Genomic DNA, 72,089 nt, shown 5'->3' with positions numbered 1-72,089 from the left:
CAATTTCAGTGGTAGAGGCAAGGTGTTTTTTTTTTAAACCAATGATAATTAATAAAGCTGACTCCTCGTAAAATAGCATCATATTTGCCAAACCTTTATGAATTGTTACGAATTCAAACTTGGATAGAAAAAGTATTCTAGTAAATTACTTTTAGAAAAGAAATGTCCGGAAACAAAACGGATATACGTGTGTATATAACATGTATAATAAAAAAATTAATTTGCATCTCTGTCCGACATTAGTCATACAATTCATGTAGACAACTCAGCTTGAACATAGTTTTAATTATTCAAAAGGCCCCGACATGACAAAATGCGCAACAATTATAAAGTAAGGGGGATGGTATAAAAATAAGGACATTTGGTATGATTGCATAAGAGACAACTATCAACCATAGTTCAAATGACGACGATAAACGCTTCTTAAGATCACCCTACGGCCTTCAACACAAAAAAAAAGAAAAAGAAAAAGCCACACCGTATAAACAGCTTTAAAAAGCTTAGACATGAAAATGTGAAATAATTCAAACAAGAAAACTAACGACCTACTCTATAGGCATTACATGATTTGATTTTTTATTTGATTTTTGGTGTTTTAACGCCACTTTTAAGCACCGCTTTTGGGCTATTTCGTGGCGGCCAGTTTTTATTGGTGGAGGAAGCCGGAGTGCCTGGAGAAAACCACCGACCTTCGATAGGAAAACTAACAATCCTAGTCAATTAAGATTGGAGTCGAGTGCACCTGCACGAGCGGGGTTCGAACTCACAACCTCAGTGTTGACTGGCTAGTGATTACAGTAGTAACTACTTTGACCACTGGCATTACATGAACACAAACTCATACACACATTAAATCGGGTCAGCTTAGTCCATTACAGTGAAGTATAACATTTCATACAGCAGTCGATATTAGAGCATGAAATTTAATGATTCTGTATCAATAGATTAGTTACCTAAGCTTGTCTTCGGGATATTTTTTTTATTACGGTACATATAATCATTGAATTACTTGCCTGTATTATACCTTCAATCTAGGAGTAAGTGCAACCACATTGTTTGTCCGGTCCAACAAATATTTTGTTTCTTATCTGAGAAACTACTTTACAAAAAGACTTCGTATTTGTTCAGTAACTTAACATCAATGAGTTGCAACTATTCGTCTGTCAAATACCTAATTCCTGTGTGCCGATTTCTCTCTCTCAATATGTACATAGAGGATATGCTTAGCACATCAACGGGTGCGTTTTTGTTTTTGGTCTATAATACGGGGCTTATAACAGTCATTTTAACTGACAATTCTTCTTCATACACTTATATATTCCACGGGTTAAATTCTAAAAATGCCGTTAAATTCTTTAATGTTCCTTTTCAAAGTCAGGAACTGTAAGATGCGTTGTCATTATTTATTACGTTTTATTGTCATTTTGTTGTTTTCTCTGTTAAATTTATCCGTACAATTCTCATTACGATTTAGAGTTAGCCAAATGGTGAAGTTACTATATAAATTACTTATGTTTTTTGTTTGTGTAGTTGGGTTTCTCTCTCATCGACCTCTTATGTTTTCATATCTCTTAATCATTTCCTATATGAAATAACAGACATACAAAATTAAGAATGTGGATTTGATTTTTTTTCCATTCGAAGTTAATATTGTTGACTTCCTTATTAATGAATAAATATAACAATTCTCGTGATTTGGCCGGTTTTCATTGCAGGTACTTTTTTCAAATTCGCGCAATCGGGATTATGACGTCAGTGGATTTCCGCAAATGTGACTACATCTAAAGCGACGTCGCGAAATGTAATCGTTCTTATTAGAAACATCGCGAAATTACAACGTTCTGATTAACAACGTCGCGAAAACAACACGAAAAGTTTTAAAAACGTTATTATCTGCCGCTGCTACTGTATCGTATGCCCTTAATTAAATCATTTATCAAATCGCTAAATTAAGATTTGTTTATATTTTCAAACGAAACTATTAGTGATAGCAAACACATATTTATTTAGTTTATCCTTGCATAATTAAAAAAATAATATAGAAATGCATGACCAGTGGTGTATAAAAGAACAAATACCGGTGAGGCAATACCAAACCGTAATCTTTCTTTCTTTGTATTCAGTACTTTGGAAATATTTTTAAAGATCAAAAGTATAAAAATTACAGCTTTTGATCCCCTTTTAGTAAAAAAAAAAGAACAACAACACTGCCTGTTCATTATAGGATTAGAAATGAAAAATCATATTGGATTGGCCTCACACGGCATTTATACTTTTGTGTAATACAAATGTACTTTGCATTTACCCAACAAGTAAAATAGGAAAGAGGTGCACGTTTTCGAAAGGACGTTCCAATTTGACGTCATTTTTCTGTTACACTTAAAATGGTAGCAATATTGACGTTGCGTCCAATGTTCAGTTAAAAGTAAATAAAAAGATGATTTGATTCGTTCAACTTTGGTTTACCTGTTTGTACGAATTAATGGTTATCATCTGGATTAATAAAATAGAACAAGGAAATACTCTAATTTAAATATTGTCAGGATTACTTATTTGAGAATCACAACTGCTGTTGATTATAATTTCATTGGTTGAATTCTATTACCAAAAAGTTGGACATTTCCTCTTCTGATAGATAATAAGGGGACGAAGTCCCCTGTAACAGTAGAAAAATCAATAAAAAAAAAAAAAAAAAAATCGGGAAAATTTCCCGAAATTTTCATTGTACTAATGAACTCAAAATCGTTAACTTTTTTTTGTAACTTTTTTTAATTCCCGCATTTGCGCAGAAATCTACTTCCTTCTTCCGGTCTCGTTTGTCATGAGACTTTGAGTGAAATATATATTTATCAATCCAGTAAAATATAGGAAGGAACACAATATCAATTTCATTTCTAATTATTCTTTGATATGAAAAAACGTTACCTGATGATAGCGTTTCTTTGTTTACCTTTGTTTGAATATGACGTCATAACTAAAATAACGTCACAACTAAAATCCCTAACAACAGAACCAAAATCGGAAAGTTACGGTATTTCCGTTTCTTTTTTTACAGATTTAGAACTTAAAATATGTTTGAATTAAAAAAAAATAATTTATATAGACTTCGTCCCCTTTCACAGGTAATGCCTGCCTCATATTAATTATATTAAGATATTATGATAATTTCCTATAAAATCCATGGTCCCGTCGTTTTGTTTTAAAACTTTGACATTTGTCAAATTGTGAATATGATTCCTTGTAAATTCTTGACTGCCTGTTTTTGTGTGGTCTTGGTGATCACAATTATGAAAGCTGCTCCTGCAGAGCCAGCCACTTCAATTGTAGATAGTGGTATGTATTTGTTTTCGTTGAAAGCATGATTATCAGGAAAGAAAGCAAATTTGATGATGGAACACGAAATTGCAAAAAAAAACATATTTACACATCATACTGTAAATTCCAAAATGTTTGCGATGGTTTTATTATTGCAAAAATTAAGTAGAGGTAGGTGCCGCAAAAATAGAAACTCGCATTTTAATAGTTATAGCATTATTTGTATGCTGCATTTCCTGAAATTGCAATAATAAAACTTACATTTGTGTCGATTGCAATATTAAATACACGCATTAATTTTAGAATTTACAGTTTCATTTAATTATGTAAAACATGATACATATTGATATAATTGTTATGAAAGTGACTATGAGTCTTTAAATACAATAAAATAACAATGTAAACCGTTTTGATTTTGGTAAAAGGAAAAATGAAAAAATGCAGAATTTCTTTGAGATAACCGAAATCAAAATTTTTAGAGAAATTTTATCTATGTTTAATTCTAAGCTAAATATAAAGTGTTATCTTAGTTAATCTAATCAAAATGTGTCTAACCTGTCTCGTACAAAGTTGGTACTCCTTGTCAGTTCTGATTTTTTTTATGTTTGGTCTCCTTGGTTTTTTTCTCCGAATAGGTTTGCAGTTCTTTGTTTTCAAGACATTGACCACGGTTGTACTAGATGAAGGCTTTTTCATGTAAAACATTTATACACAGCAAAATGTTAATATAAATATGGGATTCTTTAATATCACTCGGGCGATAGCACTGTTTGTGAAATATTAGCCGTGGAAATACCAAATGGCTAGAAGTTACGAATTATAAATTACTTCAAGAGTATCTGTGCTTCTGAATCTTAAATTCAACACATGTAATTTTAAATGATTTTTGTTTCTAATATTCGGTGTTATCTATTGATATATAGCCCATTGTCCCCTAAGAATTACGTATTTCTATGTTAAATAACTTCTTTTTCACCAACTTTGATTTTGTTTGATCTTTCAGCTGGAAATAAACGCTTTCTATTTGATACGCGATCATGTACCAAGCGGTGTTAGGAGGATTATCACAAGTCTGAAGATTGCCGTGGAAGTACTAGTGGTTGTGATGGTACTTGTTATTGCTACGGGGTATGCCGTAATATTATTATTGTAATCTTTCAATGTATATATTAGTACGTGTGTGTTTTATAAATTTTCATAAATAATTTATTGAAAATCCAAATTCACATGTGATACTTTTCCATAATTTTCTCATTTTTATGCTTACACATTTTGTTGATTATTCCAGATAATTGTCAATCAATATAAATAATTAGGTCTCTATAGTAAATATGTTTTTCACAATCTAACCTATACCGAGGGGAGTACAGTCTATAATACAAAATTGTATTTTTATGATATTTGTATGATATACTTTTTGAAAACGTATGTCATCATGTTTTGCTCGATACATTATTTCAAAGGTTTCTCTATTTAAAATAAATTGATATGTTAAGCTGCAAGTATTTTCATTGCTGATGTCATTTTATGTTTGATTGAAAGCATATTAGATATATTTATGTCATTCAATTTTTAGAAACGATGACTATTCTCATGTAGAAAAGGGATGTCCATTGTTATTCCTAGAAATAAGAAAAAAGTATATGTTATGCTTTTACCGTTTCTTTGTAGTTTTGGTATAATACAATCTTATTCAAAAATGTTTTTATATTTTGCAGTCAGGATATGAATACAGATGCCACCACTGTGATATTTGATGTGCTGCTGGAACCAAAATAATGCCATATATTTTTTATTTTATTTAAGTAAAATATCATAACGGTTTTCCGTTAAATTTTTTTTTTGTATTCATTTACGAATACTACCAAAAATAATTGAGTGTTGACGTCATGACATAATCCCATAGTGAACCTATTTTACTCTTTGATCAGAATGATTTCCGGGGTTTTCCCATACAAAAAAACTTGGCCCTTTCTTATTATGGGGATGAACATCCGCCATCCGAAACTCCTCCTTAACCAGTGAACGGATTTCAATCAAACTGTTGTCGATCTTACTCCTCCTTAACCAGTGAACGGATTTCAATCAAACTGTTGTCGATCTTACTCCTCCTTAACCAGTGAACGGATTTCAATCAAACTGTTGTCGATCTTACTTCTCCTTAACCAGTGAACGGATTTCAATCAAACTGTTACAGATCTTCATGACATAATACCATTGTGATCCTCCTGTTTTACTTTTTGATCAGAGCGATCTGTTGATTTTCCCATTCAGAACATGGACTTGGTCGTTTCATATTATGATTATAACATCCAACATCCGCAACTCCTCCTACACCAGTGAATGGACTTCAATCAAACGTTTGTTTAGTATGATTTTAAAGGTTCCTATAATATGTTCTTAACCTTCTTAGTGGTGTGAGTGTGTCACGTTGGTATATCAATTTGCGAGTTCTGCTCTCAGTACTTCCAGTGTTTAAATTATTCCATAGTCTGTGCTATCTTCGAATCTGTAAAAGTAACTTTTGTGTCAATGAAAGATAACGTTTATTAAGTCAGCTGCATAAGATCCTATTTCTAGCCAACCGTACAAGTTCAGAAATGTTCACGCTACACGCTATATACAGAATGCGGTATAAAGAACATCGCCGTCCATAAAACTAAATGTTGTGATGGCAAGGTTGAAAAAGAATATTTTGTATAATAAGAGGTGCGCAGTTATTGCCGATAAGGATTCCGATAATTTGACGACATACAATATTATCAAGAAAGACATGTTAAGCCTTAATCATGTCTATATATGTTTCGGAACAATAATTTATATCTTTTTATAACTAAAGAATCTACGTCATCGGTCATTGATGGATGTATCATTGGGAACCATACCACATCTTCCTTTTATCTCACCTTACCCATAGCCAGCGTGAGCTATTGCTATCACTTGGCGTCCGGTGTCTGCCTTCCGACGTCTGTCTTGCGTTGTCGTCGTTGTTTGTTTACTTTTATAAAAATCTCTACTCTGAAACTACTGAGCCAAATGAAACCAAACTTGGCCATAATCAACCTTGGGTATCTAGTTTTAAAAAAATGTGTCCGGTGATCTACACTTTGTAACCTGTCAACCAGCATGGTCGGCGAGGCTTAAAGTAAAACACGATTATTGTCTATTATCTTGTTAACCTACAGATAGAGAAAATCTGACAAACAGATACTTTCATGCAAAGCTCTGGTTCTTTGCCTGGCTTTGGCTATAATGTTTGTAATTTTTGTCTCGCCTTGACGGAGTCAAAAAGCGAGACATAGTTATGCTGTTTCTGGCGTCATCCGCGGCTGCGGCGTCAACAATGTATTAGTTTGTGATTAGGTCTAGTTTATGGTGAACCATTAGTGGTGGTCAATGATATTTGGTATGCAGTTGTATTAGCATTGGCACGTCTCATTACCATGGAGATTATTTGGCCCCGCCCCCTCAGTTATGGTCTATTGACTTTGAAACTTTGCTTAGTTTACATGTATTAGTTTGTGATTAGGTCAGTTTATGGGGAACCACTGGTGGTAAGTTAATAATATTTGGTATGCAGTTGTATAAGCATTTGCATATCTCATTTCCATGGAGATTATTTGGCCCCGCCCCCTCAGTCATGGTCTATTGACTTTGAAACTTTTGCTTAGTTTTCATGTATTAGTTTGTGATTAGGTCAGTTTATGGGGAACTACTAGTGGTAGGTCAATGATCTTTGGTACGCAGTTGTATAAGTATTGGCATATTTCATTTCCATGGAGATTATTTGGCTCGGCCCCCTCAGTCATGGTCTATTGACTTTGAAACTTTTGCTTAGTTTGCATGCATTAGTTTGTGATTAGGTCAGTTCAAGGGGAACCATTAGTGGTAGGCCAATGTTAATTGGTATGCAGTTGTATAAGCATTAGAACATCTCATTTCCATGGAGAATATTTGGCCCAGCCCCCTCAGTCATGGTCTTTTGAATTTGACACTTTTGCTTAGTTTTCATACATGTATATTAGTTTGTGATTAGATCAGTTTAAGATGAACTGCTAATGTTAAGTCAATGATATTTGGTATGCGAATTTGTTGGCATTTGCAAGTCTCGTTTCCATTGAGATTTTATAGCCCCACCCCCTCATCATGGTTCATTGAATTTGAAACTTTTACATAGTTTACAAGTTAATGTTTATGTTTAGGTTTGTTTAAAGGGAACGACTTATGATAAGTCAATGATATTTGGTATGCAGTTGTATAAGCATTGGCACATTTCATTTCCATGGAGATTGTTTAGCCATGTACCTTTAGTCATGGTTCATTGACTTTGAATATTTGCATAACTTACATGTTAAGTAATGCTATTTTAATTTAAAGATTTGCATTATCAAAATTACAAAAAGGCGAGACATATCTCTGCGTTAACAGTTTATTTGTTTTATCGGCTCTTCAATGTTTGAATACGTTTTGGATTTTCAAATAGCTCGGTCTCGAGCATCACTGAAGACATTTCTTGTCATTACTAAAGAGACAATTATTGTCGAAATGCGCATCTGGAAAAGATTGGTTTTTGGTGAAGTTTCTAATATGCTTGCTCAGATATATTTTTGAATATTTTGGCTGACGTATCTTTTGGCCAATGCAATTTTCCTTACAGCCATTGCATGTTATAACGTATATTATTTCTGGACAAGAACAATTGGTGTTACACATCTTGTTACTTTCGGAGTACTGTTTGAAATGCTAGACTGGTCAAATTTAACTTTCAGTCTATGGAAAGCGCGAATTGAGAAAACTGTTTCTTTTGTAATATTTCATTTTGCTAACGAAATGCGTTGTGGGATAATCGCAGACGAATGTTTACATTTGTGAGAACAAAAGAAGAATTTTTGGTAAAAATTGTTTTTTTTACCTTTCTAAAACAGGGACTATTTAACAGGACAAACGTTTGTATAACTTTCAATGCAATGCGTACATATAATTCCACGTATGTTGTATTTATACCAGAACATAGGCATTTTAATTGAATAAAACCTATTTGCACGATCTATAATGTTGAAGGGTACAAATACTATGACAATTCACTCAATCATCTTCGCAAGGCACTTCATAAAAAAAAAAGCAAAAATCGTAGTGCCATAAGAAATGGCTCGAAAAAGTGCACCGGCTGAGTTATCTATTCGACGAAAATCGTTATCTTATTTTCTGTGAAAAGGTGGTATATTCACCCCAGATTATTAAACCCGTTTATATGTCCTATTGTCAGGCCTTCCTCAATATTGCCATCCAATTTGGAAGGATTACAGAAAGCATTAAAATCGTCTTTCTTAACAATGACATCTGATTATCTATTGTTTTATCTTTAACATCTGATCATCTATAATTGACTCAATTGTTGACAGTTGATCATCGTAAGATTTAAATATGAAGATATGGCCAAGCTGTTAAAGCACTTTGTGAACGCTGAAAATGTTGCTCAGAATTAGCCACTTATTGTTGGACTTATTTTTGTATGATCGCCGAAAAATCAAAAGTACAAGTATTCTCAGCGGACATTTTTGCTATCAAGTTTTTGCACTATATACTAAAATTTCCACAACAAACACACAAACGGGTTAAAATCGACAATCAAGGGTAACAACTCATATGTGGCATCCACTGACGATTTCAGTATTCTCGACTTATTTGTAAATTGTCTTTTAGAATTTGTTTGCTGTTTACAGTTTATATCTACTAGTTTCTGCAAAAGACAAAAAAGAGTGACTATCGTCTTTCAAGGGCAATTTCTCTGTTCCTGTCAGCAAATATTTGCATTTTACCCCTAAGTTCTAGTTTTTAGCATTAGTTTGGTTCCAATTGACCCAGTAGTTTCAATTATTTTGGTAACAGTAAAGAGACAAGACAACGGGTGTCCAGTGTAGTAAAAATGGGGAAATAATTTGCAAACAATTCCATAATTGTAGCACTGTGGCATAACTGTAATCATGTCTGCACAATCTCTGTAAAGATCTGTGTTGAAAACTGTATTAATTAATTACACATTATTGGTTCTATCTTTTGAAAATGTTGCTTACAATATGTCAATGTTCTCAAGTCTATATTGATGAGAGAAAAAAATCCTCAAACAATCCCATAATAGCAAGTGCACAAATTCATCAAGTGTGCAATCATGCTTTGAAGGCCTACGAAATAGGTTGCATAATCCCTGTAAGGATCTAGTTGAAAACTGTAGGAGTTGATCACACACAATTGGTACTGATGTCTTGTGCATTTTGCGGGAAAAAGACTACGTTACCAAGTACAGTGAGATGAAAATCCGCAAACATTTTCACGATACCAGGTGCACACATTCAATTTGTGTGCAATCTCTCTCTTAGTTTCAGGAATCTGTGTTGAAAATTGAAGGATCTGATTACAAAATAAATAAGTACCCACTTTTCCCCTCCAAACTGCCCCATGTCGCCTTACTATAAGCCGTTTTGAACTTTGTACAACCTGACCAAAAATGTACCAGTGATTTGTACATTATTGGTTGACTGTTATGGAATATCTGTTTCACAGCTGACGACGGATAATTATGTTCCAATTGTCGCAACATTAATCCCGTCTCATTTTCCCCAAATGTGAGCTACCGAATTAGACTTATTACCGGGTTTGTACTTACATGAGCAACACGACGGGTGCCACATGTGGAGCAGGATCTGCCTACCCTTCTGGAGCACTTGAAATCACCCCCAGTTTTTAGTGGGGTTCGTGTTGTTCATTCTTTAGTTTTCTATGTTGTGTTTTGTGTACTGTTGTTTGTCTGATGGTCTTTTTCTTTCTTGGACATGAGGTTGTCAGTTTTTTTTTCCACTTATGAGTTTGAATGTTCCTTTGGTATATTTTGCCTCAATTTTATTTATATCATTTCATTGAATTGGGGAATGTATAAAATAATATTGCAACAAATAAGCACTTATGGTGTTTTAGTATAAACAAATTTAGATTATTAATCCTTTCAGTATATTCAGAGCATTTTTTATTTTTCCAGATTTTAAGAAAATGTCTCTTTTTGCACACTTACATAAAAATGTATATGCAATATATACTTTTGGATAACACTGTTCACACGTTCTGATCAGAGAATATACAAAAGTAAGATGTGTAGCATTACAAATACTAGTAATCCACTTTATTTGAACTTTGGTGGATAGTTGTCTCGTTCGCAATCATACCACATCTCCTTATTTTTATATTCTATATTAACTCGCGTGCTCATATGAGTATAAAGAAATCAGAGAACTATATTTTAATTAGATTGGCATCTTTTGAGTATAGGCGAGAGAAAAATCAGAGAGTTCTCAACTACAACTCGTCTCATTCAACTCTAAAAACATAAAAACGTGTGGACAAATAATACATAAAATTTTACAAAATAATGATATAACTCTCATTTAGGAGCATTGGTTGTTCCAAACACAGCTACATCTACTCGGTGAACTTAATGAACATATAAACTATATAGGCAAGGGGGTTGATATAAATGATCCGCTATTACCAATATGTATGCCTCGAGGATACGGAGGAGTAGTCATCCTATGGAAGAAAAACAATTATCACATGATAAAACCAATAGACCTAGAATAAGAAAGAATGCAGTGTATAGAAATCAAGGAAACTCCAACATATTATACTCTTAACATCAGTATACCTACCAGCAAAAGGGAGTAAAAACCATCTATTAGAATACCAAGACATAATTGATCAATTATATGAGCTCTACCAAAAATACAATGAAACCCATAAAAATTATTATAGGAGGAGATACAAACGAGGATCTGAATATATAAACAGGCACAAAACGCAATCTATACCTGCGAGACTTCATAAATGAATGCGGCTTAAAATATGACAACAAGGCAAACACTTTTGTTAATTCAATAGGACAAGAATCCTCAGAAATTGATTACTTTTTGCATAACCTTGCGGATCAAGACTTTCAAGCAAAACAAGTCATGAACGAACTGACAGAAAATACATCTGATCACCATCCTATCCGTATGAGCATCAAATTCAAGTACAAAAATGCAGAAGTTGTTCATAAGCAAAACAACAGCAGTATAAAAAAGAAGGTCAACTGGGATAAGGTTGACAAATAATGGTACACTGTCCACATTGATACACATATTGACAGTCTCCAAATAAACGAAAATATGGAGGAAACAGCAGTAGAGGTAGCCATACTAAAATTGTGTGACCTACTTAGGGAAACAGCCGACCTCACCTCATCATCAAAGGCAATATTCAATGCCAAACCAAAAAATGAAAGTGTGGACACCAAAAATCCAAGTAGCACTAAAAACAGCGAGGAAAACATATAAAGTATGGAAAAATCATGGGAAACCCAACAACAAAAATAATAAAATGCTTATGGAGAAGAAGCAATCTTAAAAGGACTTCAGACGTGCAGTACGAATTGAACTAGCTAAACAAAAAAACAAGGAGAAGGACACTATCCTCGAAATAAGGACAAAAGAAGCGAAAAATTTTCATAAATTGGTAAGTAACAACAGGAAAAAAGGAAATGATGCGATTATGGAACTAGAAGTCAATGGGGGAAAAATATGTTGAGAACGATAATATTATCAATGGATTTCAAGAACATTTTCGCAGTCTGGCAATATTCAATGAGAAAACACGTATAGACAGCCTTTATCATAATTTAGTTGAAGACGATATTCAATCAATAAACAAGCTTGTACAACAAAATAACATCAAAAACGTAACATCTGAAGAAATAACAAAAGCTATTCGTTCTATAAACAAAGGAAAATCGGCACACTACCATGGTATAACAATAGAGCATATCATCTACGCAGGATCTGATATAGAGAAACTTCTCGTTCCGCTGGTACAATGCATATTCAAACATGGGAGCATATCAGAAATACTCCAAATGGGCCTTTTAACACCAGTTTTTAAATACGAGGGAACAAGGCAGCAAGCTATCAACTACAGAGGGATTATTGTGTTGCCAGTCATAGCAAAAGATTATAGAAACTATCATCAAAGACAGTATAAATGACAATATCCTGGAAACACAAAACAAAAAGCAAAGAGGTTTTACAGCAGGTTCATCGCCACTGAATTTAGCCTTACCAATAGAAGAAAGCTACAGAGAATCAAAAGACAACAATATAACTCTACCTTGTACTCCTGGATGCAAAAGCAGCATTTGACACAGTAATACATAGCCACATGCTTCGAAGGGTATTCTTGGCAGGGATTGATGATGGACATTGGGGACTAACTAAATACCTGCACGAAAACGCCAAAAGTGTAGTCAAATGGGAAGGAAATATATCTCAACCATTTCAAGTTAACCAAGAAGTCAGACAAGGAGGTATACTTAGCACTAGCCTGTATAAACTCTACATCAATCAACTTCTTAATATGTACGAAACAACTGGAGCTGGCTATAAAATAGGAAATATTAGTGTTAATAGTACAGCATGTGCAGACGATATCGCACTAATCAGTCAAGACCCTGATCAAGCACAAATACTCATTAGTATGGCTTATGACTATGCATATATGAAAGGCTACGAACTACAACCAACAAAAAGTGTAGTCCTGAACATCTCCCATAAACAGCGAAAACAGGAATCTAACAACCGGACCTTTAAAATGGGACCAAACGATATGCCATCAATTGAGAAAGCCCCACATCTAGGAATCATTAGAACTACATCACTCAAGGGCAACTGAACATGATAGCAAATGTGGAAGAAAATATTTAAAAAAGCAAAACGAAGTGCTTATATCCTGCTTGGAGAAGGATTCCATGACCACAACGGTCTTGACGTAGAGACAATGGTGTACCTGTACAAAATTTACATCTCTCCAGTACTACTATAAGGATTACAGCTAATACTACCAACAACAAGCTCACTAACACTTCTTGAAAACTTTCAGAAGAAACTTCTAAAGCAAATACTTTCTCTATCAACCTGTGTAGCAGACATAACTGTTAACATCCTAACAGGAATACTACCTATTGAGGCACAAGTACACATTCGAGCATTAGGCCTATTTAACAACATCTGCAACAGCCTGACGACAGTGTAGAAAAATCACTTGCAAAACGCCAACTTCTTATAAAAAACGAAGGAAGTTCTAGCTGGTTCATTGCTATTAAGCATATGCTACGAAAGTATGACCTGCAGGAGGCAAGCTGGTATTTGAACAACCCAGTTAAGAAGACTGTATGGACCTTAACTATCAAGAAGACAATATACAATCACTGGAATAGGTCAATAGTTCGGTTACAGCCATTATATAAAGGGATCAATTTCTTAACAACTGAAAATTTGAGCACCGGAAATATACACTCTATACTCAAAATCAACTGCCACTCTACTATTGACACAGCAAGATTGCCATTAAAATTAAAACTGCTTACAGGCTCGTATTTCCTTCAGAGCAAAAGGATCAGAATGCACAAAGATGAGACTGGTCCGAAATGTCTGTTATGTGCAAAGGAAGAAGAAAATATAGAACACTTTATTTTGAAATGTGAAAGCTTCACCCTTGAGAAAAGTGAGGAACGCCATTCTTCATAAATAACTACATCGCTGAACGCAATGGGAATTCAATTTGATGTACTATCAACGAACGAAAAACTACAACATATTCTGGACTTAACACCGGTATAGCGTGATTTTTATACACTGTATTCTTTCTGGTACTAGTCAGTGTACGTAGTACAAATAGAACGCCTTACTCGAAGCCTGCTATATCAACTTCATATAGCCCGTTACAAGATGGTATGTGGACAGTAATAAATCTATTTAGAAATGAAAATAAAATAAGCGATTCCGTTATCTCAACATCTATAAGGGCGTGATTGGGGGAACCACACAAATTTCTGGAATCAAGTGAACTTAACTGTAAAATAAAGGATTTTATGCAAAGTGTGTAGGGGTAGGACTTCACTGTAAATATGCGCACATCAGATATCGAATGTTGGAGAGAGTAACAGCACTGTTTATAGAGAGCACCCGAGCTGAGCATGTAAATATGGTTAGATGCCCAATGGTGGAAGGAGAAACAGCACTGTATATAAAGAGAGCACCTGTTCTATACATATGAAAATATAGTTCCTCTACAAAGGGGGTTTAAAGATAAGTTAGATTAGATTAGATTAGATTAGGTGATCTGTTGTTGTCTCTGGTAGAGTTTGTGGTGAGGCAAACATTGATCAACATTGGTATGATTAGAATTACACCAATCATATAAGATATCTTTTATAGCTTATACAATATCACGGGGGGGGGGGGGGGGGGAGGTCTCCAAATGGGATTTTGGGTACACATATGTCAAAATCTGGGGTAATTTGCTAATTTGCATAGCGGCCATTTTGCCTTATCATGACGGCAGCCATTACAATAGGATTATATAAGCCCTTTTAATACAAATGTCAATATGTAAATACCTATGTCGAAAGAACAATTTGTTCGCATATAGGTGAATTGTACATGTTTTTAGGCTTCATATGTATAGAACAGGTGCTCTCTTTATATACAGTGCTGTTTCTCCTTCCACCATTGGGCATCTAACCATATTTACATGCTCAGCTCGGGTGCTCTCTATAAACAGTGCTGTTACTCTCTCCAACATTCGATATCTGATGTGCGCATATTTACAGTGAAGTCCTACCCCTATGTTTTTAGAAGTTCTGTCCGTGTACAAATGGACATTGTCTACTCTGAAATCTTTCGGCCTTTTTAGTTTAAAAATCGGAAGCGTAACCATTGAGTAATTGCTATATAAGATTAAATAAAATGACGTAAAATCGTAAAATAGCAAGATTCAAAACAGAAATACACATGCAAGAAGATATTGTTCATGATTTGTTCGCATATAGGGAAACACCTTGTAGGTTGAATTTTAAAGGTAAATAACTTTTAACTTACCTGCTTTTCTTAAGTTTTCGGCCAAATTCTTTTAAAAACATGATGATTTCAACCTTCCCATTTCGTAAATAGTCAAATTTAAAGCATTTTCCCTAGGAATTACACACATTTTGTAAATATCCGCCAAAGGAAGTTTTTAAAGATACATTAGTTTTAGATACATGACGGAAAAGGACTGGATTATCCGCAAATCTATAATAAATTATATTTTCAATCTTAAGCTAAGGGAAGTAATTTGATCAAAAGGGACACAGTCACGTGGTGCAAATGATTTAAATAAAGTACCTTTGATTTTGCCATATGAGTTGTGCAGCAGGGATTTAAACCCCCCCCCCCTCCCCCCCCAATTCATATATTGAATAATTGTGAAATCCCTACCTATACATATATTTCACAGCGAAATCACAACCCATTCATATATTTATCAGCTCAAATAGTACCTTTATATGCATATACAATCTTATTATATATTAAGTTTCAGCAGATGTGGAAATTTTAATGACAAAGAGTTTGGGAAATTCAGTGAAGATCGTTGCACAACAAACTGAAAAATTATGACCCATTGATATATCACAATTCGTCAATTACTACCTATTGATATATTTCCTCGGTAAAATACTATTGTCAAAAATGGCAATTATCATTGAATATAGAAAAAACTCAAATAATAGTATTTAATAAATCAGGTGAACTATTGAAAGACTAATTTTTATTTTGAGCAAAATCTTATCAAAAGTGTTCCAAGAGTATAAATACCTAGGTATTGTAATGACAATCTCCGGCGCAGAAATCATATCCGTTCCGTTCAATACTTTGTAACACTACACTCAATATTGAGTTCCAATGAGGATAAACAGTTTTGTAGCCCTTCTTTGGTTTGAGACATTAAAATTAAAATTATTTTAAAGTATGCGACGCTGTTCGTTAAAAGAAAGAATTATTACTAAAACTAACATACAATTTGAATATGTCATGTGACCATCTTGTGTAGGTCACGTTTTAACATGAACAAGGAAATAAAATACTTCCCAACTAGGTGTGTGGTTCATCAATGCTCAAATGTAATCGGCATTATTTAAAAGGTAAGTGATACATGACCTTGATTCAAAGTGTATATTGTCATGTACAGTTCGGGTACATATTGGACAAACGATCTTTTCAAACTTATGGTTCATATCGACCCTTTGACTTCGTCTAAAATGGCAGCATTCGGCGTCACAGGAAAAAAATAAAATGGCCTTTCTAACTCGGTACATACACACCGGTGCATATGGAAAGGTTAAAAGCATAACCCAGATAATCATAATTCAAATATCCTAATGTTGTCAGAAATATCTATTGTCCCTCTATTGTTCATGTCAATTAATACAGTTCACTTCGATAATTACCTATTGAGGAAGTTCTCAAACATTTTCCCCAACTTTGTTTATTTTGGCATATTATATTAAAGAACGAAAAAAGTGCATAGCGAAATCTAATCCAGATTTTAATTTTCTGAAACATAAAATTAATTTGAAATCTATATATCTAGATTCTAGGTCATGCGGCATTGCCGTGCCTTTAAAAATTTTCCAGATGGAAAAGCTTTTCTGACGAAAAGTAGTAATTTGTGTGGTTTAAACATGGCAATTTTAGCTAAAGGGTCCACATGAACCTTATCCATGTTATCACGATCAACCATGCGGTACGGGACTTTCCTTGTTATTAATGTGGCGTGTTTACACACAGACAGAGGTAACTTAAATTTCTATACATGGACTTAGTATAAAAAACAAGTCAAGAAACTCAAAAACCGTTATATATGCAATTTGCAACTAGAAATTCAAATGTCTTTATGTGATTGGTTAATATTTTACATAGAAACCTAAAACGAAAATCATAAATGTTTAAAGGGAGAAGATGTTTTTTGATGTCTTCAAAAGGAAAGGGAGAAGAATACTTGTTGCTGCTTCACATTTCTACTCAATTTAAGGCTTAAAATACATGTGTTTCCGCTAACGAAACTGACACTAATTTTAAGTGCTACCCGTATGTTGGGGTGGGGGGCCCACAAGTTGTTTTTCGTCATTTTTTTTTTAACAAGTACTATTAAAATCAAACTGTTTCCCTTTTATAACCAGTGAAAATACGTTTTGAGAAAAAAACTATTCGCCTACTTCAGTACCAATCCTAACTTTTTCCAGGATTTTAGAGGACACATGTATTTTGTTATTGGCCTTCTTAAATCTCGGGTCCCTTAGATATTTTTTTTCACATTTTCACATGCCAATTTCAGAGCCGATTTTAAACTGAAGTTTTGCAAGTCACAAATGCTTATTTTTTTATCACCAAATTTAAAAGCTAAAATATCAAGAATAAAAGTTAATTAGGCCTACAAAGAGGTGTTGTGTCAATTGTATTTCTCAATAAATACATGATTAAAAGAGAACTTGCCGAACGTCATTATACACTTATTCCATCAGATAAGTGAAAGTTTAAAAATGGGCTGTGATTTATTGATTGATCAAAGTCGGGTGACACATTTTTGTCGAGCCTTCGACTTTAGTCGAAAAAGCGAGACATAGCGATCCTACATTCCGTCGGCGTCGTCGTCGGCGGCGTCCACAAATATTCACTCTGTGGTTAAAGTTTTTGAAATTTTAATAACTTTCTTAAACTATCCTGGATTTCTACCAAACTTGGACAGAAGCTTGTTTATGATCATAAGATAATATCCAGAAGTAAATTTTGTAAAAATAAAATTCCATTTTTTCCGTATTTTACTTATAAATGGACTTAGTTTTTCTGCCGGGAAATATTACATTCACTCTGTGGTTAAAGTTTTTAAAATTTTAATAACTTTCTTAAACTAACCTGGGTTTCTACCAAACTTGGACAGAAGCTTGTTTATGATCATAAGAGTATCCAGAAGTAAATTTTGTAAAAAAAAAAAATCCATTTTTTCCTTATTTTACTTTTAAATGGACTTAGATTTTCTGCCAGGAAACAACACATTCACTCTGTGGTTAAAGTTTTTAAAATTTTAATAACTTTCTTATACTATTTTGGATTTGTACCAAACTTGGACAGAAGCTTGTTTATGATCAAAAGCTAGTATCTAGAAGGAAATTTTATAAAAAAATAAATCCATATTTTCCGTATTTTACTTTTAAAAGGACTTAGATTTTCTGCCAGGAAACAACACATTCACTCTGTGGTTAAAGTTTTTAAAATTTTAATAACTTTCTTATACTATTTTGGATTTGTACCAAACTTGGACAGAAGCTTGTTTATGATCAAAAGCTAGTTATCTAGAAGGAAATTTTGTAAAAAAATAATTCCATTTTTTCCGTATTTTACTTTTAAATGGACTTAGATTTTCTGCCAGGAAACAACACATTCACTCTGTGGTTAAAGTTTTTAAAATTTTAATAACTTTCTTATACTATTTTGGATTTGTACCAAACTTGGACAGAAACTTGTTTATGATCAAATGCTAGTATCTAGAAGGAAATTTTGTTTTCTTCCAGTTAACATTACATTCAGTCTGCAGTTAAAGTTTTTAAACATTTATTAGATTCATAAACTATCCTGGATTTTTACCAAACTTGGACAGAAGCTTCTTACAATCAAAAGATAGTATCAAGAGGAATATTTTTATTGATTAACTTCCTCATTTTTGTTGAGCCTGCGATCAACAGAAAAAGTAGGCGAGACACTGGGTTCCGCAGAACCCTTACGAATTTTTCATATCTAAAGTATGTTAATTTTATGTATAGATTCATGACCAGAACAATTAAGGAAACACACTTTGGGTTGCTTAGAAAAATAAGCAGACAAGGACAAGAGTGACGGAAATTTTGTAGACAGCTAAAATGAAAAATAAAAGGTCAAAAATTTGTCTTGCAACAATTAACCTACGAAAAGTAGGCGTGGTGTATACGTCAAGCAGACGCCAAACCAACCAAAAGTTATCTAGAGGCATCATCAGAAATGTGTGCTTACAATATGTTAAGCTCTAGATCCTTCATGGCCTATAAATATGTGAAAATTTAACAGAAATCTCCCATTAACATCAATTACGTATACGTATCGTCAAAGAGTTGTTCCAAGATGTCTTTGTCGTGTCAAAAGCGTAATTATCTACGCACTTGGCATAAAATTAAAACAGCACAATCAACAATTCTAAAAATAAGCAAAATCAATAGAACTACAATATAGATTGTAAGATAACCATAGCTTTAAATTAACAGTTTTTTAAAAACTTTGTTGACATTTTATTGTGTGTTTTTATCTCATTAGATCAACGAGCTATGGATTGGCTTTTGTTGCTTTCTATTGAAGTCAGAGTACCTTCTCTGATGTCCCATGTATTCTTTAAGCTTAAAACACTGGACACTTTTAATTTGCAAAACACTCATTTGCAAATCCGCCGCCGCCTCTCCTTAGAGCTACAGTGTCGTGTATATAACCATAATGTGCGGAATTACATGGGATTCAATAAATTCATTGCTTTTCTGCTGTCATTATTATATATATTTTTTTATTTGATTTAGAAAAACATGGGATTTTCAATATCCCATGGGATAAGGCAAATCCCATGGGATTGACCATTATCCCATGGGATTTTGGTTAAATCCCATAGGATTTTTTTGGGTCCCATGGGATAATTGTAGTCCCATGGGATATTTGTTGTCCCATGGGACAAAAAAAATCCCATGGGACTATAATTATCCCATGGGATTTTTAATATCCCATGGGACACATGGGATAAAATAAAATCCAATTAATCCTATGGGATTCAAATTATAAATATACAGTAGTGTGTATGTTACAATAAATTCTGTTTGGTAGTAAATTGTTTTAAGATGAATCTTTTTAGTCGAATATCTTTTTTTCCTTGGAAATGTTAATGCAATCATATTGTTCTATAATTGTTCAAAACTAAACTTTTAAACAACAAAGCAGATAATGTAAGTATCAATATATGTTTATTTATGAATTCTAGAATACTTTTTTGAAACACAATTTTTTCCCATTTGGAATCAATGAAAACTCTATTATTAGGCTTAACATACTAGTAGCTTTTTACATAAATCTAATTTTTTTTTCAGGATATCCCTCCATCCAAAAAATTAATAGTTTCTTATCATCCAGCATTGTGTGATCTTAATGTATAGTCCACTTTTTGGCCATTCAGCACAGAACATTGACATTATTGTGGTTTTAATATCTTTAGATATTTAATAGAACTTCGATTCATTGACTGAGTGATGAAAATAATAACTGGTCTGACATTTGTCTTTGAATTTATTCTGGTCTTGTTTCTGTGTTTTCTCCTTTTATTCTAAGTGATGAATTTCAATCCTTCTGAAAAAGAACCAATAAAATCCGAAGTTATGGATAATAAAAAATTGTTTGCATACATGTAGCAAGAACATATGATTTTCAATAAAAATAGCTATGCGGTATGGATTTTACTGATTGTTGAAGGTTGTCCAGTGTCATCAGTTGCTAACCTCCTACATCCTTTGGTCTCTGATGGAGAGTTGTCAAATTAGCAATATACAGCATCTTCCTATTCTAATATTATATAACAATCAATTTATGTATTCTTCTTTATAACATTTGGGTATTTTCCCCAGTTATATATATATATATATAGATCAATGTTAAAACTTTAGGCAATTACAATAACATTCCATTTTTCACAAGAATTTGCAATATATTATACAAAACGCCAACAATAGAAACAGCACTTCTTTAAGCTTCTGAAGTTCTGAAAGAGTTCCACTTGTGTTTTATTTCAATGAGAAAATACCTTGAACTCTTTTGACATGTTGGAAATTATAACATTGATACAAAAAATTATATTGTTTTTTTTTTCTTATTTTTGTGTTGTTCGGTTGCTGTCTCATTTTTATATATGGTTATACATATATCCTAAATCTTCTTTTTGTTAACACTTAATTATTAATAGTAAAAATGGGATATTTTTTATTTTGATAATCTCAATACATTATTATTCTATCAAATAACTTATTTCCAAGTTCACAAAACACCAATGTGTCAGATATTAATTTTAAGACGTGTATAAACATGATCAACAAGCAGTTGACAGGATGTCATGCAAAAATCTCACTAATATTAAACTTTCACAAAAACTCCATACTCAGCGAGTACTATTAAAGTTCTTAGTACAGGACAAATTCCTAGTACAGGACACCATGCCTGGCAAACACTAGCATGTGTCAATGTCTAGTCAATCATGTAATCAGGCTCAAAATCTTAGTTTGGCACTGAATTTAAAAGTTCACCACATAATGAACATGTGTATGAAATTCAACTTCATGGTAAGCTATGTACCTTAACCTAAAACTTTAACCTAAGAATGTACTATAATTTCACATTATGACATTTCTATGTTCAGTGATCCATAAAATCAGGGTAAAAACAGTAAATGTGGTGTATAATGTATAAACAAGAGTGCACACGCTGAAATGTTGCGCCTTCTTTACTAATCATTGATATCATGTTGATAGTCCTAAATATAAAGCTTTACTACAACTATCACATAAACTCAACATGATCCAAGAAAATGAATTCAAGGTCATATAAACCCGACAAGAAATACATGTACACCTTACAATCATTCAATATACTAAATACAGTTGACCTATTGCTTATAGTTTCTAAGAAGCAGACTTAAACAAGGAAACTAAACATTGACCAATGAACCATGGAAATGAGGTGAAAATCTGATGAACCATGCCAGGTAGACATGTACAGCTTAGGGGATGACCATTTGATATTCTGGGGGGGGGGCCAGGAGGATTTTGAAAATTAATAACTCAGCCTTGATAATCACAAAAATAAATGGTTTGTTCTGTGGTAGTTTGAAAATAAATTACCTGACTTGCAATGTATTGAAAATAAATAACTCAGCAGGTCTAATCGAAAGTATGAGATGGCACCAGATTCTTCATAAAATCTTCCTTTTTCCAAAAAAAAAAATCTGGAAACACTTCCCATATCTTTTAATAATAAAAGTATAAATATTATTTAAATATACTTGAAATGTCAGAAAATTGGTTTCATTTAACTTGAGGTTAATTGTCTCAGGAACACTTACCTCACTTTTATTAAATCAGGGCCGTAACTACATTGAGACAAATGCCTCATGTAGGAAATTTCAAAACCAAACGCTTGTCTCCATATCAAATTGTGTTCACCGTGAGTGCCTTGCAAGAAGCAAGTTCTGTTCTCCCTCAGACGTAGCCCCTGATTTTTCGGGTTCAATGTTTCTTATTTATTTGTCTTTTGTTCATTGATTGCCCTTCTGTATTCTGTAAGTGTTGCAGTCATTTTGTAATTTAGTAATTTTATTATTAACTTGATCATGAGTTAAAAAAAACACAGCAGCCACAGACTTAACTATGTGAATTACATTTTTGCTTTTAATATCATGCATATTTGTCTTTTGATGTTGTTCCTAGAAACTTAAGTCTTACACTGAATCTATAACGTGATTTTGATTTGAGACCAAAATATTGTCATAAAATTATTAAAACAGAACTTGCATTTTCAGTTTAAGAAAGGGTCTGGGGAACACCCAGAAGGCATGATTTTGCATCATTTGTTCTATAGCTTCTTGGGCCTTCAGCGGTTCAAAAACCCTTAAAAAAATAAATTTTGCCTCGCTCCGCTCGGCAAAACATGTTTGCCAATACTTTTAAAAGAGCCTTAGTTACAACCAAACTTTAATACTGTGTATGTATGCAATACATGTATATGCATTGGGGGATATACCGGTAGAAGATTCATTTCTGCAGAGGATAATAATTAATTCTGATTAAATGGTACATAATCACTTGACTTTACATGAATTATTTATAATAAACAAATAATTTAAAAATTGTATGTTTTCGAATATTATAAATATAGTTGTGAAATAAATGATCAGTCCTTTGCTTTAATGAAAATGAAAAATCTTGCTTCAATAGTGCAGAAAATAGATAATCTGTCCTCTTAGTTTACAAAAATTAATAACCGATCCAAAACAAATCCTCCTGGCCCCCCCCAGAATATCAAATGGTCGTCCCCTTACAATCCTTCCATACAACACATATAGTTGACCTATTGCTTATAGATTAAGAAAAACAGACCAAAACACAAAACCTTAACACTGAGCAATGAACCGTGAAAATGTCAAATAAAACCTGCGAGACTGACATGTACATCATAAAATGTTTCCATACACCAAATATAGTTGACCTATTGCATTTAGTAATAGAAAAAAAGACCAAAACTCAAATAATTAACTTTGACTACTGAACCATTAAAATGAGGTCAAGGTCAGATGACACTTGCCAGCTAGACATGTACACCTTACAATCATTCCATACACCAAATATAGTAGACCTATTGCATACAGTATAAGAAAAACAGACCAAAACACAAAAACTTAACTATAACCACTGAACCATGAAAATGAGGTCAAGGTCAGATGACACCTGCCAGTTGGTCATGTACATCTTACAGTCCTTCCATACACCGAATATACTAGACCTATTGCTTATAGTATCTGAGATATGGACTTGACCACCAAAACTTAACCTTAAATATAAAAAAGAAGATGTGGTATGATTGCCAATGAGACAACTCTCCACAAGAGACCAAATGACACAGAAATTAACAACTATAGGTCACTGTATGGCCTTCAACAATGAGCAAAGCCCATACCCCACAGTCAGCTAAAAAAGGCCCAGAAATGACAATGTAAAACAATTCAAACGAGAAAACTAACGGCCTAATTTATGTACAAAAAATGAACGAAAAACAAATATGTAACACATAAACAAACGACAACCACTGAATTACAGGCTCCTGACTTGGGACAGGCACATACATACAGAATGTGGCGGGGTTAAACATGTTAGCGGGATCCCAACCCTCCTCCTAACCTGGGACAGTGGTGTAACAGTACAACATAAGAACGAACTATAATAAAATGCTTTGCTGAGCGCATCCTGATACGACCGCAGAGGTCGATCCCTGAACAGTTGGGGCAATTTGGACACAATATTCAAGCTTGATACTGTCTGAATTTGGATTGTGATCAAATTTTTGACATAATATAGGTTTCTGACACAAAATAAATGTGGTCCAAGATCTTAAAAATCTATTGCGCAATACTTTCAATTGAAGATTTCTTCTTGAAACTTTTCAAAAAATTTGAAATTTCAAAAATATTGAAGAAAAAAAAAAATCCCCCCCCCCCTTGGAGTAATTACCCCCAAACTCAATCCAAGCCTTTCCTTTGAGGTATTGAACCTTGTTGTACAATTTTAGAGAGATCCATACACTTAAACACAAGTTATTGTCTAGAAACTAGAAAAATGCTTGTTTTTGGCCCCTTTTTGCCCCTAATTCCTGCATGTTTGGGGCAATTACCCCCAAACTCAATCCCAGCCTTCCCTTTGTGATATGGAACCTTATGGTACAATTTCAGTGAGATCCATACACTTACACACAAGTTATTGTCCGGAAACTACAAAAATGCTTCTTTTTGGCCCCTAATTCCTAAACTGTTGGTACCATAACCCCCAAAACTAATCACAACTTTCCTTTTGTGGTATTGAATCTTCTTGTAAAATTTCATAGAGATCCATTCACTTAAACTAAAGTTATTGTCTGGAAACCAAATGTGTCTTCAGACGACGACGACGCAGACGATGAGGACAACATCATAGCATTATACGAACCCAAAAAAAAATTTTGCGGTCGTATAAAAATCAGTTGAAAGAGGCTTAACTCATCAGATAGATAAAAATACTACAAATACAAGTGGACGTGGCCGGGTACTTGTACATCCAAACAACAAAAAGACACTAAGTACAGATCTGAGAGTACTCGCAGTTACTGACAGCTAGTTCAAAACCAATAACAACTAATAAAAAAAATCATGCATCTAAGACTGTTCTTGTTTACTGATCCATGAAATGAGGTCTAGGTCAAGTGAAAACTCTCTGACGAGCATGAGGACCTTGCAAGGTACGCACATACCAAGTATAGTTATCCTATTACTCATAATAAGAGAAAAAATTAACATTACAAAAAATCTGAACTTTTTTTTCAAGTAGTCACTGAACCATGAAAATGAGGTCAAGGACAATGGACATGTGACAGACAGAATTCGTATCATGAGGCATCTATATACAAAGTATGAAGCATCCAGGTCTTCCACCTTCTAAAATATAAACCTTTTAGGAAGTTAGCTAATGCCACCGCCGGATCACTATCCCTATGTCGAGCTTTCTGCGACAAAAGTCGCAGGCTCGACAAAAATACATGAACATTTTAAAGTACTAAATTTTGAGTATATACATGTAAAACCACAAGTTACTAACTGAAGTTCATGGTGAACTGTAACCAAAAACTTTAAGTGAATACAATTTAGAGAAAGACAGATGAATGCACAAACACTATCAAAACAGAGCATAACACTTACCGAACAAGATGTTTTACATTTATTCTTCAGAAGCAGGAAAATTGAAGTGTTTCTTTTCTTTCTCTGCCCTCCATGATATAAACTTCAAATTCATTCATGCAAAATATGAAAATCTGCAAAAGTAGGACCTTGTATCTCAGCTTATCCACATTTTGACTTTTGAACTGCATTGTTCTTTTCATCTTGCTGGCAACCTAAACATAAAAAAAATGATAAACACATAATTCTGGATAAACTTCGTGTATTTATTTTTGTTGGTACAAACAATTTTTTCCAACTTCAAACGAAAACATCATCATTAGAAAGGACGTCATACTAACCTCCGAAATATTTAAACAAACCAAAATTAATACTTGATTAAGATCTTGTCATAAATGTATAGCATGGATACCTCTTATTTTTGAAGACCATATGTCTATTGCATACTAATATTCCTTTGTACAAGAGTATGCATATTAATATTAAAGATTGATTCTGAGGACTTTAAAATCAAAGACGTAGTGCCATTATCCCCTGAATTCATTACACTATACAATGCCATTAGGCTACTCCAAGTTGTATGCCAATCTTTAACATGTTTAATTAGCATGATTAATTTAAGTTTCATAACTCCATGTGTACACTTTGAGAATCTTACAATACTTTTTATTCTGATTTTCAGAACTTATTGTGAGGTTTTTATTAATGCGACTGAGAGCTGTATTGCATTCTTATATCTAATACATATTTATGAGCTGAAGACTACCTCCGGGTGCACGACTTTCTCGCCGCGTTGAAGACCCGTAAGTGGCCTTCCGCTGTTGTCTGCTCTTTGGTTGGGTTGTTGTCTCTTTGACATATTCCCTATTTCCATTTTCAATTTTATGTATGCAGATTTTTCTTAAATCACAATAATCAATCTCACATTTTTGTCCATTATTCAAAATTAGCAAAAATTAATGCACACAAAAATTAACATTGTTAAAGCTTTTTTTTAAAATTCAAAACAGTTGCCCAAAACCATTAAATTCCTTGTTTGATTTATTTTATATTATTCAAAGCCTTTTATAGCTAGCTAGATGGTATAGCTTTTGCTCATTGTTGCATTTATATTGTTACCTATACCTAACTTGTGCATCATTTGGTCTCTGGTGGGGATAGGCCTACTGAAGAAGGTTCAACTTGGAATTTGCCGGATAATGAGTATTTATCCAAAAATGTAGAAGAAAGATATTAATAACCAAAACCAAAATTATGCTGAAATTAAAGATGTAAATTGTCTGTAACATGTTGTTTCATTTTTATTAGTGAGGTACTGGTGACCTGACGAAATTTATAAACATGAACTTTTGAACTATAGGAGTTACCCTTCTGGAGTTTGGATCTAGGTCCATTCGCCCTGATTCACATTCAACCTTAATTACTTGTTAGCCTGAATAAGTTAATATCTGTTTGCCCTGGGTCCATCCGCCCTGATTTTAAATTTTATTTTGTTATCTTGATGTATAATGTTTATTTTTGAATAGAGTATGGTAAAGTTTGTAGAAATTTTGCTCAATATTTATATTGTATTGCTACTACCAGATAATTTACATTATTTTCCTTTGATTTGTACTATAGAATACAGGTATAAAAATTTTAATATAATACAACTGAAGACGATTTTACAGTGGCGGATCCAGAAATTTTCATAAGTGATTGCCTAAGAGGGGGCCGGCTCCTGTCATGCTTCAGTGATTCCCAATATAATCAACCAAATTTTTTCAAGAAAAGGGGGCCCCGAACTCCTGTCCCCCCCCCCCCCCACTTAATCCGCCTCTCCTTTAAAAAACAACTGAAAACCATTATAAACTGCATGTATTTATCTTAATTGAAATCAATTTCTTGAGTTTCTCATTTAGCGGATCCAGAACTTTTCATAAGGGAGGGCCGGCTCCAGTCATGCTTTAGTGATTCCCTAAATAATCCAAATTTTTCCAAAGAAAGGGGGGCCCGGGCCCCCAACCTCCCCCCTGGATCAGCCTATGATATATGTGTTTATATATCTCTCTGATATCCCATTTCAAATCAAATGTGTATTAATAAAACTTTACACTAGAAAAGTAAGGGATAGTTACTCATTTGGGAAACTTTCAAATTCACAGCAGGCCGGTGCCCGTGTTTTCATCACCCTCGTTGTATTGCGGAATAACGATTTAGGCAAATTGAGAAAAACATCATGTCTGTGGTTGATAGTAGTGTGTGTGCATTAATTTTCTATACCTTCTTATTTAATATTTTTCCAATTTTGAGTACTGACGGCAAGTGTTGTAACGTATAGTGTACCAATGTCTTGAGACCAATGTGCTATTTACAAGTGCGATCGAGGAATGCAGGGGAAAGAAACTTATCAATTATGTTTATTCTTAAGACAAAATGAGCCGCCGTAAAATGAACCGTGTCGAGGAGGTTACTGACACGTAATAGGGCAGAGACATATATACACATATGTGTATATATGTCTCTGTAATAGGGTCATCTCTCGAGAACATTAACTAGTACATTGATAATTTACTATGCAGTCAGTATCCCGAAAAAAAAACGTATGGATGCAAAACGCTTCAGTAGTGGTTTCGGCTGACTACTAATACGTGCACTTTGTCTCAAAATATCCCGGCAGCGTTAAAGTTGAAGTCAGGATCTTGGGAGGGGGGGGGGGGTCTTCTTTTTCTGTGTTCTTTATTTTTTTTAGCTATATTTCTACAAACTTACACTTTTTGATCATTACTCTCTTTCCTCATATTTTAGCATTTCATTATTCTTTAATCTTTATTGTTTGCCCGTTATTCTCTATTCTGTTAACCCCCATCCATACCCTCTTATGTGGACTTAAGCTTTCGGTAGTTTATTTTATCCTATTTCTGTCTATGTGAATGTAAATACTTTATTTATCACAAAACAAAAACTTACTAAATATTTTTTTATGAAGTCCTCACCAGTTGCGGATCCAAAAAATGTCATAAGGAGGCACTAACTGTCATGCATAAAGAGGGGCCCGCTTCAGTGATTCTCTAAATAATCAACCATTTTTTTCCAAAAAAGGGACGGGCCCCCATGTCCTCACCTTAATCCACCTCTACCCCTTCCCACTTCGTATCATTGAATTCAGATTCAAGATCTCTCTGATTAAAGTAAGTAAGTAAGTCACATTTGCTTATATCAGGTTTTTGAATTGAACTGGCGGATAGTTGTTTCATTACCAATCATACCACATCTCCTTATTTTTTATATATACGAAAGCTTTATTCATATTTTTAGGTGTATTGATGAATGTGTAAAGATGCAGCAATTGTGTAGATACATTTTAACATACAGCACAAGAGATGCAAATTATATAAAACTTATAAGTCGAAGACATACTGACAACGCCATGGCAAAAACTTGAAAACGACCAAATGACGTACAAAAGTCTATAAAACTTAACTATAGCATACAAAACGCAAACATTTAAAACGCATAAGAAGCACCCAGACAGTCAAATAGAAATTTAAAGAATAAATAATTTGTAAAGATTTTCAACTAGGCCTACAGCTATATTTTCTTATCATCTAACAGTAAACATAGGTTCTGGTACTATGTGATAAGTCATTTTTTCATGCAGACCCAGTTTCATTGATACCTTGAACTTAAAGTGGTTTTATGCATATCAGCCCAGATTGTGTGTGTAATTTTATTAAACAATTCAACAATACACGTTCCAAACAGGTTAAATTCAATTTACAAATTTACAAATTCAGATCTACTGGCATTCAACACCTAATTACTTACTTGCTGTATATTGTCAATCCCTCAACATCGTGAATACGCCATGCGAGGTGTTGGCTATGTTTGATACAGGGTGGCGGCTTCGAAGCGTAGAAAAAAAATCCAGGTAAATGAAAGTGTAAAATTTTGTTGTTGAAAATTTTAAGTACTAAATTCCTAAATTTGTACTTAACTCCGTTCTACGGGTAACATGGTTGTTTGATATGAAAATAGGATAAAAAGCATCCGGAAAAATTATCACATTATAAGTATTCGTAAATGGATATGAAAAAACTTAACAAGGAATAAGTATCGGTAAACGGACAGAAAGTCGCAGTACAAAAGTTTAAATTAATTATTTTACAATTGTTTAAATATATGAGAGAAAGTTCTTGACGAATTGACTTTATTTATAGATGGTATTTAGTTGAGGAAATGATTAATTCGCTTTCAAATAGTTTTTTTTTTATCATTAACTTATAAAATGGAGACATTTTTGACAGCATGAAGCCAGTTAATTACCAAACCACTTTGGCAGATTGTTTTCTTAACAATCATTGTTCAATATTAATATTCAAAAATAAATTTTGTTTACAAGTCCGTTTCCTTTTAAAAATGTTTCAGAAAAATACTGAAACGTTTTAAAAATTAAGTTTATTCAAAGAAAAAAATATCCCAAAACTAAATCGTGACTCAAAATTTCCTAATGAAATTGTTAGATTCCAAATATTTAGGAGAAGATTGTATTTGTACTTTATGTAATGGTGGTGATATTGGAGACGCGATTCATTATATTATAGCATTATAGAATGTTCGGCAATAGACGAAAGTAGACAAACCCTATTTAAACGGGGTTTTGATCTCCAAGGACCCCACATTTTACATCGAATAAGATCTATATTTTTTAACGTTTTCAAATGAAATAACTTGAATTGAAAATTTCCCGACTATGTGAAGATTTCTTATATTTCTAAATGGCTTCAATTATTACATACAAAACGAAAAAAATAACTTTTTTTTGTAAAAACAATATTCATGTATTATTATAATTTTTCCAAGGAAACGCTTTCTTTTTTTGTTTGTTTGCAAAGTTTACTTGTATGTGTTTAAAACCATCACCAATCAGTCCTAATTATTAAAGATCAAACGACCTAATCAAAATGATGATTGGTATTGAATATGATCATCGGTTATGCATGACGTATCCCAAATAACTTCTTTAATGTTGGTTTGATTTTATCAAAACCAAAATTATAAGACCAATAAACAGCATGCGCCATAAGTCGTCGTCTTGTGTGTGAATTTTATGCAATAAGCATAAATAGTTTCTGACATACGGCGTGACAGGGTACGTCTAAACACCGCTCAGGACCTCCTGAGTGCACTCAGGACATACAATGTGCACTCAGGACCCTTTATAGTCATCGTATTTGCACACAGGATGGATGAATTTATTCGTTACACGCTGATTATTTAAGAGTTAAATTTTGGTAGAATTTGAAATCGAACTTGGATAGATTTGTTAATTCTTATGAAATAATGAGGGCACGTGTCACTGCATGATTACACAACTACTGAGCCGTGAATTATCCAATCAACAAAATTGATTCGATTATCTTTATTGTTGTTTATGAATTGTGTTGTTAGTACTGTGTTACGTTTAAAATGAATAACACGATGTTATTAAGTTTTGTGAAAGTTGCAGTGTAGAGACCGAAAAACATTTTCTTATGGAATGAACACTTTATGACGATATTCGATATTCGATATAACCTTTTTCATGAATGTCAAGTTCAAAATTTATTCAAGATTTTCACAGCCTTGATATAGATAACAAATTTATTGAAATTATATTTATATATTAAGTATATTTTCAATGACAATATTTTGAATTTAAACTTATTAAGACAGATCAGTATTTATTTATATGATTTGCTAAGTCTAATATCTTAACTGCGTACGTGCTGTCCTTGGTCTTTTCCTTTGGTTTGGCTTACGAGCAAGTTTCTGGGGTTTTGACACTTCAAACTCTGTGCACGAAGACTTAGTCGTGGTTTGAACGGATTTCGTTTACTTACAAATTATTTAGAAATAATACCCAAATATGATAATTTTCAGAAAACAGAGATAAATTAATTTTTCAGAATTTATTTTCACATTGGAATTCGTTTGGAACAACTTTAATGAGAAAGATAAATCTTACTAAATGCGGATTTGTTAAAACATTCGTATTACTCAAGAATGAAATTACTGGACAAGAACGATAAAAATGAGAAAGAACACAACTAAATGAGATTTGATTATTTGAAAAGCGTATTTTGGTAAGTACGGCTTCTACAGTTAAGAACGGGTTCCATTTACAAAACTAAATCTTAATTCATGAAAAGTATGACAAATTTATTTCCCTTTTCAAACTCGTTCAAGGAATTTATTACTGGACAAGAACGAGTTTCAATAGGGGAATAAATCTAACTAAATGAAATTTTGATTAAATCGTTATGTTATACATACACAGCCTCTCATTGGTCAAAAAGTGTTAATTATTTGAATGAATCTCAAAGACAAGAAAATAGAACAAAACACACACACACACAATTATATAAATAAGAATTAGAACGCAATGATACCAATATTTTTTTTTTAATTCAACGCTATTTTTAGTGAGTGATCAGATTAACTGTTAGCTTGAAAGTAAATTATGAATGGTGTTTCACCGATTCTTTTTTTTTACTATGGAACAATGCAATTAAAGTCTATTGTAATATATCTAGAGATATGAAAATACGAAAGAATTATTCTTCTTCATTTTTGAAGTAAGAATAAAACTAAACTTTTTATTGCACGAAATTTTAATAAAATACGAAAATCTATACAAAGAAAATAATAATGATATTTTTTTTATCTATTAAGTTAATAAAATGAAATGAAACGAATTGAATGAAAATTTCCCAACTATATATGTAGATTTCTCATATTTCTCGACTGGCTTCAATTATTACTAACAAAAAGAAAAATGTTTATTTAACGTTTTTTTTCTAAAACAATATATCTTCATTGTTCTTTATTTTTCAAAAGACATCTTGATTTTGTTTGTTTGCCAAGCTTACTTGTATGAGGTTAGTACCATCACTAATCACTCCTAATTATTAAAGATCAAACGACCTAATCAACATGATAATTGGTATTCAATATAATCCTCGGTCATGCCTGACATATTTCACAAAAACGGCGCGTGCCGATGAAAACTTCAATAACTCCTTAAATGTTAAAATGATTTATCAAAACAAAAATTATTAGATGAAGAAATAAATTATCTATCGAATGCATACCGTCACCACTCACTAAAACATATATTTCATGTCCTGAGTGCACTTTGTATGTCCTGAGTGCACTCAGGAGGTCCTGAGCGGTGTTTAGACGTACCGGGCGTGACATGCGAAAACACCCTTTTTTTTTTTTTACAAAAAACTCAATATCTCTAAAATAAAACAACGCTCACTAAAACCAGAAGTCCCTTACTAGACGTAAAACATATATACATGTCCTGCGTGACTTTTGATGTCCTGTCTGCACTCAGGAGATCCTGAGCGGTTTTTCGACGTACCGTTAATTTATAGGCATATATTTGAAGCTGTTCTTAATTATGTACATTATCTATAGGTATACATGTATCAGACAAAAAACTTTCCAAAGAACTTAGTTCTAGTTATCTTAGGTCCTAGTCACAGGCACTTGTCTCAGAAAAAAAAATTTCTATATACTTTTAATGTCATATTAAGGTATATAGGAAACAAAATTCTGAGACAAGTGCCTATGGTCCTAGTGTGAAATAAATCCACTGGGAATTGGCCTTTTTAAACACAACTATATACACGTTTTCTCAAGGGTTTGTACATGTAAAGTGAAATTATGTTTACTAAATACGTAGTTACATAAGTTTATTTGCTACTTTTTTCTTCTTTATTTTATATAAATGATTTTTTTTTTTTAATTTTAACATTTTTTTCTACGAAAAATTTGTAGTGTTGCAATAGGGAATGGACACAGATACTTAACTACATTTAACGAAAGAAATTTTGTGTAATGTCATCAATCTGTATTACACATAGACAGGATGTTCTCTAGATAACTATGGTATTTCTAATACGTTATACACACCCCAGGGTACACGCACTGTCGTAATGGAAAATTACTGCATGCTTTAATTACCTGTAATCAGCCATGTAACAAATCAGTTGACTGACCATGTCATTACAGTTTAAAAAGTTTTTCCTCAGATCAAAACGGAATATTCATTTTAACTTTAAAATATTAAACTTTAAAAGTATACTTTGACATAATTATGAAGTAAAAGAATTTAACAATTGAATAATCGGATGTTTCCAAAGATTAAGATACAATTATATTTATTATTCTGGGACTGACAGATATATCACAGGCACTTGTCTCAGAATTTTATTTCCTATATACCTTTATTTTTTTTCTGAGACAAGTGCCTGTGAGACATATACATGCATAAGTCCCAGACATATATAATTGTAAATCAAAATGATTTACCTAATTACTGGGAAATAATATAATGTTTCAGTTATGTTGATGTCACAAATACCAGGAACGTATATATAGATATACTGTTCCCAGCAAATACACATGAATTATTTGATGATGCATGCTGGAATTTCTTATCTAAATGCATGACGGTGACCACAGACATATATATATATATATATACATTTACTGATTCTATAATTTCTTGAGAAAAAAAAATCAGGAGGGAAGTCAGAGGGAAGTGAAACAAACATTTTAAGCTTTTATTTAAAATTGTTGGGAAGACAATAAAATACGACACTGAGTTTTGAAAAGTTTATGATTGGTCTTGTTTTTTTTTTAATAAAACGAATTATATTTTGCTGGACAGGTTGCAAAGTGGCAGGTCGGATTTGACTATGTTGACAACGGTCCTAAAAAATATCCGAAAAAAACGTTGAATCAAACGATATGAACCTACGCAGTTTTATATTATAAGACTGACATACACCAGTGTGCTAACTGTGCTGGGTGAGGTGCTGTAACTTGATATACATGTATCATTAAGTTACAGTACTGTTAGGATTTGCCTGCCTATTTGCCTGTTAGTATAGACTGTCCCTGGCTTGAAAGTATGGTTCTCTGCTCAGCAACGGGTGCGTGATTAGCAAATCAAATATCTTGTAGCAGTAAAATACCTCGGGGGGGGGGGGGGGGGGGGGGGGGTGCACTTCAATATTTAATTGATAGGGGGTGTCGCTGGGGTTCTGTTACCCCACCCTTTTCATATAATTTAGATCTTAAAAATGTATACCTTTTCATATATTGCGTGGGTAAAATTGTAACCTTTTCCCATATTGATTGGGTTTCGTGGGGTGTGTTGGAAAAGTGGAATATTTAAGGCTAAGATTCTGTGTGTAATGTTTACTTACGGCGAGATTTTCGGCTGTGAAAAAATGACAGGGCTTTTCATATACAAGTAATTGGAACTTTATCGACCTTTTCATATATTTCTGATAGTTTTCCCTTGCACCTATTCCCATATTTTCAAGCAGGAAAAAGTGACCTATTCCAGCGGCACGTCCTATCATCTTGTATATAGGAAGTGCCCCCCCCCCCCCCCCCCCCCCCCGAGTAAAATACACAAATGTATAATACCTTAATTCAGGAGCACAGTCTCTCTCTACCGTAAATAACTTCGAGATTAATATGTAAGTTTACTTTGCTAATCGATGTTCCTGTAATTCAGATTTATATTTATTTGTGAGACCCCCGTCACTATTTATATTCACTCAAAGAAAGGGGTTCTCCGTTACTGGGAAAATATTATCTGATTCAGGATCAATTTATCGGTTACACTCCCCTATCACCAGTGATTCTTTGTTGTAAGCTGACATTCTGAAAAAAGGTATACTGTTGACTATCAATTTGCACGATTAGTTACAGATGTCGACTCGGACTACTGCAAAAGACAATAATTCAGTTCACTGATGTAGATTGAATAGTGGTTCGGTTAATCCCCTCTTCCCCAAACAAGTAAGAATTAGGTTACATCTTTTGGTAGTCCAAATAATTATAACGTCTTGCAAGGCTATTTTAATTTTTTTTTCTATCTATCTATCTTCATATTTCCGCACTCAGTCACAACTTTGACTATTACGTGCCCAGAAAAAAGTTAAAATAGCCTTGCAAGACGTCATAATTATTTGGACTAATCTTTTGGCAAATATGGTCGTACCACAGGGGTTTGTTACAATTTACCGGGTTTTCTATCCTTACGAATCCCGAAAAACTAACCAGGCCAGGTGATAAAAAAATCTGTCTCCCCTTTTTATCCCACCAGAATATCAAAAGGTTGTCTCCTTACACCTACATGACAAAAATATATACAAATATGGTATCATGACAATGTGACGGCTCTTCACCAGAAACTAAAGACGTAGAAGTTAACAACTATATAGGTCACTGTACAGATTTCAACAATGGGCTAAAAAGGCAAACTGCGTAATAAGCTACAAAAGGCCAAAATAGATAGACAATATCTGACAAGGGTAGAAATGTCCAGAATGTTGAAAAAAAAATCTACTGTCCATTTTAGATCTTGGGTAAACTCCTTATATTATACTGCCTGGTCTGGTGGTAGCGTGTTCACCTCAAGTGCAGAAGGTTGTTTATTTTGAACCCAACCGGGTAAAACCAAAGACTTTAAAGTTGGTATTTGCTGCTTCTCCCTTAAGCACGCTGTATTATTAAGGTGTAAGAGCAAATACTGGTTTGTTCAGAGTCAGAATAATGTGTCAAGGTAAGGTGACATGTCTCTCAGAGAACTAGCGTAAGAGATAAATTAGTCCTGGTAAAAATAATGAAAATTGGTCAGACAAATATAACTAGTATTAAAAGTCCATGGATACAGAATTTACTAGTATATTTAGTCCGATGTCAGTAATTTATGTCCCCAGACTAATTTTCCTAGTCCATGACATCACTATTCCGAGGTAAAAATGTCCAGTTTTTCTAATACTGTATGCATCATGTCAAGTATATTTGGTGTATGAAAATTTTTAAGGATGTATGTCTGTCTGGCATGTTTTGTTCAACCTTGACCTCATTTTTATGGTTCATTGCTCAATGTTATTTGTTTTGTTCGTTTTTTGGTCACTTTTTCTATTTCCTTATTTTCAAATTAGCAATAGGTCAACTATATTTGGTGTATGGAATGGTTGTAAGGTGCATATGTCTGACTGAGAAGTTTCATCTTACCTTGACTTTATTTTCATAGTACATTGGACAATGTTTAGTTTTTGTGGTTTGATCTATTTTTCGGATACTGTTAGCAATAAGGCCCCTATATTTGGTGAATGGAATGATTGTAAGATGCACATGTCTGTCTGGCATGTTTTATATGACCTTGACCTCATTTTCATGGTTCATTGGTCAATGAAAAGTTTGCATTGTTTTGTCAGTTTATCATATGCTTTAAGCATCAGGTAAATTATATTTGGTAGATGTAATGATTGTAAGGTATGCATGTCTGTCTGGCAGATTCATATAACCATGACCGCATTTTATGGTTCTTTGGTCAATGCTAAGTTTTCTTGGTTTTTTCATTTTATCAGATATTATAAGCATATGTCTACTTGTTGGTGTATGGAATGACTGCAAGGTGTCATATAAAAATAACAAGATGTCTGTCTGCCAAGGTTAATATTGCTGTGACCTCATTTTCATAGAATATTGATAATATTAAACAGCAAAAATGATGAGCAAGACAAGATGTACAAATGATCCAAAATTGTCAGTTGCCTACTAGTACTAATTATGTGATAGTAGTTATTGTCATTAAATGATAATGTTTACCCTTTTATGTGTAGGGCAAGGACATTAAAGATAAAGGGAAACTATAAACAAAAGAAATTATCAACAAATAATTTACAGACGTCAACAAAGCCTAAATGGTAAGTCCACTTCTATAAAAGTTATTGCCCTTGAATAATGATTATTATGAAAATAAGATGTGGTATGATAAATAAGAAAACTATCCACCAGAGTTCAATTAAGTGGATGTAAGCAATGCAATTACTTATTAGAGGCCAATGATGACCTGTAAATAATGAGAAAACCCATACCCTATACATGATATAGTCATCTATAAAAGACACCACAAACAAAATTTGGAACAAAACATCAATTAAAACTTCAAATATACCAGACTAATTTGAACCAACATCAACCACTGAACTATGTACAGGCTCCTGATTTTGGACAGGCAAAATATGGCAGGGTTGATATAAAGATAAGAAGCGGTATGATTGCCAATGAGACTTTTCTCCAATAGAGATCAAATGACATTAAATTTAACAAAATTAGTTCACTGTACAGCCTTCGACAATGAGCAAACCCTATACTGCATAGTAATCTATAAAAGGCCATGAAATAACAAATGTAAAACAATTTAAAAAGGGCATGGTGTCTATCCATGCTAAACATGCTTGGGGGAAACACCACAAAGGCGAAAGCTAAGTGCCTGATTTTTGCACAAAACAAAAAATAAAAAACAAATATGATATATAGCAACAATTGACAACCACTGAATAACAGGCCCCTGATTTTGGACAGCCATTTACAAAATGTGGCATGGTTTAACATGTTTGCTGGCGCCAAATCCTCCTCTAATTAAGGACAGTGGTGTAAGTGTCAGTTCATTTAAATATAAAAACTATAAAATCAGTTGAAAAGGGCTATTTTCTGCTCTTTGGTCAGGTTATTTTGATACATTCCCGTTTTCGTTTTCAATTTTATTAACTCATTAGAATGCAATAAAGCAGAAAAACAGCTACCAAAAACACAGACCGGATGTGGCTGGAAATTTATTCTTTCCCTTTAACAAAAAAGACTCAACATACAGATCTATTAGTACTGACAGTTACTGACAGCTAATTCAAAGCAAATATCAACTAATAAAATAAACATTTTGTGAGCACCCAACCCACCCCTAACCTGGGACAGTGGTTTTAATAACAGCACAACATTTGAACAAACTGTAAACATTTGTTGCAATTGGCTTAACTCAAAGGACTGCAACAAGGCACAAAAAACAACTAATATGAAAACCATAGACACAAAGCACTGAAATAAGAGTTCTTACAATTTTAAATATTCAAATGAAAGTTATATCAAAATGTACATAAATATGATAAAATAGCCATTTTATTGCTGTATTTCTCTTCATTTATAATTTTTGAGTTTTGTGTATTTGTAGGTCAGACATCTTGGTTTTCATGATCATCATTCAACAAGTCAATACTGAACAGAAAACTTAAAGTTGATATTTTTCAACATAGTGTGACTTTTTTATTAATTTGAAATGGAATGTGTTTTTTCCTACATAAGAAAGAGGAAATTTCATCATAATGACTATAAACAAAAAGGCGTCATATCATCATGATCATAGATGCACAAGAACTTAATCATGTAAATGCAACAACGTAATTATCAATTGAAAGAAGGGAGGAATGAAAAAATATATTAGTATTTTGTTGTACAAATGAACTTGCTTTGTCCACTCATTTAAATGGCTCCATCCAATAAAGATGTACGGTGGAAGATTTTTGAAGAACAGATTGCAAAAAAAGATTTTGTCTTAGAATTGTAGGAATATTCTAGTGGATGAAATAATTTATTTACTTGACTCTTATATAGAGGACTGAATAATTGTACATAGCAAGCTGAAACAAGAAAAACTAAAACTTAACAGGAAAAGTGTTTATTTTATAAATTTGCAAATATAAACGTAATATTATGAACACCACAAAGGTATAAGATTCAAATCGTTTGCATATTCATGTATTGCAATGGAACTATAACAAAGAAAACTTTAACTCATGAAAAGAGTAAACTATTAACTGTGCTTTGTCAATTTATTCAGTCAGAATATGAAATATTTTTTTCAGTTCTATTTTTCATAATAAAACAAACAAGACAAAGATTTCAAATCAATATTTTTTTCTTTTATTAAGACATGTCATCATTTTATTTCAGTTAAAGGATTTTATTTTTTGACTTTAAATAGTGTTATACTTTCCAAAATAATAATAATCTTTATTGTCATATAAACAAATTAAAAACATGTTTGTGACAAAATGAAAAAAACCAAAATACACTCATACATGTCATATATATATTATAAAATTTTTACTACCAAACAGAATTCATTGTAACATACACATTACTGTATATTTATAATTTGAATTCCATAGGATTTTATTTTGTCCCATGGGATATTAAAAATCCCATGGGATAATTATAGTCCCATGGGATTTTTTTTGTCCCATGGGACAACAAATATCCCATGGGACTACAATTATCCCATGGGACCCAAAAAAATCCTATGGGATTTAACCAAAATCCCATGGGATAATGGTCAATCCCATGGGATTTGCCTTATCCCATGGGATATTGAAAATCCCATGTTTTTCTAAATCAAATTACAGAATATATATAATAATAACAGTAGAAAAGCAATGAAATTATTGAATCCCATGTAATTCCGCACATTTTGGTTATATACACTACATTGTAGGTCTAAGGAGAGGCGGCGGCGGATTTGCAAATGAGTGTTTTGCAAATTAAAAGTGTCCAGTGTTTTAAATGAAAACACTTCGAGAATTAATAAAAAGACCCCTTTATGTAGCAACATGTTTAATGTTATAATGGTATCCCATATTATGAGTTATCACTTTAACAACATCATTGATATTGAATGAGATAGATTTGTGATAACAAAAAAGGATAAATTATTAAAAAATGGAGATTTCCTCTGCTTCAGGTACAATTTAATCTTACATATAAAAAATTCCTTCATTTTTAAAAAGCACAAAATTTTATATAAATCAGCTTTTCTTAAATTGTATAATTTTTAAAAAGGACAAAACTTCATAAATGAATCTTAATTTACAATCGTTGTTTTTTTTATTGATGAATGTATTATTTTTTTTTCAAAAACTTTCTTTAATTTATTTTTTTACAGTCATTGTTTCTTAAAACATTGAGTTTGAGGTTTGGTATAAAAATTTGATTAAATATTACATGTATTTTACCAACACCTTTGTCCCCTTTTCAATTTTTTTTCGAAAGAAGGGGGGCTATATATATACCATTAAATAACATTTACAATGTTGAAATCTCAAATTGAAATACCTGTTTTAGTTCTATTCTCCTGATTTAATTTATAATACCGGGGTAATTAAACAAACAACAGTACTCATGATTTTTTTCTTTTTGTCTTATCCCTTGGACATTGCCATGGGGGTTGTACACTTCGAATTTTTAAGAGTTCTCTTTCATAATTAATCTACAATGAAAAGTCATCCATGTGTAGCATTTTATAGTGCATGGAAAGCCATGTACTATGAAAAGTAGAAGGGAAAATACTAATTTTCCATTGGACGAGAATGAGTGAGTATGTTCTAATTGTTATATAATGTTCTCTTTTAAGCCTACCATGATAACTGTTCTCTAGCACAATTCATATACCAAAGTATATAATTAGAACATACTCACCCCTTCTCGTCCAATGAAAAGTCAGTTTTTTTCCTAATTACCATTGTACATGGCTTTAAAACTATAAAATGCTATACATGAATGACTTTTCATTGTAGACTTATTATGAAAGTGAACTCTAAATAACTACACTTACGAAGTGTACAATCCCCTGAGGCATTTTCCTTGGGAAAATATAGCCTCCTGATTAAAAATGAAAGAGAAAAGAATTATAAAAAACATTTTGAATTTTGCAAATATTTATAATGGTACATGTATATAACAAACAAAAATGAAATGGGGGCAAATATATAGGTAAAATAATCTTTTATTAAACTTTTATACCAGACATTCCAGTCAATTATTATTTTTTTTTCTTTCAAGAAAACAATGTCAGGCTGCTGATATATAAAACAAAGGATTTTTTTCGAGAAAAAAACACAATACAAGTACATTCATCAATAAAAAGTAAGCACCTGGTGTTGAATGGTCGTAATTCAAATATTTATAGAGTGAATTTTATAATTATAAAAAAATATACAAATTTCATAAAGCAGATTTAAATAACATTGTGTGCTTTTTAAAATCAAGAAATTTAAGGTATATAAGTATTAAATTTTACCTGAAGCAGAAGAAAAACTCAAATGTTTGAACAAATTATCCTTTTTGTTCTTACAAACTATGTCAGTGCTATTTCATTCCATCCATTGAAATAATCATTACCTATGTTATACATTCACTTCATTATAAAAAGTGATTTTTTATTTAGGTTTGAATATTACAATGGGAAAGGATAATTTTGTAAGGTCACTACGCCTTGGGCTTTAAATCTCCATAAAACATGACCAAGTATTGTCTAACCTAAAATTAAAATTAGGTGGTAATTTGTTAAATACTAACAACAGTTATTTTTTTTTTATACAGGTGAGTAATTTGATCTTTACAGAATTATTGAGGTTGGGTGGAAAACAAAAAAGGCCGAAGACTGTTGCCATCGGGAGTTGGAAAAATAGACAATGAAAAATTGTTTAATGTGAAAAGAAAGACCGAAGTTCATAGTAGATATATCGAGTATCATGTCAAATACGGGACATAGTCCTGTACCACGTGACCGGGATGCAGACAATAAAATCTATAATTCTAAACTCGTTCTTACAAAACTCAAAATCGCTGAAAACTCAGGACAAAAGAATGCATCAAAAACAGTTTCACTGAAAGAACATGATGATTCTTCTAAGCTACAGACAGGACGATCTGATGATAAAGTATTTAGCTCGATTGTTTGTCTAACGAAAATCCACAGTGATAAAAGTATGGTAAACTCGGAACCAAAATATGCTTCTAAAACAGTAAATACCATACTGCAAAATAGTCCTATCATACAGACAGGACAAAATGAGGATCAAATGTTTAACGCTGTGGTTTGCCTCGCTAAGATCGACACAAATAAAGTAACGAAAAACCTTGAACAAAAGCATGCGTCAAAAACAGAAACGCCTACACTGCAAAATAGTTCAAACCTTCAGACAGGACAATCTGGGGATCAAGCGCTTAACCCTGTGGTTTGTCTTGCTAAAATCAACACTGATGAAATTACCAAAAAGTCAGAACAAAAGTATGCCTCAAAAACAGTATCTCCAATACTGCAAAATAGTTCAAACCTGCAGACAGGACAAAATGATGATAAAATATTTCATTCGGTAGTTTGCCTCACTAACATCAAATTAAATGAAGTCTCAGAAATGTCAGAACAAACAATTTCATCAAAACCAGAAAAACACGATCTACAAGATGATCCTATCCTGCAGGCAGTACAATGTAAAGATACAATGTTTAGTTCTGTAGTTTGTTTATCAAAAATGAAATCTTTTGAGAGATCAGCAATAAAATCATTTCCCACGGACATACTACCGGCTAAAACACAGGTCAATTTAGAGTCACTACTTATTCCTAGCATAGAGAAAATAGAAAAAAATCCCAAAGATAAAAAATGCATTCCAAAAGGCAGAACTAAATCAACTAAACCACAAACAGAAAATGTAGATCCCAAACTTTTCAATTCAGTGGTTCTTCTTGACAGAATCAAAGTCGATGAAAAATTGGAAAATAATCGTTCGAAAGGAAAATCGATGAAAAGGCTTATGGAGTTGAAATTGAAAAATCGACCAAGAATGATAAACATCGATAACAAACTTAAACGTAAAAAGTTTAAACCGAACGTGAAGCTTGACATATTAGCGTCTAAAATACTAAAATCAAATGAGTCCACAAGACTTCCAAAAGATTCACTTAAAGCAATCGACTCGCATGATCATAACGAGAAAATTAAATCCGATGAAATATCCCAAACAAACGATGAAAATGATGTAGAAAATAGATCCGTAACGATTGAAACACCCATGACAAACAACTCAAATGATTCATCTGATATAATCCAACTATATGTTTCATTCGAGATAAACGAATCTGATGAAAACCAATCAGATGTTTCATCCGAGATAAACCAACCAAATGATTCATACGGGATAAACCAACCAGATGATTCACCCGAAATCATCCAACTAGATGATTCATCCGAAATAATCCAGTCAAATGATTCACCCGAGATAATCCAATCAGACGATTCATCTGCAGTTGAGATAATCCAATCAAACGATTCATCTGCAGTTGAGATAATCCAATCAGATGATTCACCTGAGATTATCCAACCAGAGGAAACTTTAGAGATATTTAAACGAGCTGATTTATCCAAGACAATCGAAGCAGGAGATACATATAAGGCATTCCAATCAAAGGATACTCCCAACATAATTGAATTAGACGATTCTTCAGACAGACCGGATAATACATCCGGGGCATTCGAATCAGATGACACAGTCAAAGAAATACAACTGGATAATACAATTAAAACCGTCCCAAAAAATAATATCAGCCAAATAGATCGACCAATGGAATCTACCAAAGTAATCCAATTGAGTAAGGCAAGCGATTCAGCTGATTTATTTCATTTAGTTGAAAAAATCAAACCAATACCAGTGGTCGGATCAAGTCATGCAAACATACAAGTGGAACCTGATCATTCAAACAAATTGTCAAATTTAAAAGTCTCTTCTAGAAAATCAAAAGATTCAGACACCTTTAAGAAATCAGACGAAAACTATGATTTAAAGCATACAGGCCAATCAAAGAAGCTGAGACAAAATGATTCAAGAGACAATGATAATAGTGGACAATCGAAAAAAAGAGATATTGGAAAGCACACAGTCCGCACAAATGATTTAAAACAAGCAACTAAACTTGACGCAACCCCAGGTGATGGAAAACCCACCCGTCAAATATCTGTATGTGATATTTGCAATAAACAATTTCGCGATCGACGTTCATTTAGATACCACATGCAAAGACACAGTGGAGAATTAAAATTTATTTGTAATATTTGTAACAAAGATTTTGCAGCTAAAAATGCTTTAAATAAACATAAACAAATACACGAAGGTATAAAACCATTTCAGTGCCTTACATGCAACAAGAGCTTCTCCCAAAAGGTCAATTTACAAACACATGAGAGGATCCATACGGGGGAGAAACCATTTAAATGTGGAAACTGTGATAAAGCATTTGGCCGAAAGTATCATTTAGATGTGCACATGATGACACATACTGGAGAACGTGCTTACAAATGCACCGTATGCGACAAATCATTTAGATCTAAAGGCCACTTAAGAGTACATATGCGCGTTCATACTGGCGAACGGCCTTACAAATGTACTTTATGTTCTTCGAGTTTCAGTAGACTCCGTTCTTATAAAGACCACCAGTCCATACACACTGGTGACAAGCCATATTCCTGCGATGTTTGCTCGATGGCTTTTAGGTTGAAATTAGCTTTAAACCACCATATGGCAACACATGCAGACAAAAACAGTGTGCGTTGCAAACACTGTGGAAAAGGTTTTAAACACATCAGTTACATGAGAAAACATATCTCTGAAATGCATATAGGATTTAGAAAGCACATTTGCAAATTATGCGATAAAACATTTAAAAGAGCGTACCATTTAAAATATCATATGATGGTACATTATGGCATTAAACCTTATCAGTGTGATCAATGTGGAAGAAAATTCAGTGACTCGAAGAAATTGAAAGAACATATTTGGCTGCACACTGGTGAAAAACCTCATCAATGTACCTTCTGTGACAAAAAATTTCGATTGAGAACGGTTTTACAACATCATATCTATTCACATACCAAGGAACGGCCTCATAAGTGTTCTGTTTGTAATAAAGGCTTCACTTTGTCTTTTAATTTGAAGAATCACATGAATATTCATACTGGTGACCGCCCATATCATTGTAAACGATGTGGAATGACCTTCGTTTTCAACCACCTAAGAAAACATTTACGCTTTCATTGTAAAATGCGGCACAACAGTGAAAATACTAATGACAAATCACTTGACGGAGGTGCGTCTGCGTCAGAGAAAAATAATGTGACAACCGTGCAAAAAGGTCGTAAAGGTCGTTCAACGGAAAAGGGAACACAAACATACGTCTGCAGCGTTTGTAATAAAGAACTTAGAACAAGTGTAGATCTGCGCGTTCACACAAGAACACATACAGGCGAACGCCCTTTTCAATGTGTCATCTGCAAAAAATCATTTATGCGGAAATCTGAATTGAAAGAACATACTAAACGACATTCTCGGATGGCAGTGGCGCGACCTTGGCCATGTGATGTGTGTCAGAAAACATTTACTTATAAATCGGTCCTAAATAAACACATGATGGTTCATACTGGCGACAGGCCATATAAATGTGGCGACTGTGGACAGGATTTTGTGTTCGAAGCCTCATTAACGAGCCACTGTAGAAAACATGCTGGCATTAAACCTTTTAAATGTGGTCACTGCAAGAAGATGTTTATTACTCTATCTCAATTGAAAAGGCACGAATTTATCCATACTGGCCTTAAACCATACTCCTGTGATCAATGCGAAAAATCATTTGGTAGAAAGGATCAACTGAAAACACATAAGCACAAAGTTCATTCAAAAAATAAGTGTTCAGCCAAGAAAAAAGAACAAGAGGACGATTCTTAATCTTGCTTGATTTTTTGAAGACATTGCCATAGAAAAATACGAGTTTGTTTCTGCAAATGAATCATGAATTAACAATAAGTGCATGATTTTATCAAATTTTGTAAATATTTTGAGCAATTCTTGATATCGTTAAAATTTGAAAGTAAAAAAAATAAAATCTACAATACAAATATTAGTCCAATGAAATACGAGATGCTACTGCACAGTGAGTATATTTCTCTTTCTTAGCTTAAATCGAGCAAACTTAAGTATATAGGACAATGTTAAAAATGGACAGATACATATTCAACAATCTTTAGTTTTCTGTGTATTGTTGTGTTAAGTGTTTTTCGTCTCTTCGTCGCTTTTTTTAGCATATATAAATATAAGTATAAAAATAAGATGTGGTAGACTTGCCCATGAGACAACAACTCTTCACCAGAAACCAAATGACATAGGAGTTTACAACTTTGGGTCACCGTACGGCCTTCAGCAATGAGCAAAACCCATACCGCATAGTCAGCTATAGAAGGCCCCGAAATGACAAATGTAAAACAATTCAAACGAGGAAACTAACGGCCTGGTTTATATACAAAACATTGAACAGATATGATATACAGCAACAAACGACAACCACTGAATTACAGGCTCCTGACTTGGGGACAGACACATACAAAAATTGGCGGGGTTAAACTAGTTAGTTGGCGCCAAACCCTCCCTAACTTGAGACAGTGGTGTAACAGTACACCATAAGATCAAACTATAAAAATCAGTTGAAAGGGTATGTTTTATCTTAGAATTTAAGTTTTGTTTATTGCCATCTTTGTATATTCTCCCCTTGTCAGATAAAATAATGAACAAAAACCACTTAATTGAAAAACAACAACAAAAGTATTTAGTACGCTTATTAAACTTATTAAGTTTTACTGCCCACCCATGCTCAAAAAGGAAGCATATTTCGCTCCAGGAAGAAATTGATAGATTAATGGTAGTTTGTAAATGTCCGGGGGTGAAAAATTGACATTCTGATTTGTATGTGTCGTCCAACAAATTATTGAAGTCATATACCGGGCATGCCATATTCGATGAAAGTTTGACTGATAGAAGATGTTGGCAATTCGAACAAAAACCACAATAAATTATCGGAAATAAGGACAGATTTATCGTATTCGATTATATGGCATACTACCATACATGTATTCAATTAAATTTCCAAAGCTGGTACGACATGATTATTTATTTATCAATCCTGCATACTCAAACGAGCTTCCTTTGGTGAGAATATTTGTAAGGTCATATAACATCACGTAGAGGTACATTTAAAACAATATACGTCGGTATTTGATGCTATTTTGTCTCAAAGAACTCACTTATATATCACTTATCGTTCGTTGTTGTTTGTTATTGTTTTTTGTCTTTTTCGGAGGAGTCAGTTGTTGGTGGTTGATGAAAATTAAAATAAGAAGATGTGGTATAATTGCCAACTCTCCGCCAGAGACCAAATGACATAGAAGAAATTTATCATATGTATTGCCTGTGTGGGTTAATTTCAAAACTTTTTATAAATTATTAACGCTGCAACCAAGTTTTTGTCTGTTTTCAGGAATTTTAGGAATAGTCATGATTAGAATATGTGCTCCTACGTAATTGCCTTTTTCAAAACGAATAGAATCACATGGTATGATTTCTGTGCGTGTTTCTGGAATAATCATCAACACTCGGGTTCTTACAGGAAATACCGTTATCATTTTCTGTAAAATTACCGTTCTTAAAATTCAAATTTAAACATATTACACATCCGTTTAAGAATTTTTGGATTTCAATCTTCTTTAACTTCATATCTAGTCTGGTCTTCGATCTGTTTTGATTCTGACTTGTGTAGTAAGCCTGGTATCTCACATGATTTTTTTGTTCTTCATCAGTCACGCTCTAAGGCTTGACCAAAAGTAATCAATTGTTTGTACAGCTCTTTATTTGGGGTGAGAAGAAAAACTGACATTGTGCATTCTATTGTATCGTTCTGTTCATTGATGGTGTATTTAAAATGAACTTCTTCAAACATGAACAATATGGTTATTTTCTAAGTTAAACGCAGTTTGCACCTGTGCTTTTAAATTCACCTGTTCAGTTTTAATATCACATTATTGACAATTTCCTCTAAATGAAAATACACAAACAACGTGTGTAGAGTTGCTTTGTGTATATTTGACATATTTCATGAACCTGTTAAGTGGATCGGAAAGAAAAAAATGTGTTTGTAGTACTGTGAATTAGGTCACGCATTGCAATATATACGATCACACATTGTAAGTGTTGTTTACATTTCATTTTACATTCATTGCATTTTATGCGACATTTATACCTTTTATTTACATTTCATTTTATTTTATTTGACATAGTTTTAGATTATCACATTTAACATAAGATTTGCACTATTAAAGTGGCATGTGGAAAAAGGAAATTTGGATGTGCAGTAAAAATCACTTATCAAAATTTAACTATAATTTTTTTTAGTAATTTTTTTGTCGTTATTCACATTTTCTCTAAATATTTTCTGTCACGGTGACCCTTAAAGTCCTTGAAGTGTTGCTTTTATAACATATTTATGCAAGTTTTTCTTTAAAACGTATTTCCTTCAATAAAGAGCAAAAGCCAATGTACCGTTAAGTAAGATATAAATGTTTTTCATTTAAATGCAATATTTCTTTTTTAATTGGTATATTTCTTCATTTAAATGCAATATTTTTTTATTTGAATGGTATATTTTTTCATTTAAATGCAATATTTTTTATTCAGATGGTATAATTTTTCATTCAAATGGTATAATTTTTCATTCAAATGGTATAATTTTCGTTCAAATGCAATATTTTTTTATTCAATTGGTATAAAATGTCATTTGAATGCAATATTTTTTATTCAATTGGTATAGTAGTTTTTTTATTTATATGCAATAATTGCATTATGGGAAATTCTTTGACGTCATAAGGTCAAATTTGCAACAACGTTTGTGATTGGTCGGAAATTGTTTGGATTTCTCCCCTTTCTTTCTAAACATGGGTGACCAAGAATTAAAAAAACGCGTCAGAATATCGCCCCTCTAACTAAATCTAACGTTCGTGCGAGTCCTGCACTGGCTCGCTGTTAAAATCTTGTGGTCATAACTAGTATTTCTATTGCAAAATTTCGATCGTCAAAACGTTCGGTCCACTTTTCAAAAACCGTTTCATTGTATATGGATTTATATGCAAGTATATCGGTTTTTTTTAAATAGATAAGAAACCGTTGGTTTTCCCGTTTGAATGGTTTACACTACTAATTTTTTGGGGGCCCTTTATAGCTTGCTGTTCGGTTTGAGCCAAGGCTCCGTGTTGAAGACCGCACGTTGACCTTTAATTGTTTACATTTACAAATTATGACTTGGATGGAGAGTTGTCTCATCGGCACTCATACCACATCTTCTTATATCTATATACAACGTAAACCAGACGTTTCTCAGACTGTTTTCTTTTTTTAATAACTCCTTTGCCGCGCGTTGTGTACTGATTGAAAACTCAGTCTGGGAGAACAAGATTTATCTCAGTACCAGTTGTAATTAGGTTTGTGCAAACTTCCCGTAATTGCAAATACTCTTGTGTCGGTGCTTTGTGTCTATTGTCTTAATGTTAGTTTTTTTGTGTGTCTCGTACCGATCTTTTGAGTTAATTTGCTGATTTGTACAGGTTGTTATTTTATTGTACTGTTACACCACTGTCCCAGCTTCGGGATGGGTTGCTCGCAAACATGTTGTTGTACTGTTACACCGCTGTCCCAGATTAGGGGGAGGATTGGGATCCCGCTAAGATGTTTAACCCCGCCACATTCTGTATGTATGTGCTTGTCCCAAGTCAGGAGCCTGTAATTCAGTGGTTGCCGTTTGTTGCTATGTTATACATATTTGTGTTTCGTTCATTTTTTTGTACATTAATTCGGCCGTTAGTTTTCTCGATTGAATTGTTTTACATTTTTGATTTCGAGGCCTTTTATAGCTGACTATGCGGTGTATGCTTTGCTTATTGTCGAAGGCCGTACGGTGACTCATATTATAGCTGTTGATTTCTGTGTCATTTGATCTCTTGTGGAGAATTGAATCATTTGCAATCATACCACGTCTTCGTTTTTATATCCACCCTGCCATATTCTTTATTTGCCTGTCCCAGGGATGGAGCCTGTAGTTTAGTGGTTGTCGTTGGTTCCTGTCTCAACTCATATTTGATATTTTGTAAATTGTTTTGTTATGTATAATTAGGCTGTTAGTTTTTTCGTTTGAATTGTTCACACTTTTCATGTCGGGCCTTAAATATGGACGACTTTACAGTATCAGGTTTTTGTCATTGTTGAAGGCCTTACGATTGTCTACAAAAAGCATTTGTCTACATGACGGCAAAAAGCTCTACAGAGCTTATGTTTGTAGTATTTCATGTAACCCGACTTAAAATAATTTTTTCTTATCTTATCTTATCTTATCTATAATTGCTTACATCCACTTCATATTTGAACTCCGGTGGATAGTTGCCTTATTAGCAATCATATTCCATCTCTTCATTTTTATATTATATACGTGACTTCTAAACTCGTGTTTTCCTGAACAAGCATGAAATAATTTTCACTGGGCGTTAAAATTAGCAACAAACAATCAATCAATTTAAACTTGTGTTAAATAAGAGGAAAACCATTTGATATTTATTTATTTGTTGGGGTGGGGGACAGAAGGATTTCATATATGAATATGGTTGCCTGGTAAGAGCTGAAAAATAGGCATGATTAGCGACAGATTGAAATGAATAATAATGCCCTCTCTTCCCTTCCCCATCCTTCATCTATAAATTTAAACTGACCACCACGGAATAGTCCAATAGTGTTGAAAGTAGCGTTAAACACCAATCAATCAAAATCCCTTCCCTAGAATATCAAATAATCGTCCCTTAACTGTTATTGTCCGTGTAGTTCTTATATTTATCCAGCTTATCGTTCTACAGGGATGTCCTACTAAGACTGTCATACCATAAAAACGTTTATAAAACAGCTCACATTCTAATATATCTGCATTCATAAATTTATTAATTTCAGTTAGACTAAACGACGCCATGTTTGTTATGTGCCTCTGCCGTCAACCTATCAAAAAAGAAGAGGTGGAAGAGAGCCAGAAGATCTTCCCAATGCAAAAAAAAATCAGAAATGGACTTCTTCTGGCTCACTTCCGAAGAACAAAAAAAAAAACGCGCCCCATTGATATGTTTTAAAAACGCCTTGCCCCTACCTTTTTTTCCCAAAAAATGACATTATTAAATATATAAACATATATATAATCATCAAAATTAAAATGCTATTGTATTTTTATAAGACCTACTTTATTACATGACCTGGGACTAATGACATCTATCTATAAGTCCTAGCATACATTAATTATTATAATATGAATATGTTTCTTGTTTTAATAACCACATATGATGCTATGCATGAGTCACCATTTATCAGGACATGAATTGGGTTTACAAAGAGAGGATAAGGGACGACATCAGAAAATCAATGAAGGATAAAAAACAATTCAAATAGTTTTTTTTTGGGGGGGGGGGGGGTCAAAATTGCTGCAAGTTTTGTTTAATTAACATCGATTTTATATATATCCTTATTGGTCAATCAATTTTTCCCAAATTAAGTTAAGAGGGGGAGGGGGGTAGGGGGTCAGTGAAAAAAACTATACGAATTAAGTTTTTTTTTTATCCTACATTGAACTTTTGATGTCGTCCCTAATGTGCAAAAAAATAGATAAGGGGCGGGACCAAACATATAGATAACATAATAAAGAAATGATAAAATATACAGAATACGTTGATTGACTTTTGGTTGCCTTATGTCCAGTGGCAAATATGTCACGCATGTTTAGGACAAATATAATAGAGATCAAAGGATAAAGAATAGAGTGAAATGGTAAAAACTAAAAGATATAGAATTATAGAAACGATCTTTGATCTGAAACCCCTACCCTCACACTCACACCATAACCATTACTGCCAATACTCGCATATATACATCTCTATACAAATATCTAAATTTGAACCTACTCCCCCCCCCCCCCCCCCCCCCCCTTCTAGACACCGAGGTTTTGGATCCGCCCCTGTTAAATGTGTCTAAGTATATACATTTTGTACGGGTCTAGATAATAGCTAAACGTACAATCATATAATTTGTTGGATACCTAATTATATTATACAATGTGTCACAAAATAAACTTGTATACCCCCCTTCCCAATGCAGTATTGAAAAGTAAATCATTTAAAAGTCCTGAAGATAAACTATGTTTTGAAATATGCCCTGCATACTCATTTATGCAAAGACATATAGTAATTATTGAACTACTGTGGGGCTTGAAAAAAATCTATTTAACGGATTTGGAGACGAGAACAGTAAAAAAAAGCTCAGCAACGAATCCTAAATGTAAAATGATTTGCAGCATAAGACATGAGAGCACATATTATAGATAGTATTAAATATGAAGTTCACGCCTCATATAGTGAAGTCCTATGTCATAGGACTATTGTTGTAACATGGGTTAGTAACTGGTTCCAATTTATCCTGAATTGTCTTTATTAAAGAATTAGTTCCGGAGTATAACAGCTTATGTCTCTACTTGTGGGTTTCTGGTTCTGCTGTCGTTATTAGGTGATTTTTTTTTCTACATGTAGTAAAAAAAGAGGGGGCTTAGTCCAAATAATTGTAACGTCCTGGATGCTTTTTATTCTTTTTTTTTGTGTGCCTTCCTGCAACGTCTCTGGGGATCAAGAAAAGTAAAAAATGATATAGCACTAAAGAACGTCATGATTACATGTATCTGGACTTAGAAGGGAGAGGGGGGCTAGCTATGTATTTTTTTTTTATTTCAATGTGTATCTGGGGATCAAGAAAAGTAAAAAATGATATAGCACTAAAGAACGTCATGATTACATGTATCTGGACTTAGAAGGGAGAGGGGGGCTAGCTATGTATTTTTTTTTATTTCAATGTGTAGACTGTAGGAGAGTTTCTTCAGAAAAGGTTTTCATTGGAGGTGTTTTTGCCATGCACGCAGGCATCTGTTTCTATCCATGAACAAGTTGTGTGTCAAATTAATTATTATTACTTGTCACTCGCATTTTTTGCTCGTCCTGGCCATTATTGGCATTAACAGCCAGTGCACGAACTCGCACGTACGCCAAATTTAGTTAGAGGGGCGATATTCTGACGCGTTTTTTAATTCTTGGTCACTCAAGTTTAGAAAGAAAGAGGAGAAATCCAAACAATTACCGACCAATCACAAACGTTGTTGCAAATTTGACCTTATGACGTCAAAGAATTTCCAATAATGCAATTATTGCATATAAATAAAAAAAACTACTCTACCAATTGAATAAAAAATATTGCATTCAAATGACATTTTATACCAATTGAATAAAAAATATTGCATTTGAACGAAAATTATACCATTTGAATGAAAAATTATACCATTTGAATGAAAAATTATACCATTTGAATTAAAAATTATACCATCTGAATAAAAAATATTGCATTTAAATGAAAAAAATATACCATTCAAATAAAAAAATATTGCATTTAAATGAAGAAATATACCAATTAAATAAGAAATATTGCATTTAAATGAAAAATATCAAATTTTTGCAACCAATACCATGCCATACCCAGCACCCTAACAAAATCTGAAGCAAATCAACGACCGAATTTATGTTAAAACAAACGAAAAACAATCATGTTCGACAGCCACCAACAACAACCACTGAATAACAGGCTTCTGACTAGGACTCCTTAATCAGTGACTGTATACCACTGAATAACAGGCTTCTGACTAGAACTCCTTAAGCAGTGACTGTATACAACTGACTAACAGGCTTCTGACTAGGACTCCTTAATCAGTGACTGTATACCACTGAATAACAGGCTTCTGTCTAGGACTCCTTAATCAGTAACTGTATACCACTGAATAACAGGCTTCTGACTAGGACAACCACTGAATAATAGGCTTCTGACTAGGACTCCTTAATCAGTGACTATACCACTGAATAACAGGCTTCTGACTAGGACTCCTTAATCAGTGACTGTATACTGACCACTGAGTAACAGGCTTCTGACTAGGACTCCTTAATCAGTGACTGTATACCACTGAATAACAGGCTTCTGACTAGGACTCCTTAATCAGTGACTGTATACCACTGAGTAACAGGCTTCTAACTAGGACTCCTTAATCAGTGACTGTATACCACTGAATAACAGGCTTCTGGCTAGGACTCCTTAATCAGTGACTGCATATGGTTTCTACAATATACGATTTAATCACAAAATTAAGGAGAAGTGTAAAAAGTAATATCAGTTCAAAGAAATTTAACGACACAATAAAAGAATAATAATAAATAAAAAAATACACCCGGTAATTCTGTAAATATTTACGTTGGTCTTTGCACGGGATTTTGTCTTCTTGCTCATTTCATGACTGTTGTATGGGATCTATATAGTACAGCTGCCAATATTTGAGAAAAAGGACGACTTCATGGTTTTTATATCAACAGTACTTGATTTCAGTAACTGCAAAAATTCTCTGATACAGTACTATCTAATTGTTTTACTTGTAACTGCGTTTTCACTGTCTTTTTAGTCCCCTACCGACGAAGTCGAAGGGGACTTTAGGTTTGCACTCCGTCTGTCTAATAAAATTGAGAATGGAAATGGGGAATGTGTCAAAGAGACAACAACCCGACCATAGAGCAGACAACAGCAGAAGGCCACTGTCTGTCTGTCTGTCTGTCCATCCGTCAGTCCGGCAAATCAGTTTTCCACACTTTTTTTCTTCGTGCTTGAAGATACTGATTTGATATTGGTGTATTGTTTTATCGTGACAAGTTGCAGATCAAGTTCGAAATTTGTTCCGGTCTGATGATTTTGTGTAGAGTTATGGTCCTTGGACTTAGAAAATTCCCTCAAATAATCAGTTTTCCGCACTTTTTTTCGTCATGCTTAAAGATATTGATTTGATAATTGGTGTATAATTTTATCATGACAAGGTACAGATCAAGTTTGAATTTTGTTCCGGTCTGATGATTTTATACAGAGTTATGGTCCTTGGACGTAGAAAATTCACTTAAATAATCGGTTTTTCATACTTTCTTTCGTCATGCTCGAAGATTTTGATTTGAGATTTGATATTTGTTATATAGTTTACACCATGACAAGTTATAGATAAGTTAGCATTTTGTTCCAGTACAATGAGTTTTTAACAGGAAGGGGACTATGTATTGCCATGCAATTATCTTAGAATGCTTGTTATATACCAGTATTAAAGAGTTAGGTGCTTGTTCTGAACTGATGTTTATTTTACCCGCAAACAAAATTTAAAGGGTAAATAGAAATCACCGTGTGGTCTGTCCGTCGATCCGTCTCTCTTTCTGTCAATCAAAACTTAATTCTGATTCGATTCTTTGTCCAGATTATTCTTCAATGAATATTATCGTAACTATTACCCCTGAACATATTTTTGACAGTGTATGGACACAGATCTTCGTTTGAACTTAGAAATTTTGAGTTTGTTTCGTATGCTCTATGTGGACAAAACTCCTCCTACTCGCTTCGTCAGATGTTCATGACACTTTGTGCACTGTAAGAATCATATATGTAGATGCGCATATTAGTACAATGTTATGTTCCGCTGGCAAATACAAGAGCTATGCTCCTTGGAACTCGGACAGTTCTGATAATATGTTTTTGTATGTACTATTTGTTATTCGAACTCTTCTACATTAAAATGAGATTTCAAAAGTCAAGAAGATGGTCGTGGAATTGTACACCCGTACAAAATGCGAGACTATACTCAGTAGACAATAAAAAAAAACATTAGACGAGTAAAGGCAGACAAAACCATGACAAAAGAAAACAGAGTCACAAAACACCATCCCAGAAAACTAAAGAGTGAGCAAGACGAACCCTAACAAAAACCGGATGAATTAAAGATCTCAGAAATGGTCAGAAAAAAATAAGCTTTCATGTGATTCGATAAAACAACTGGCAATCATTATGATGAATATATCGTTTAATCATATCATGGGAAAGAATTCCTACAGAGGTTACAATGTTTAATTTACATGAGGATCTTAAATAAGAAATCACGTGGCAGGTGCGCTCGACTTTAATCTTATTTGACTAGGATTGTCAGTTTTCATACCGAAAGTCGGTGGTTTCTCTCCGGGCACTCCGGCTTCATCCACCCATACAAACTGACCGCCACGAAATAGGACAATAGTGCTGAAAGTGGCGTTAAACACCAATCAATCAATAAAATAAGAAATCAAAATTTCAATGGTATTTTTAAACGCGATGTAAATCAAACATGTGTATTCTATTTTTTATGTTTTCTGTATAGATATTGATGGTATTGGTCATGAATGAGAAACGTCAGGATTTGAGTAAACTCGTGTAGCGAACAAAATAGAGGAATATGAGAGAAAAGGAAAGTAAAGAAAAAACTACTGGTGATGCAACCACTTGTGAATGTTGTAAGAAGGCATTCACTACAATTCTAAACATGAGAAGACACATGAAATTAATTCACATTATTGATAAAGGATTAACGTGTGACATTTGTAACAGGCCATTTAATAATCGCAATTATTTACTGCGTCACATGAAAAGTATGCACTGTTCAATTAAAGAAAGTTGCACGTGCGAAATTTGTGATAAATCGTTTAAAAACCACAAGTGTTTGAGGAATCACATGAAAATACATACTGGTGATAAATTGCTCGTTGATTGTAAATTTTGTGGTAAATCATTTTCAGGAAAAGATTCTTTGGCGAAACATATCAAAATACACAAAGGCATTAGATCTTTCAAATGCTCCGTTTGTGACAAACAGTTCTCACAGAAAGTTAATCTCCAAACTCATGAAAGGGTGCACTTAGGTTTAAAACCTTTCAAATGCGACATTTGCTCGAAACCATTTAGGAGACAACACCATCTAGAGTCCCACCAGAGAATACATACGGGGGAACGGCCATATAAATGTACGTTATGTCCATTTACTGCCACCTCAAGCTCACAACTACGCAGACACATCGACTTACATTCGGGAGAGAAACCCTTTAAATGCTCTATTTGTTCGAAAACATTTAGTCTTAAGAAATATGTAAAGGCACATGAAACTACACATAGAGAAAAGAAAATTGTATGTAAACTGTGTGGTAAAGCCTTCGTCAATACTGATTCCTTGTATAAACATGGCCTTGTTCATTCAGATAAAAATAAAGTCGAGTGTGAAATATGTGGAAAGGTATTGAAACATCTACCGAATTTAAGAAGACACATGAAAGAACTGCATTCTGGGGAGAACAAGTTTATCTGTCATATATGCGATAAGGTATTTAAGAGAAAGGCACATTTAAAAGTACATGCCAAAATTCATTCAGGCGAGAAACAGCATAAATGTACGATTTGCGACCATGGTTTCTATGACAATACAAATTTAAAACAACATATGCGGATGCATGCGGGAGAAAAGCCCTATAAATGTCAGACGTGTGACAAATGCTTTGCATCGAATCAACACTTGCGCAACCATCATCTGGTCCATACGAAACAAAGACCATATAAATGTACAGGATGTGATAGGACTTTTACGACAAGTACAAACCTCAAGGATCATATCAACGTGCATACTGGAGACCAGCGGTTTGAATGTACGGTTTGTGGCAAGCGTTTTACGTTCAGATATGAAATGAAGTATCACATGAAATATCATACAAAGGAGAATAACAACAAACAGACAAATGATGTATAAAATGGCGGTAAAGTTTCGTGTAGATCTATCCATCATTTAAATAAAACTATTCTCAAAGTTTTTGTGTTTATCTGCACAAACATGGATTTTTTTATTATCAATAACTTAAAGATTACCACCGGTTTTTGGTGCTCAGTCTTTAGTTTTCTATGTTGTGTTTTGTTTACTGTTGTTTGTCTTTTGGTCTTTTTTCGTTTTTTTTTGCCATGGCGTTGTCAGTTTATTCCTTTGGTATCTTTCGCCTGTCTTTTAAAACATATGATAACTAAATATTATTGCTACACAATTACATGAAAATAAAGAGATGTGGTATTATTGCCAATGAAACAACTATCCACCAAAGTTCAAATCAAGTGGATGTAAGCAATTCGCCGTTTCAGAATCTAATGCATTCTGGGTAATATTTTCATAAGCGTACACCACAACTGATTGGTTTAAAACGTTCTAAACAATGGAAATTCAACCAATGACGTAACGCTATTTTCATTTTGGTGTACGAACAATGAGACTACCCATAGTGCTTTAGATTCTGAAAAGGCGTAATACAGGCGAGCGTACGGCCTTCAACAATGACAAAAAACCTGTATGAACTATGAACATTTCCGACCCTACATTCTGTCGATACGTATATTTTGGCATTGCACAAGATCATGTTTTTCTATGACTGTTTATGACGTCTTTACACTAAATCTATTTGATGTGTACTGATATTTACTTCTTGGATACCTTATTTATATACATGTTGTTATTGGTTTTGAACTAGCTTTCAGTAAGTACGAGAACTCTCTGATTATAACTTTGTGTCTTAAGTTGATTTGTGTTTTTGTTTGTGTTATGTGTGTTGGTCTGATAAGTCAAGTCTTTTGACTGATTTTTATAGTTTGTTCTTATGTTGTGCTGTCCCAAGATGTGGTAATGTTGGGCGCCTGCAAGCATGTTTAACCCCCCCCCCCGCATTCTGTATGTGCCTGTCCCGTGTCGGGAGCCTGTAATTCAGTGGTTGTCATTTGTTGCTGTACTAGTATATCATATTTGATTTTCGTTAATTGTTTTTTACATAAATCAGGTCGTTAGTTTTTTAGTTTGAATTGTTTTACATTTGTAATATCGGGGCCTTTTATAGCTTGCTTGCAGTATGGGTTTTGCTCATTGTCGAAGGCCGTACGATGACCTATAAATGCTGTCTTCTAGTTCAATTTGTCTCTGGTGAAAAGTAGTCTCATTGGCAATTACATCGCATCTTATTTTTATTTCAATAGATATGTTTAATCACTGGGCGGAAAATAATGCTTACGATTGCATGGAAGCTTGCTGTAGAGTAGATTGAGCCAATAATTTTCGACATTTTGTAATCGTTTTATTTAGGAGGCTCTTTTTTACAAACATTTATCGTAAACGTTTCATCTTTTTTATTCCAGTTTTATTATATTGTACTGAAAACTCATAAAAACCAGTTTATCTTCGCCGTATGCGTCACTGGTCATGATTCTCGTCAGTCGTTGTTGTTTTATCTGTTGAGAATTTAATAAAAAAAATAAATATTAAAACAATTCTGGTCGGTTTTTTTCTGTTTTTTTTCTGACCTGACTGTGATTCATAGTTTCTGTGGATTCATTAAGAGCATATAATATCTACACAACCCAAAATTTTGAGTTTGTAATTTTTTTGTTGGATATATGCAGATCATATCTAGACCCTATACGGTGTTGTGCTGGTCATTGCTTTTGTTGAATTTATGAAGAGTAATCAAGACTCCCGACAAAAGCTGGTTACAATTTTTAAATATATTCCGAGCATGTCTAGACCTGTCATAGTTTTTGTTGAATTATTAATAACAACTTTTAAACCCAAAAAATTGGAGTTTGTGATAGATTTTTCTAAATTTATTCCGATCATGTCTAGACTGCCGACAAATTAGAACCTGTTATAGTTTTGTTGAGATTACTCAGAGCCTGTATAGATTATCAACCCTCAAAACAGTGAATGTGCTCATTCGTTGCTGAAGGCCGTTCTCTAATGTCTAGTGTTGTGGGTTGCTATACGATAGACATTTGTAATTCATCACCTTTTATTCGTGCATGTACAAATTAAGTAAGTAGCTCGTTCTTATGCCACTTTCCAATGTATAAATAAATCCTCGTGATTGAAATTAATTAACTCGATAAGCGGGAAGTTTGGCTAGCCACAAAACCAGGTTCAACAAACCATTTTTTCTTAAAATGTCCTGTACTAAGTCAGAAAAATGGCCATTGTTATATTATAGTTCGTTTCTGTGTGTGTTGCATTTTAGTGTTGAGTTTCTGTTGTGTCGTTGTTCTCCTCTTATATTTGATGTGTTTCCCTCAGTTTTAGTTTGTAACCCGGATTTGTTTTTTTTTCTCAATCGATTTATGAATTTCGAATAGCGGTATACTAATGTTGCCTTTATTTAGAGACTGAACTGAACACAATTTTGTGACGAGCTCATTGTTAGACAACTTACCCTTCTCTCCTTTTTAACAAAAACGCTTTTGTAAAGTTTCCTGTAAAATATCGAAGATATTCGATATAGTTTGACAGGTATGCAAGAACACTATTAAAAAAGGGGATATTAAAGGGCAATTAAATTCACAAGTCGAAGAAATCATACCTTAATGTCGTGATTATAGTAGTCGAACAAATATGGTGTTTATGTGCAAACGGCATAGAACCATTGAGAACGCTATGCGTGCAGATGCAAAGTAAAGATGCCAATTCTTGTTATTATCTGTTTCCTCTGCAATAAATTACATTTAAATAAGAAGATGTGGTATGAGTGCCAATGAGACAACTCTCCGATCCATCCAAGTCACAATTTGTAAAAAGTAAACAATTATAGGTCAAAGTACGGCCTTCAACACGGAGCCGTGGTTCACACCGAACAACAAGCTATAAAGGGCCCCAAAATGACTAGTGTGAAACAATACAAACATGAAAACCAACGTCTTATCCTGATACAAAACGAGAAACGAGAAACACTTATAAACATCACCAACAAACGACAACCACTGAACAACAGGCTCCTGACTTAGGACAGGTGCATACAAATGCAGCGGGTTTAAACGTTTTAACAGGCGCCAACCTTCACAATAACCTGAAACAGTGGTGTAACATTACAACATAAAAAGACAAACTATAAAATATCAATTGAAATGGCAGGGGCGGATCCAGCCATTTTTAAAAGGGGGATTCCAACCTAGGAGAAAGGGGGTTCCAAATATATGAACCCATTCAAATGCATTGATCGTCAAAAAAGAAGTGGGTTCCAAATCCCGGACCCCTCCCCACCCCGGATCTGCCATTGAATGGCTTAACTCGATAAAAAAGACATATAAATAAAAACAAGTAAACATGCACTGAACGAATAACTTTTATCTATGACACAATATAGATACAATATTGATAAATAGATGTAGGAACAGAACAATGTCAAAAAGAAAACTCTAACCTGGGACAAAATGACGTTAAATAAGATAACGTATACAGGTAAATTTAAATATAATAATTTTGTTGTTAGGAGTACAGAAACATTTTTTACATAATAAATAAATTTGTTGTTCACAGTACGAGTACAGAAGTGAACATTTATCGTCATACTAAATACTTATCAAAGGTGGTACATATTAAAAATAGTGAGACAAGATATAACACAAAATAAGTAAACATTGAATAACAGAAATGCATTACAAATTGTGTCGACAGGTCAAATTAACAAGAAAGTACGATTTGAGAGTACTCGCAGTTACTGAAAGCTAGTTCAAAGCCAAAAACAATTAATAACAAAAAATCATGCCTCAGAGACTAAAATCAATTAAAACACATCCCAGGGATTTAGTGTTTTAACGCCATGGACAGTCAAAGAAGACATGACTTGTGCAATGCCAAAATAAAAGTATCGACAGGCAGTAGGATAGTTAGGATTTAACCTTATAATAAATATGTATCATGTTATATATAGATAAAGCAATCCTAAATAGAATATAAACGTGGATGTGTATCTATATATCCCCAAAACCATTCGAAAAGAATACAAATTTATTTATGTTTTAATTTGTTGATGACAAAATCGATGTTAGTGCCAATGTAAACAATATTCAAAGATCTTATTACTACATTAATAAGATAACCTTTGCTAATAAGTTTGTTTAAAGGTTCGATGAGTTTACACGGATCACATAGTGATTTCCGCACTGTTACATGTAGTACAATATTACCGTAAATACACGAATCAAATTTAATCCGATTTGTTTTCCTAATTTGTAATCATGTTGATTTTCAGTTTTATTAATGGTCTCAGATTCGAGTAGCATGGTGACTTTTTGTCGATTCCTTCATGTTGTGACCAGATATAATAACCCGTTTTGGATATAATATCCCTAGTTGGATATAATTGTATTGAGCAAAAATGTTATTTTGGGTTTAAGGAAAAGTAATGTTAAGTTCAAATGAATGCATAAAGGACAACAAGTTTTGGTCAGCAACTTTTCTGAATACATGTACTTGATTGTTGATGAGATTGATTCCTCGAAAGATGGTGGTTTTCATAAGGATACATGTAACAACTTATTAATTTCTTTTGAAAAATCTCTAACAAAAAATGCTACAATTGATCTAAACAAAATTAAATTGCTCTTTTCGATTTTTGGCTAAAATTGAAAAAGAAAAGAAATTTTTACCATGTACCTTTATATCCAATTTGGGTTATTATATACCAAACGGGGTATTATAACCTATTTCGGTAACTGCTCCCAACTTGTTTCTGGGGAATTTGTTAAAAAAATGAAAATAACAAATTATAAATTTCATGCGTCCGAAGCGCTTTTCTGGATTTGCCTTCATCCGGAAAATGTCATTTTAAGTGTAATACGTTCGTTAACAAATGTTATTACTGTCATAAGTCGTGTATCATCTGTATTAATGTATAAGCCGCACATCCTTTTCCACCATGGGAATTTTGGGAAAAAAATGTTTAGTTCGATGGCGACCCTTCTGTTAGTAGCGAAAGTACATACAAAAAGAAGATTATCAAACGAGGGAAAAGACATGCAAAACACGATGTGAATACAAAAACTATGAATAAGAGATGCACAAATACCAACAAAACACAACAAACTGCAAGTGTTGTCAATATATTAAACTCGCATAAAACCGACAAGTAATGTCATGGCTTTCCTGTTGACCCCAAAATTTATTCATTTAACTGAACTTACCATGAGGACATGAGTTGCCAGTAGTGCCACATAAACTGTTTGCCTTTTCCATAAAATCTTAGTTCGCTTTCTTTGTTGGTGGAGTTCGTGTCGCAGAATTATTGATATTTTGTACAAGGTTTTTGTCTGTTCTAATTTACTATTTAAGTATCTTGTTGCCACTATTTTATTTGTTTTTCACTCGGTTTTGAACGTTATGTTTCTGAATGAAACGAGTACAGCGCATTTCGGGTTGAATCATGTGGAGAGCAATCGTTATATTCTTGACTATTAAAAATGTACAGCAATAACATTATATATTTCTGATTGACAGACCTGAACAGAATAATTCAAGTCGAATTCCTAACTGAAATTTTTTGAGATCACAAATGAGGAACATTTTGAAATCATTTGACATATTCCAGAAAGGGACAGGTAGAAAACTTTAAGGCAGTCGTTATATTCCAGATAGGAACATAACAAGTAGAGAGCGGTCGATATATTCCTTACAGGAAAAAGTAGAGAGCAGTCGTCACATTCCTGTTTGAAACAAGTAGAGAACGGTCAGAACAAAAAGGGAGTGGTTGTCATAATTTTGACTGGGACGAGAAGAGAATATAGCCATACCTGAATGTAACAAGATGAAATCAGTTCTGACAGAAAGAAGTTCCTGACAGAAACAGTTGAGAGCGGTTGAAAAATTCACGAGAGGAAGAAGTAGAAATCAGTCGCCATAATCCTAACAGGATCAAGAAGACAGCAGTGGTCATAGTTTGATTGGAAAAAGCTGAGACCAGTCGTTATATTCTGTAAGAACAAATTACAATCTAGCTGTCGTCATTTTCCAGACTGAAATTTGACGATAGCATTGATTTATATGGAAATACACCTCATAATTATATGACAATTGCCAATTGGTCCATAGACTTAGAAACAACCTAACACGATCATACTAACCAGTGAATAGTCAATATCAAAATCGATTACAATAAACAAAGTGCAGTATACATTTTGTACAAATTTTTTTTTTTTTATTTCATTCAACCTAAACCAAATATTTTACCAACTAATACGTCACAATTATAGGCATACCAATTGTATGTGTCTGTTTGGGTGCATTTTATTTTAAAGCAAATGGTAGACGAAAAGAATTAACAACAGACTGCATGGTTTGTAAGACAGTAAAGTTGTGTTACTGGTACCAGGTTTGTCCTTTCTGTTTTGGTCTTGCTGATCAGTAAGGGAATTGCCATTGATGCCAGTTTTTGATACGCCTTCATTTTCTGGTATTGTTACATGTTCTGTTTCCATTTCTGATAGAATAGATTCGTCTAAACATGTGACGCTGTCAATCAATATATATTGCCCTATGAAATCATCAACCAATATACTGTCAATTCTAGTATTTCCACACGGAAATTTGTAGTCGTGGACAGATACTGAATGCAAGTCTTTTGCCATTTCACGCAAATGAATAAGAGAATGCCAATTATTGAAATTGTACTTGTCAGCTTCTGCTGTTTTGACTTTAATAACCTGTAATGGAAACTATTAAATGTTACAAACTGTTCTTGTACAGATTTTGAAAAAGATATGTTGTTAACAAATACAATTTTTTTGCTAGTTGCAAGATTACAAGTTGAAACTCCTACTAACACATATCTCATCTGCCGATAGTGACAAGAAACTTCTACTAACACATATCTAACCTGTCGATAGTAACATAAACCTCAAATTAACACATATATCAACTGCTGATAGCAGCAAAAACCTTTCGTTAACACATATATCAACTGCCGAGAGAAACAAGAACCTCATAATAACACATATCTCACCTGCCGATAGTGACAAGAAACTCCTATTAACACATATCTCACCTACTGATAGTAACAAAAACCTACTATTAACACATATCTCACCTGCCGATAGTGACAGGAACCTCCTATTAACACATATCTCACCTGCCGATAGTGACAGGAAACTCCTATTAACACATATATCACCTGCTGATAGTGACAAGAAACTCCTATTAACACATATATCACCTGCCGATAGTGACAAGAAACTCCTATTAACACATATCTCACCTGTTGATAGTTACAAGAACTTACTATTAACACATATCTCACCTGTTGATAGTAACAATAACCTACTATTAACACTTATCTCACCTGCTGATAGTGACAAGAAACTCCTATTAACACATATCTCACCTGCCGATAGTGACAAGAAACTCCCATTAACACATATCTCACCTGCCGGTAGTAACAAGAACCTCCTATTAACACATATCTCACCTGCCGGTAGTAACAAGAACCTCCTATTAACACATATCTCACCAGCCGATAGTGGCAAGAACCTCAATCTAACACATATATCACCTGCCGATAGAGACAAGAACCTCCAATTAACACATATATCAACTGCCGATAGTAACAAGAACCGCAGTCAAATTAACACATATATCAACTGCCGATAGTAACAAGAACCTCCTATTAACACCTATATTAAATGCTGATAGTGGCAAGAACCTCATACTAACACATATATCAACTGCTGGTAGTAACAAGAACCTTCTATTAACACATATATCAACTGCTGATAGTAACAAGAACCGCAGTCAAATTAACACATACATCAACTGCTGATAGTAACAAGAACCTCCTATTAACACCTATATTAAATGCTGATAGTGGTAAGAACCTCATACTAACACATATATCAACTGCTGATAGTAACAAGAACCTTCTATTAACACATATATCAACTGCTGAAAGTAACAACAACCTCCTATTAACACATATATCAACTGCTGATAGTAGCAAGAACCTCCTATTAACACATATATCAACTACTGATTGTAACCAGAACCTCCTATTAACACATATATCAACTGCCCATAGTAACAAGAACCTACTGTTAACAAATATCATAATCTCACCTGTCACATATGGTAGACGTATGAGTTGGGATATCATGGTCACAGCAATAAACTTATTTGAAACCTACTTTACATCAATTGAATGTATGTTTGTTTTTGTTTACATAGAGGTTATTTCTATTTTCTCTAAAGTCGTTTTCCTTACGGGGCTGAGGAAAACAACTTCAATTTGAATATTAAAGTCTGTTTAATAATATCATATACTACTGACCGACTTTAGAAACGCAACACTAGATTATTCTTTTTAAATTTTTGAATGAATGTGGCACTGTCAAAAGCAATGACTGCTTGTAACAAACGCCAAAATGATCGTATATGAATATGAACATATTGTTACACTAATTATAAGTAATAGAATATACTTAAAACTTAATATAAAAATATGAAAATGTGACATGATTGACAATGAGACAACTCTCCACCATATACCAAAATGACATAGGTCAGAAAGATCAACCAATTCTGTTCCACATGTTTTGGGTTCTGTTTTACACATTCTGAATATGCGTTTGTTCCACCCATTACAATGGGTTTTGGTAATTATGCGGTTAAAACTTCAGGGCTTTCAATGTTTTTCTTCAGTCGATTCTTTGGCAGTTCAGATTATGGGAACCGTTTATGGCATGAATCTGTGCGCAATGGCATTCGGAAATTTGATAAGCAGTTGACGTTGCGGCCGTAAACATGTCTCGCAAATGACGTTGCGTAATCAAATTCTATTGACGTTGCATTGTCACTACATGATGATCTGGTCATTGATGGTCAGCAACAAATCCTGTCTACCTGTATCGATGTCGGAAGGACAGTAAGACGAGTTTCTGAAGTCAAACTGTATGGTTGCAGCACGTTCACGTTTTCTTGTTTGCAGTATTCTTATGGGCTGATTCAGTTTTTTATTCCTCAGTCTTGGCAATATGGAGATGCAACATTTTTTAACTGATTTAAGTGTGGCCAAGGATTGAAAAAACTGTTTCACGAAGCAAAACAAACTGGAAAAATCTTTTATGGGTTCCAAATTTCGCTTTAAGAAATTCGTGCGACTTCAAAAATCCGGTATGTTCAATAACCACAGGTAAGTCAGATGTTGATTTTTTTCTTAAGAGAAAGAAGTATGGTAAGAATTAATAGTAGTTGTATGAGAATCAAACATGATGTGGGGAAAAAATCAACAAAATGAGTGTTGCGTTTTTAAAGTCAGTCAGATTTAAAGGACTTGGGAGCAATTTTCAATATAATTCCATCAAAATTAAAATGTTATCCAGAGCAGACTGTTTTGATTGGATGAAGAAGGCAATTGGATGACATGTGGAAAATTAATCATTGAAGGACATCCTTTATCAAAATGAATAAATCTGTATATATAAACATTTTGAAGATGTTAAAATGTCCTTCTCGCTCTCATTTTGTTTTACAATAAAATCTCGATATTTGCTGAAATGTTTCAAAACTTCACTGTTGGTCATTTTTAACCGTTTACAATATAAATATGTTCAGATATACAATATAATGTTGTCCTGCCCTTCAAATACATATATGTAGCTGTGATACTGCAAGTTTTTACTAAATATGTTTGAAGAACTTCTGAAAATGCCCTTATGTAATATATTCAAAGGAACTATAAAAATCTGTTGAAGTGTTGATTAATTTATATTTGTGTCTTAGGGACAGACTATCGAAGTTTGATTAACTTGAGTCTAATCCTTTTTGCTATATTGCCTAGTAATATTCTATTATACGTACTGGATGTTAATGGCAGATCAGATTGTTTATGTTAAATTTATTCCCAATGTTTATAGACTTGGGACGATTTAGACCTATACATAGTGTATGGACATCTGTCTATTGTTGACGATTTAGACCTATACATAGTGTATGGACATCTGTCTATTGTTGACGATTTAGACCTATGCATAGCGTATCCGGGACATCTGTCTATTGTTGACGATTTAGACCTATACAAAGCGTATGGACATCTGTCTATTGTTGAAGACTACGTTGTCCTCTAGAGGCCTTTTTTATTCTTTTTGTCTTTGTGGTTGTTTTATCATTGACGTCTACCACACAACTCCTTTTATTTATTACTCGGAAAACTGTTAAAAGTAAAGCACACATTCAATCAAAATGCTTTATTAGATTAATCTTTTATAGATCCGTAGAAAATTTCCAAGTTTTACCTAAGATAATGCATTTTCAAGATCCAATACTCATCTAAAAATTAAACTTTAACTTGCCTTATCTTTCGTACTGACTAGTATTTCCCATGTGACCTTATTTAATAACCTTCGGTTCTCAGTAAGCTCTTCGTAAGTCATTTCTTTGGTCAATCTTATTTCTATTACCACCCATGACAGTCGCATATTTCCATCTTCCATCGTTGTCCGGTTTTCAGCTTCCATCCACTCGACCACTGCTTCTTCAATTTGTAAAGACTGAACCCAAGCTTGTAAAATTTGGCGCCAAAGATGGGGTGACAGAGTGTCGTTTGCTATGAAAGAAACATCTATCATCTTTTTGTAGTCATAATAAGCTTCCTCCAAATTACAAAATCCAGAGGTCTATCAAATTTAAAAAAAAGATAATTAAAAGTTAACACAATATTACATAATTATTATGTTTTAAGAATTGCACATAGTAATTAAAAGTAATCGTGTGTAGGGAAGGCAACCGGCTGATTTGAACTATGAACTCGGTTTCCTTACACACCACACTTATTTCTATTCGGGAATATCTTTCATCAGGTGTACTAAAGACAAAGTGTTCTCAAAATACGCATCTTCGCTAGCCAAGGGTTACGATCCAGCCCCTCCTTTCCACCCTTGGCGGATTGAGAGAGAATTTCGGATCCACGAGGTAATTATGCTTTCCATTGGTCGCAGTCGTAACTGGCTGCATCCAATCAAAAAGGACCTTTAACATGATCACGTGTAAATGTTAGATAAACAATTGCCACGTGCTGATTGTGCAACAAGTCTTTACCCCCAAAAATATACGACGATATTTAGTGACAATTTAAATGTTCTTAATAGTCAATAATAAGTAGAAAATGTTAGATAAAAAATTGTCACGTGCTGATTGTGCAACAAGTCTTTACCCCCAAAAATATACGACGATATTTAGTGACAATTTAAATGTTCTTAATCAACTATTAGAAGTTCTTAAATATGTTTCTTGCGCAAATGTTGGAATGTCAACGTATATTTTCGGTTCCTGCTTCACTCTAGACGCTACCGTTTTTACACCTCCACACTGAAGAGAGTTCAAGTGCTACCATTGGTCAAGAATAATGCATTTGGAATGGGCGTGACTGTTATCAACCGATAGATGGCACAACATTGTTATCACAAATGTTGGCATAATCTGCCAAATGTCACGGGAGAGGAGGGGACCGGATCGTAACCCTTGGCTAGCGAAGATGCAAAATACGTTGTATAAACTCTTTGAGGAAACAGAAACCAATAAGATGAGAGAATAATGGGAGTTCTAAAATATAAAGAATAGAGAATAACGGAGCAAAGGAAAAAGGCCTAAAGAAATTAAAGAATACAGAAATGAAGACCCCCCCCCCTTACCCACACAAACAAAAGTACAAAATTGTATAAGGTTATGAGATTTGAAATTAATGTGTTTGCTAAGATAAAAACATGTATACTTCGATCCTAACGTTGTTTAAAATCAATCCAAATAAAATACTTTTATCGTATGTACTCTGCTAATTTAAACAAAAAATGGAATCCGAAACCCGTCTGTTTACGGTTTTATACTTTTCTCGTGCATTATGCATGCATATATTCACTAACTTTCTGGATCCCATAAGATCGAGTACTATATATATATATATAATCAACAAAACTTCCGAACAGTAGCGCACTGCAGTGTACTAGGATACGTAGTTGGAATGAAATCACCAAAATGACCTACCCGAAAATCTACAACACTACAAATTACTCAAATGGACACATCAATAAACTTCTACAGCATAACGAAAGCATACATATAATACAACACATGCAACTTGAAAGCAGTTATGTTATTCAAAGTGTGGCCAATATTCGCATCTATCTTCTATTGAATCAAAAATAAAATTACAATAGAAATTTAGAATCAAAACCTAAAAGTCATAGTAAATTTCGCATAAACGATATATGGCGACCCTTGACTTTTCTCTTTCTGACAGTTTATTTATCGAAACTGTATGCTGTGTAGTCCATCCGAATGATTTAACCTTTTTATTCATTATTTACTGTCAAGTTATCTAACACAATATCTTAATATGCCCTTGACTGTCTAAATGTTTGTATTGTTTCTGTAATTTATATTGAGATTGGCGAGAACTTGGCGAGAACATTATAACCGTATTTGTGTTATTCCTTTACCTACTGATAGTCTGTAATGTGTTTCTTTGTTCGTCAAAGCACAGGTTGACAACGTTTTTTCCCCAAAGATTAAAAAAAATCACTTTTTTTTAAATTAAAGTCTCAGATAATGTCACTTGTCATACCACCTTTTTAATCTTTTTATTGGAGTTTCCCGATTTTCAAACAATTTGAAAAAATACATACCCCATTCAAACATGACTTGTCAGACGAACTATTTTCAGTAAAATTAGCTAAAAGTTTAAGACTGCTGTAGCCAATGACTGGAGCTAAAGCTGTATTGCCATCAATCTGTGTGCCGTAGCAAATAGGTCTATCATCTATATCTATATCTGCCTGGGGTATGCAATAATAATTCTTGTAAAGTTTCCAACCTAAAATTAGTACTGGATTGATACTGTAGTTATGACAACCAGGTAAAGACGATACCTCTAATGACGATACACAATAACGCAAATCTGACAAAGACAGAGATAGCGCATACTCATGACTAACAGATGGACTGTCTAACAAGAGGGATACCCTTTCGGTAGGTGTCATTCCATTCATTTGGTCAATTAGTTCATGAAGGATGTTTGTAAACAACATTGGTGACATATCATATTTATTATGACCGTTGCATTGTCCGCAGTATATATTACTATAAACTCGTCCTTGGTGGTCATAAACCCATGGTCCAACTTCCCTGATATCTTCCTTTTTACATAAGAAATTTAAATCGTGTGTCGCTGTAGGGTCTATTTTAGGACAGGTTGATATCACTTGTATACCTTCGTTCGACTTGTCAGAACTCATTTGTTTGCATTCATACAGACTACGGTCAAGGGTCTCTGATTGGCTGGTTTGTTTCCCGGGGTAGCAGCAGTCGTTGAAGATATGACAGGCATCATCACATTGACAGTACTTTGTATTAACTGATTCCATAAATTGACAAGTGGCATACGTCTTGCAAGGGTCGTTGGTAAACATGTCATCTTGATTCATTGTAGAATTAATAGCAATATCAGTTGTCGATGATCCACCATTTCCAACTGCGTTATTATTTGTATTACTTCCTGGTGGTTCAATTGGTCTGTTATCTAGAATTGTCGACAGGTTGCTTTCTAACATTCCCGAAAATTCCACAGGTACGGCAACAGTTACACTGTTTTTGTCGGGTGGAGTTATGTCTTGTTTAGCTGTTGTCTGTTGGTCGTTGTGCTCAGTAACGTCTAGTTTATTAGCGGTATCTGTAACTTTATGACCTCCGAGCAATAGTCCAGCATTGACTAATAGAATTCTTAATATAAGATAGAACAGAAAAATATAAAACGACAGTGCTCTGTCCATTTTTAACGCGAAAGTTGATCAGTAATTTTACCACCGTTTATATATTGCGCTGTGTGTGATTAATTTGTGATTAATTTGTAATTCTATCAGATGTTTTCATTTTGGAAATGTATACTAATTCTTATAACTGACCAGTAACAATATACTCTCAGTGAAAAACATTTGTAATTGACGGACCGTTCTTCTTTCGTCCACTTATGTCACTATCTAAATCTGAAA

General features: G+C 33.6%; 2 protein-coding genes and 1 long non-coding RNA gene across 6 annotated transcripts; 2 read left to right on the top strand and 1 right to left on the bottom strand.

The window, feature by feature from the left end:
• The first annotated feature begins 16,241 nt into the window (after positions 1 to 16,241).
• On the top strand, positions 16,242 to 46,360 carry LOC127701761 (zinc finger protein 624-like). 2 transcript variants are annotated; one of them, XM_052205724.1, is made up of 2 exons: positions 16,242 to 16,354; positions 42,013 to 46,360. In XM_052205724.1, exon 2 carries the CDS (start codon positions 42,165 to 42,167, stop codon positions 46,188 to 46,190), a length of 4,026 nt encoding a protein of 1,341 aa, XP_052061684.1. In that variant the 5' UTR covers positions 16,242 to 16,354; positions 42,013 to 42,164; the 3' UTR covers positions 46,191 to 46,360. The 2 variants fall into 2 exon arrangements, with proteins under 2 accessions (XP_052061684.1, XP_052061685.1); XM_052205725.1 differs by having other exon boundaries at positions 16,255 to 16,354; positions 42,035 to 46,360.
• Positions 20,224 to 29,095, bottom strand: LOC127701766 (uncharacterized). Of its 2 annotated transcripts, XR_007982214.1 has the most exons (3): positions 28,003 to 29,095; positions 25,762 to 25,955; positions 20,224 to 20,621 (listed from the first exon to the last, which is right to left on the bottom strand). It is a non-coding gene; the product is annotated as an uncharacterized LOC127701766 (long non-coding RNA). The 2 variants fall into 2 exon arrangements; XR_007982213.1 differs by lacking the exon at positions 28,003 to 29,095 and having other exon boundaries at positions 25,762 to 26,030.
• LOC127701763 (zinc finger protein 665-like) lies at positions 46,308 to 58,077 on the top strand. Of its 2 annotated transcripts, none has more exons than XM_052205728.1 (2): positions 46,308 to 46,395; positions 56,608 to 58,077. In XM_052205728.1, exon 2 carries the CDS (start codon positions 56,683 to 56,685, stop codon positions 58,018 to 58,020), a length of 1,338 nt encoding a protein of 445 aa, XP_052061688.1. In that variant the 5' UTR covers positions 46,308 to 46,395; positions 56,608 to 56,682; the 3' UTR covers positions 58,021 to 58,077. The 2 variants fall into 2 exon arrangements, with proteins under 2 accessions (XP_052061688.1, XP_052061687.1); XM_052205727.1 differs by lacking the exon at positions 46,308 to 46,395 and adding an exon at positions 48,278 to 48,475.
• Positions 58,078 to 72,089: the final 14,012 nt, after the last annotated feature.

Source organism: Mytilus californianus, unplaced genomic scaffold (genome assembly GCF_021869535.1).
Source record: "Mytilus californianus isolate M0D057914Y unplaced genomic scaffold, xbMytCali1.0.p SCAF_5, whole genome shotgun sequence".
NCBI classification, from domain to species: Eukaryota; Metazoa; Mollusca; class Bivalvia; order Mytilida; family Mytilidae; genus Mytilus; species Mytilus californianus.
Note: the sequence above shows the minus strand (reverse complement) of the source record. Positions and strands in the feature narration are given on the sequence as shown.

Coding starts and splice junctions, on each gene's coding strand:
- LOC127701761 (XM_052205724.1), top strand. CDS start 42,165: ATGTCAAATACGGGACATAGTCCTGTACCACGTGACCGGGATGCAGAC.
- LOC127701763 (XM_052205728.1), top strand. CDS start 56,683: ATGAGAGAAAAGGAAAGTAAAGAAAAAACTACTGGTGATGCAACCACT.